At 38.4% G+C, this 72,089-nt stretch overlaps 3 protein-coding genes, 3 long non-coding RNA genes and 1 pseudogene across 7 annotated transcripts; 1 reads left to right on the plus strand and 6 right to left on the minus strand.

Moving 5' to 3' along the window:
- Window positions 1-13,900: 13,900 nt before the first annotated feature.
- On the minus strand, window positions 13,901-14,444 carry LOC132148508 (uncharacterized). The gene is made up of 3 exons (XR_009434923.1): window positions 14,212-14,444; window positions 14,110-14,171; window positions 13,901-14,027 (listed from the first exon to the last, which is right to left on the minus strand). It is a non-coding gene; the product is annotated as an uncharacterized LOC132148508 (long non-coding RNA).
- A 932-nt stretch (window positions 14,445-15,376) lies between these two features.
- On the minus strand, window positions 15,377-17,271 carry LOC132148829 (uncharacterized). Its single transcript, XR_009434968.1, has 2 exons — window positions 17,062-17,271; window positions 15,377-16,991 (listed from the first exon to the last, which is right to left on the minus strand). It is a non-coding gene; the product is annotated as an uncharacterized LOC132148829 (long non-coding RNA).
- A 1,856-nt stretch (window positions 17,272-19,127) lies between these two features.
- On the minus strand, window positions 19,128-23,624 carry LOC132148828 (uncharacterized). The gene is made up of 3 exons (XR_009434967.1): window positions 23,428-23,624; window positions 19,534-19,758; window positions 19,128-19,367 (listed from the first exon to the last, which is right to left on the minus strand). It is a non-coding gene; the product is annotated as an uncharacterized LOC132148828 (long non-coding RNA).
- An 89-nt stretch (window positions 23,625-23,713) lies between these two features.
- LOC132148830 (protein Tob1-like) lies at window positions 23,714-26,925 on the plus strand. Its single transcript, XM_059557561.1, has 2 exons — window positions 23,714-23,958; window positions 25,135-26,925. Exon 2 carries the CDS (start codon window positions 25,322-25,324, stop codon window positions 26,294-26,296), a length of 975 nt encoding a protein of 324 aa, XP_059413544.1. The 5' UTR covers window positions 23,714-23,958; window positions 25,135-25,321; the 3' UTR covers window positions 26,297-26,925.
- Window positions 26,926-31,603: 4,678 nt separating this feature from the next.
- LOC132150842 (U6 spliceosomal RNA) lies at window positions 31,604-31,701 on the minus strand (annotated as a pseudogene).
- Window positions 31,702-56,025: 24,324 nt separating this feature from the next.
- On the minus strand, window positions 56,026-58,696 carry LOC132148509 (WAP, Kazal, immunoglobulin, Kunitz and NTR domain-containing protein 2-like). The gene is made up of 2 exons (XM_059557197.1): window positions 58,493-58,696; window positions 56,026-57,561 (listed from the first exon to the last, which is right to left on the minus strand). The coding sequence occupies exons 1-2, from the start codon at window positions 58,694-58,696 to the stop codon at window positions 56,047-56,049; spliced, it is 1,719 nt and encodes a 572-aa protein (XP_059413180.1). The 3' UTR covers window positions 56,026-56,046.
- A 5,526-nt stretch (window positions 58,697-64,222) lies between these two features.
- On the minus strand, window positions 64,223-70,948 carry LOC132148831 (ankyrin repeat domain-containing protein 40-like). Of its 2 annotated transcripts, XM_059557563.1 has the most exons (6): window positions 70,815-70,948; window positions 69,188-69,336; window positions 67,572-67,942; window positions 67,397-67,529; window positions 66,224-66,405; window positions 64,223-64,411 (listed from the first exon to the last, which is right to left on the minus strand). In XM_059557563.1, the coding sequence occupies exons 1-6, from the start codon at window positions 70,946-70,948 to the stop codon at window positions 64,265-64,267; spliced, it is 1,116 nt and encodes a 371-aa protein (XP_059413546.1). In that variant the 3' UTR covers window positions 64,223-64,264. The 2 variants fall into 2 exon arrangements, with proteins under 2 accessions (XP_059413546.1, XP_059413545.1); XM_059557562.1 differs by having other exon boundaries at window positions 67,397-67,942.
- Window positions 70,949-72,089: the final 1,141 nt, after the last annotated feature.

A 72,089-nucleotide genomic window follows, 5' to 3' on the forward strand; every position in this document is an offset into this window, starting at 1 on the left:
CATATACTTTTTGAAATTAAATTTAGAATAAATTTATTCGATTTTACTTAAATGATCAATGAATTAAAAAAATTATATGATTGTTTTCACAAAACTAAGTCGTAAACTAGTTTAAAAATGAAAATAATAACAAAATATATTAATTAATAAATGTTGCTATGTTTTATAAAATGCATACTTATTTTTATTATATTTACATTATAAAATGAAAATAAGAAATATATATATGCTGTATATTTAATACATATTTAATAGAATTTATTTCTTATTATGTTTTGTTATGTATTATCGTTAAAAAATTTTAATAAAATAAAAAATATATTTTAAAATATATTTAAATATAATCTGGGATCCCTCGAATTTATTAATTTTGGTCATGACTCATGTCTTATTTTGTCTAGGGTACTATTAAAGTCTGGACTGACAGTGACACCCCCGGACCGGAAGCTAGAGAGAACTAGCTCCATCTTTGCATTTAGCAGTTGGCACGAAACTCTGGTGATTTTAGCAATGTAAATGAAGCACAAGAGGAAAAGGGTGAGCTCCATTCATCTTGCAAACTTTACACCTGAACCATATACGCCTGTGGGGCCTTTGCGTCACTCAGCAGCTGTTTGAAATGCCGCAGGATGCAGCATTCTCTCCCTGACGTTATGAGGATACACTAATGACTATAGCAAATAACACAGACTGACAAGTTCCTTTGTCACGTCATCAGTGTGTCTCCTTGTGTCCTGATTCAACAGCTCTGAGAGGGGCGGGGCTTCCAGTGACAGCCAAATAGTGGCAGCCAATCAGATAGAGGGGTGGAGATTCCTTACCCAGCAACAGCTAAGTGTTATTACCCAATGCTCCACAACTCTCAGGTGGCCATGTACATCCCCCAGGGTCCAGCCATGTTTTCTTGTCCTCTTGATCTCAGTGCATGGTTTTTATGAGTTGAGCGGTAGTAATAGTGATGCCAGAAGGTAACGGGCTTCTGCCACAAACAGAGGTTGGTTTGGTCTCTGGTAGCGGCGAATCAAGAATCGGAAAGTTCTGCAACCCTTAAGTGAAACCCTCCTCCTCAGGATAGTGTTAAATATTAAAATATTTCATGTTAATTTATTTATCTAGTTTTTTTTTTTTGACAAATAGCCATGCAATAAGTATTACAATCAACAGTCGTTCTTGCAAAATAAACCCTTTCAGCCCGATCCAAGACCCTGTCATGACTGAAAATGATCCCTTACATAACATCCATCCAGCTACTAGAGGCCTGAAATATAAGGCTTCCTCTTTTATTGGCGCTCTTGTTGAGAGTGTACACAGCGAGCGGCTGAGCTCTTAAGCAGACCGAGTCTCAGCCCGGTGGAATGAATAGATGTTAAACAGTCCATATTAGCCATGGGTGTGTTAGCCGGGCACCTCTCCCTCTAGTCCAAACAAAAACGCTGTGCTCCAGCCCTGTGCTTCGGTTATTAATAGGCACGCTAAGCATTTCTCTCAACAGGAAGAGGCTGCTGGTGCTTCCTATAAATGCTAGGCTGAAGTCTAACAGCCACTGCTTATTTCTGAAGACTGGGTTTACGTCAAGGGTGCAGGTGCTGGATCTAATACACACAGATGGTCTGTTTTTGTTTGTTGTGTCCTGACAGACACAGAGCATCAGGTTGATGCGCTGCTCAAGTGTGTTTTAGTTAGGGATGGGGTATGTGTGTGTGGCAGGCAATTGTGTAATTTTTAAGATCAGTAAGAACTGAATTTCACAAGACAGATTCGAAACAGGAAGTATAGTGACCAGGGATTAATGAGAGGTGACAGTGACTCCTCTCTGGGAGGCAAACATAAGGTTTTGACATCCCAGGCTGGTCTGGTCATCTGTTCCTCTTCTTCCACTGAAACTCACGCAGAAGAAGTGATGTTTAAAGAGACGGGAGTGCTTTTAAAGGCATAGTCAGCCAGAAATCATATTTCTGTCATCATTTACTCACCCTCATGCTATTTAAAACCTTTCTTGTTTCGCTGGAACAACAAGAAGCTGCATTACAGATACAAAAATATCTAAAAACTATATTTCAAATAAATGCTGTTCTTTCTGTTCATCGAAGAATCCTATTTTTATTTCACTTTTTACTACAGTTTCCACAAAAATATTGAGCAGCACATCTGTTTTCAGCACTGATAATAATACACATTTTTTTGAACAGCAAATCATTATAGCAGAATCTGAAGGATCATGATTAATTTGTCACAGCAATACATTACATTTTAAAACATTTTAAATTAAATGTTTTCTTTTTGAATATGTAATAATATTTCACAACACGACTCAAATAAACGCAACTTTGGTGAACATAAGTGATTTATAGACTTATGGCATTAGACCCCATCTATCGTTCTGTCTACAGAAAAAGTGAGTTTCAATGAAATCCAGAGATTGAAATAGTATAATTCAGTAAAGTACTGATTGTATCTTGGTAGCACTTGTAGCTATTCCTGCCCTTCGTCCTCCTTTTATCTCTTGTCCTCTTTTCTGCTTTCCACTCCTCACTTTCAGTGCTTAAAAAATAAACAGTCGCTCTTGTTTTTTAGAAATAGCATGACATTTTGGCAGACCGTGTGGACAGCTCTTAGTTATTCCTGCGTTTGTGTTTGTGCAGCTGCGGTGGACACGTGTGACGTCACTTGGCTGAGCGAGAGAGGCACAGGGCCGCTCTGAGAACAAACGCTGATGAATGTGAACAGTGGATCCAACACCAATGGAAAGACGGTCCAGATGAGGTGGTAAACACCCTTCTTTGTATCTGTAGGGCCCCTTGGCATCAGCAAACAAAACTTTTAATTACTTTTATTTACCCCACAATCTTCATGTGCTAAACTTGAATGCATCGTGATTCATTTTTCACATTTAAGTACTGTGAAACCATACAGACAGCAAAAAATAATAAAACAAGTAAAAATATAGCAGATGTGTGGTTTATGTTATGAAAATGCAAGCAAAATATTACAGCAAGTAATTTGAATGAATAGGATGAAATTATACAAAGACATTCTTTAAGCAAGCACAGCATTATTATCATCATATCCATGTGTTACAGTAACATTAACAGTAACTTTTGCTGAAAATGCACTTATCCTCAGGCCGTCCAAGATGTAGATGAGTTTGGGAACAGATTTGTAGAGATCTAGAATTGTGTGTAGTTACAAAGAAACAAACTCAGCTAACTCATCTCGGCTGGCCTGAGGGTGAGTACTTTCTCTTTCTTGTGTGAATTACGCCTGTAAAAAACTCATTCACTGTATCTAAAACTTTAACTATTTCTGTAGGATTTTTAACCTCAAGATTACCCTTTGCACTGTCAGCTCACTATGTCTGCAGCCTCGGTGAAGAGGTAAACCAGTGACTACAAAGGGTGATTATTTACAATAACCACCAAAAGTCAAACTGTAACACTTCTACAATGCTGTGTGAAAGTGTGTGCATTGATGCATTTCTGTTGGATAATTAGTTCAAATTATCTAGAAGCATCTTCCTTCATTGTATTGTGACACACAGAGTACTGTGGGATAGCAAACAGCATTATGCTCTTCTTCCTCCTCTCTTCTTCCTCTCTCTTCTTCTTCATCTCACACTCAATGCACCCCCTTCTCTGTAAATTACATTCAAAATTCTTGTCCTGTAGGTGACAAATTGTGCGCGTCTAATTCTCTCCTTTTTGTCTTGATTGCTGTTTTGGAAATATGTCAGCATTGTCCACCATGTCTGCACTATTATCTTCCATCAGCCATAATGGAAGGAATTTCTCATGCACAAAGACTCATTTCCAGGGCCGTGGATCTTAACAAGGCGCACAGTTGAAACAGCTTCCCATTCAATCATCCATGATCAAAGACAAAAGCTGCCCTCACGTAGTAATTACAGTACGAACCCAAATGAGTCCAATGCTTTTAACGATGGATAGATTCACTGGCGGGAGCAGTTTAGAGTTTATGTGAGGATCTCATTTGAACGTTTTTAACCTGTTCTTATTTCAGTTTTGGAATGGAATGCTGCCAAGGCAACGTTTCTCATTTACATTTATTTTTCTTTTTTAACCTAATATTCATATTCTATTTTATTTAAGCCTTATTTCACTTAATGGAAACAATTTTGATTGTTTTAGTTAACAATGACCACACTGTATTGCAAAGAACGAAAAGTATATTTTTGAGAAATATGTTGCGAAGTTCATATATACTTAGTTAAACTCAATATAAAGGCTTTATTGAGCTCATTAAATGCTTTAATGTGTCATAAGATAATTTTGTTTTTAAATCAAGACTTTCATAGATAGCTTTATCAAGAGCCATTGAAGTTATCTTAAATGAACCCTAGACGGACATTTCTATTTCTGCTTTTCTTTGCTTAATCTCTTTGCCCTCCCTCTTCGGTTCTTCTGCGAAGGCAAAATCAATTTAGGCACAATGCAGCTTCTGGACTCTATTAATAAATGACGGAAGAACAGTACCTAAAGCCTGGATTTAGTTTCAACCATTTCATAGTGTTGAAATGTTCCCACTCTTGTGAATTTGACGATGATACCAGTGTACAAACCAGATTTGCATTCCCTAAAGTAAATAGTGTTCAATTTTATAATTGTTTCAATTTCTGGTTCTGTGTAAATCAAATACTGCATCATGTTATTTGTAGCCTGTGTATGAGAATCAACACAATGTGTCTTGTGTGTAATTTCAGTTTTCTTACAGGTTTCCTAAACTGAAATTGGTCAGTTAAACTGACAGACTTTCCTAAACGCATGCCACTGGGTAAGAAATATTCCCTATTATCAATGTTTAAAACAGTGCTGCTTCATTTTTAGGTGGGAATTATACATTTCTTCAGCATGCTTTGATGAACAGACAGTTCAAAAGAACAGCATTTATTTGAAATAATTACCGAATTATAATAGTTAAGATTAGAACAGACACTAACCAGTATTATTATTAAACGGCTGCATAGCAAGCACATTGTAATTAGATCCCAGCCACCACAGGTCAAGTGTATTGCATTTGTATCTGTATCTATCCATACGGTTTTTGGACAGGAAGTTGTAAAAACCAGAGGTGGACTTCAGAGGCAGTGTTTACTGATCTGAGGATTAAAAAAGAGTTTTGAGGGCATGCTGTATTGGATTATCATTCTCTCACGACTCAAGCGTTTAATGATCCCAGCGCACCGGCAGAATCATCGTCATCCATTATCCAGAGATGCGCGGGTGTTGTTTATTCGTCATGGACTCTATTCTCTATAAATAGCTATCGTATTGCGTAATGCATGTGTCTTTGTCGAATCAATAGAGGATCTCCTGACAATAAAATAGGGTTGCGTGTGTTGCATGAAAAAGCTGTAAAGGCTGACGCTGGATGCAGTGTTTTGGATGATAATAAAATTGTGAGTGCAGATTGTGGCATGCGAATGAATGCCTTTGAGCTGTTTGTGGGATTCAGACATGCTGGTGTAAAATAACTTCAACTGCTGTTGCCTGTTGTTTTATTTAACTGATAAACACAGTTGTGAAAGAATGTACTAACTAGATGAACCCAATAAACTGAGTGTTGGAAAAACACACAAACACTAATGCTCTTGTGAGCTCCCCAAGGAGGCAGAATTTTAATGCATCATAGGCAAGCTACAGATGCTAATGGATATTCCTGAAGATAAACCATCTCAGTCGAAATGAGATACATTGTTTGAGTCGGGATCGCATGTATTCTACACAAAAAAGGCAATCTGTAAATGCACCACAAGAAATGATGACTATAAATAGAGCTGTTCAATGGTGAAGTCAGTTTGTAGGCCTACCTGGATGGCTAAATAGGTTTTCATACAGTTCACATACAGTCATATCTGTTGCTAACAAGTTAGTATTTAAAGATTATTGCAGCTGAATGATTTGTCAAGCATCTTGCTAGCAAATTATAATGTTATTAAAAAGTGCAATTTCAAGTAAATACTGTTAACCACAGATATTATTTTACTCATACATTCAAAAGCAAAAATCCACATGAAATGGGGAGGGAGACATAGGTTGAAAATGCTCATTTGAATTGAAAAGCTCGATAAAATTTCATACAATACTGATAAAATGTGATATTATTGATAAAATATATGTGTTCAGTCAGAATTGGACTATTTTGCTTCCTTTCTGTATATTTTTTGTGCATTTTAGAGTATTGCAGCTACATGCTAATGTCAAACTCTATTGAAACCAAGTGTGAATGAAGTCTCCAGCTATTGGAATCGCAAATGAAGTTGTTGCCTATTTAGTGCATTTTCTAAATTGGCCATTTGTAATATTTCCAGACAAGACTCACTGGAAAAACATGCCCGTGGCAACATTTCTACAATATATTTTCTTTCTTGCACATTTCGCAACAGTTTTAAAGGTAAATGTCCAGAGAGTGGCACTAAAAGCACTCTCCGTTTCCAGAATAGATGTACATGAATCTGGAAATGGTTGGCATTTGTGGAAATGAAATATCTGATGACTAGCACTAAAAGGTTAATGCTCTATTGCATTTAAAAACATACTGGCTACACTGTACCCTGAATCTAACTGAGAGTACTAACCAAGCAAACATAAGATAAAAATGCATTTGTTTAAGCAACCATGCTATTTCAGCTTGCTTCTATAAGTTGTTGTTTTTTTGGGTGGCAGTGCTGTACCAGGTGGGCTTCCGAGCAAGTTTACATCAAAAAATCCATACATATAGAGCTGGTTATTTGATGCAAGTCAAAATGTATTAGTTTATAAATCATACACCATGGTAAAAGTGTTTTGAAGTTGTAAAATATTATTGTGCAGGGAATCAAAGGTCTTTAAATGTTAGCTGCATTATAAATTTTGTTCATGTCGTACTGCAACTAGTCTTCATATGAGCTGGAAACTGCAGTGAATAGTATGTATAGGCAGGACTTTAGAGTTTTGTGAAAATGTAGGTGGAGGCATGTTTTCCTCTGAGCCTATGTTACATAGTTAGCTGCTTTTATATGTTGTAGAAAGCTAGGCAGCCCAATAGGTTTTGAGAGCTCAAGGGTATAGTCAGATGTTGTTTTGACAAAGCGTATCTGGATTCTGGATGTGCGAATAGGCAATGCCACATCTACATTTCCACTTTCTTTCTGCCTCATCTAAACATATTTTTCTGCAGATTCAGATCATTTTAAAGTCAGATAAAATTATAAATACTGCAGGGTGGCTGATGTCTGGTAAGGAAAGAAGGCCGCCTGCACTGTCATTGTCGTACTGAAAGCCTTTGAATTTTTATGTATTGCACACACTCTTTGAGGCATCATCTATTACCATGGCAATCACACTCGTCCGTTTCCATCACATTTACATTTAATCATTAAGCAGACGCTTTTATCCAAAGTGACTTATGAGAACAATAGAAGCAATCAGACCAACAAGAGAACAACAACAGTATACAAGTGCCATGACGAGTCTCAGTTAGTCTAGTACAGAACACGTAGGCAGGTTGGTTAGTGTTTTTTTTTTTAAGAATATGATAGACAAGAAAATAAAATGTAATTGCTAGTATTAGTTGGTTAAGTGCTGGGCGAAAAAGATGAGACTTTAGATGTTTCTTGAAAATGAGTAAAGGCTGTACGAATTGAGATTGGGAGGTCATCCCACCAGCTGGGCGCAGTCCAGAAGGACCGTGAGAGTGATTCTGAACCTCTTTGGGATGGCACCATAAGGGATTGTTCACTTGCAGAGCACAAACTTCTGGAGGGCACATAAGATTTAACCAGTGAGTTTAGGTATGTTGGTGCCATGCCAGTGGACGTCTTGTAGGCAAGCATCAGTACCTTGAATTTGATGCGAGCAGCTACTACTGGTACTGGTACTGGCATCACGTTTCATTTGTCGGCTGCTGTTCACTGTATTTCCATTAATCGCTGCACAGCTGGAAACTAAGAGTTTGTTTAAAGAAATAGTTAATTTTGCTAATGTTAAGTACAAAATTTTTATTTCTGAGCATCCACGTCCATTTTTTTTTTATATTTCAAAATTTTTTTTGGTTATCCAAACATTACAGAACATATTAAAGGAATGTCCCATTTTGTCATTTTGGAAACAGTATAGTAATGTCCTTTGATTGTTCTCTAAACGTTCTGAAACAGTCAGGGCTGGACTGGGACAAAAAATCGGCCCGGGCATTTTTGCCCAGACCGGCCCACTATATGATCATAAACACCACCCTTCTTTGCACGCCCTTAATTATATGCATACCAACTCCTATTCATTAAAACCACTAATGCCATGTAATGAGTGAGTATAGGAACGAGTGAGAGTTAACAGATGAAATAAGTCAAAATTTTATATTTATTATACAGTTGAACTATACTCCACAGCGGTGAATCCTAAAACAAGCTATAAGCGGCTCTGGCATAGCAATACCAGTGTTTCTTACAGGATTTTTGTTAAAACTATGGTGATGTGTCCTCGGTCCTTCTAGGGGGGTTCGGGGGCATGCCCCCCGTGAGAAAATTTTGTGCATTTTAATGTTAAATTCATTAATCTGGAGTTCAAAATGAAAAGCTCCAACCCATATTCAGTGTGCAAATTAAACAAAGAAAAATTCAAACCTCTTTTAGTTACAGTGTCTATTTACATTACACCTATACATAATAATAGTTATAATATTAACCCAATGACAGTAATAGCCATATTTTGTAAAACAAATGCACAAAAAAATAAAGGAAACTTTCTTAATTAGTTGTACCAATTTCTATACTTGAAAGAGATAAGCACATGATCTTTTATTTTGACGCAAACTGCATCAAGCTTTTATTTTGGCGGAAAACATGGTTTACAAACGCCTCTTATTACATTTCTAGTGAATTGCGGTAATCGTCAGCTATGCAGATGTGGAAATAATCTACACTCATGACATGGCCTAAGTGTTTTGAAAGTAGTTATGCTTACCGCAGGCTCTACACTTTCTCATCTCTCTCCTGATCCTCCGTCCTCACTATCATCATCTGCCACAGGAGCTGATGAAGGTCAGAAAACATATATTTTGACACAGTTTACAGTGTCTGCTTTAAGGGCCTGGTTCTATTTTTCATGCTATTTATCTGCACATTCCTTGCGTTTCTTCTCCATCTTTTTTTACAGATACACACTGACACTGCTGCCGCTCGCTCACTCGTTTAAAGTTGTGATTGGGCCAGCCCAGTGTCAATCAAGAAAAGAGCCAATGGGCCGCTGATCTACGTGTTTCATGGGCTGGTCTGTCAGAAAAAAAAACTAACACTGACTTTGACCAATGCATTACACCGGCACAAACCCAGCGCCGCCAATTAAGCAAAACAAAACAAAACGAATGGGCCGCTGATGTACAAATTTTATGGGCCGTTTAAAAAAAAAAAAAAAGTATGAGTATGAGATATCGGCCCAAAAAGCACGTCGCCCCACCGGGCAAATGCCCGGTAGCCCAATGGCCAGTCCAGCCATGGAAACAGTTATGGTAAATAATACAAAATGAACGATCAACTGAAACATTTTCAGAAAAAAATATTCCATGAATGTTGTATAAATAAAATTTTTGTGCTTATGTTTTGAGAATGCTATGAAAGACCAGATTACTTTGAACAAATGTTCAGTATTAATGTTGCTGGAAGAACGTTTGTTCAGCCAGAGTTCTAAGAACATTCCCTAATAGCTGGGTGGATTCTTAGCAAAACATCTCCTAATCTGTTCAATGAGATATACACTTACACTGTTTTGAAATTACATAACGGTGAGTGAGCGATGACAGAATTTTCATTTTTGGCTGAACTGGCCTTTTTAATTCCTCACTGCTCTTCCAGTGATGTTGAATAAAAAGGAATTACACAACAACTGTTCTGAAATGCAAAGGAATGGCATTTGAGTGGTATGAATGAGTGAGTGACAAAGAGGACGTTTGCACAGCCACTTCCACAATACCATCAACACATCATCCCCCACACCACTCAAAGCCCACAAACACACCTCCTGACCTTGCTGACTTCTTGCATTCAGTGAGCTACAAAAGGTCAGGTTATTCCCCTTCTGTGTCCTTGGCATCGGCACATTGATGCCCAGAGCATTGTGACAAAAAGACATTGCACTTGAATGTCACTTGGACAAAGGGAGAATGGGAAAGTGAACGAAAAGGCATAATTTGTAAGAGCAGTTGCCATGGTGACTTTGACATCACTGCATCCAAACAGGATTGGAGTTTTCTGGCCGGAATTTGTGTTTGTGCTGATGATAGAGTCTGCACGTTAGACAAACAGGAAATAGCCACGCAGAATGACTGACACGGGCAGGACATCTCCTGTGACGCTGGTAGACTTCAAAATCAAACATTAACAAACAATCTCATCATTGAGAGCGCATGACCACAAAGTCTTTAAACTGTTCATAGCCAAAATATGAAAAAAAGAAAGAAAAAATAAACTAGGAAATATTGTATATATACAGTATTGTATATATAATCTGCCATGCACGACTTGCATTTGATAATGTAAAGTTATCCAGAAATTACACATTAAAGCGATCAAATCTGATCAGTTAAACAAATTATTTCCTCCTCACAAAATGGAGCAGTTTTTGTCCCTTCTTTGCAGCAGAGACTGATCTATGCTGTTTTGAATCGACTGATGCAAATAAGAACCAGGCAAAGAAAGCTTATATGGTTCAGTTGGCATGAGTTTTGTGTTCTGTTATGGTGGAGTGATTTAATTTACATAATGAAATTCTCTAGAAATGGGAACCTCCCTGTTTAGTGGAAACACTGCTTGTTTAACATGCTTTTGGTGTGACTTTGCTACCGTGGTGGTTATTTGGTTGTTGGGATTGACAGAAGAATTGAAAAAGGCATATTGACTTCTCTTTGGGGTCAAGGTGAAAAGTCACCCCCCATCTGCTAATGTCACCTGCCTGGTGACCACTTACAGGCAGCCGAATACATGACCAGCATTCACTACAACAGCCCCATTTGACGCTGAAGCAGCTCTCAGAGAAACTCAAGGCTGTATTGTGAATATAAAAATGGCTAAAGGTGTTTGATTCACTCCACTGCACATTGTGCCTTTAGTTCTGTTCATATTTACATTATAGAACTGCCTCTTATACATCAGACATGCATTATCTGTGTGGAGCTGAGACTTTTGGCTACAGTGTTGTTATAACTGTATCAATAATATGGATTGAGTTACTGGTTTAGTGTACAATAATGAGTTAAGAGTTTTCTTTTAAAATGTTGTTTTATAAATGTCTGTAAGCATTTCACATTGAATAATGGTCTGTCTATAATGCCTAAAGTCTTTATATAAACTATACTTTACTGTCTTTATAGTTTTTCATATTTTATTTTATTTTAGTAAACATTTATTTCAATTCAATGAACATTTCAAACGGAAATGCTTTTTTCCTATTATTAATTTCAATCGATTCAATTTCTGTTAAGCAGATAGTGAGCCACTGATAAATTAATTTAGGTTCAAACAGCAGGGAAAAGCAGCAAAGGTCGCTGTTTGGAAGGAGACAAGGGTTTTTGTGCTTTAAGAGCTGGGATAATGAGAAGGGGCCGGGAAGACTTGTGACCTTTTTCATGTTAATCTGACCTCAGAACAGTGGGGGAATTTGTCAGAATGCCAGGTAGGGCTTGTTGTAAGGTGTAAATGTCTTGCAGTGTGCTCTGACACAATAAATGCCAGGGCAAAGAATGTGTCCTCTTTGGCTATAGCAAAGCATGCATCTGAAAACAGGCTTTCTTTCACAAGTCCTAAAGAAAATTGAAATAAATACCAGCTGATTGGTTACAGTGATTGCAAGCACGTTGAAGCTAATGATTTGCTCTAATTTGACATCCTCACGCATAAAAAATTGTTTTCGATATATAACACAATCGCAATGCCTTAAGATGCACCAGGGGCCCGTTCTTCGTACGTCGCTAACTCAGTTAGCTGGATTTGAATGTTGACGATTTGGCGTGATCTTGGATCATTTGGTTCTTCGAAGCTCATCCCAGAGCTGCTGTCATAGCAACAGGTCCGTAAGCTTAAACCTGCTCGGGAGCAGGCTTATTTCATGTAAACAGGATTAGATTGAGGCTTTATAAGCGGAGGAGATAGGGAAGTCTGTTGCAGCCATGTCTTGTCCGTTTTTACGCGAGCAACCTGTTGCGGAAGGTGCGAGAATAATTTGCAGAGTTTTTCAAATTAATCGGGTATTGCGGGATAGACAGCATCCTTTAGCCCAGCGCGAAAGTGTAATTGTTGAGAGATACCGTTTTTCTCGCGAGGGTGTCATTTACATCATTAATTTGTTGGAACCACACATTAAGTGTTCAACACGGAGGAGTCGGGCTTTGACAACTGCACAGACTGTGTGCATTGCCCTGAGATTCTTTGCGAGTGGCACTTTCCTTTATAATATTGGAGACGCAGAGAAATTAGTGAAAAGTGCTGTCTGTCGTGCCATTCGCAAAGTTTACCTGGCACTCAAGCAGTTTTTAGGGTTTTTTGTGGTATTCCCAAGCCACTTAAGACCCCAGGTTGTAAAGCAGAATTTTTTCTGCTATTGCAGGTACATTTATAATTGTTAATGACATGCAATCATGACCATGCCAAAAAGTATGACTAACAGTATGTGTCATTCAGGCTTCCCTAACGTGATTGGTGCCACAGACTGCACACACATCCCCATCAAGGCCCCACCTGGCCCAAATGAAGGAGCTTTTGTGAACTGAAAGGGGGTTCACAGTGTAAATGTGCAGGTAAGTTACTATTACAATTTATAATATTCCAGATTAGTAATTTATTACATTTAAAAAAAAGGAATGAAATCAAAAAGTATGCAGTTGACGGACTAAAATCTCTCAGATGGTGTGCGACTCTGTTCCATATTACAAATGTGGAAGCAAAATGGCCAGGATCAGTGCATGACTCAAGAATTTTCAGAGAGTCACATTTATGCACATTATTTGAACGTGGTAAGGGAACATAAATGTCAAGTTCACAGTATTACACACACACTTATGCTGAGCCTAACAAAACTGCATTTTTCCATTATACAGGGGATTTTGATGGGATCCTGCTTGGAGACAGGGGCTATGCCTGCAGGCAGTATTTTATGACGCCCTTCCCTGACCCAAACCCTGGACCACAAACCCGTTACAATGCAGCTCTAGCCAGGACAAGGGCACGCATTGAAATGACCTTTGGGCAACTAAAGGAAAGATTTCAGTGTCTGAAAAGTCTGAGGGTTGCACCTGACAGGGCCTGTGACATAATTGTTGCATGTGCCATATTGCATAACATCGCCACTATCAGAAAGGACAGGTTTTTGATTTATTAAGCCTGATGATGACCTTCAGCCAGTGCACTTGGACCAACCTAGTGGCAGAGCTGCACGGGACAGAATTGTGGAAAACCATTTTTGAATGTGTAATAAAAGACGACAAATATGCTTAGTTCCCGGAGGTTTATTTAAACAATTCTTTAAAGAAAAGCCAGCATGTCATCTTTTGCCTGCAATTAGAGATGGTAGTATGGTGAATTTACATAACTATGTGTCAAATGGTGTATTAGCACTTACTCTGAAGGTCCTTTTGAAGCAACTCTATCTCTAGAGCAATTTTTCTCTTTTTCAAGTTGTCAAGTTCAATTTCTCCTCTTAATTTGTGTTTTTTCAGCTCAAAATACTAAATTTTTTGTTGAAGATGCCGTTTATAGAGGGAACGGATGTCACCCTGTCATTTTGTAAAAAAAAAAAAAAAAAAAGTCAAAACATGCCTCATGCTACAAAAGTAAAAAGTAAAAGTACAACACTGTCCACCTCTGTATTAGTTCTTTGTGCAGACTCTTCTGCAAGCCTTTCTCTAGGTGTGGACTCAAACTCAACTCAAATTGCAGACAGAAAGAATAGGTACACAAGTAGGCTATATACAAATTAGTGTAAAGGTATTTATGCACTTACAGGTTCTTCCTCCAAAGGACAGTCTCCTGAGAGGGTTTCTTCACTGTCCTGTGCAATGGAAATAAATGGGTATTACAGAGTGTTGCACTTTCTTCCCTTTATGCAAATTAGAAAAAAGTACACAACTTACTGCATATGCTTCAGCCACCACTTGCATGGGAACAGGTAAAAGTGTTGGTGTATTATGCAAAACTGCAAAGGGGGGGGGGGGGTAATGACCAGTAATGCCTACCAGTAATGAAGGTGTTGCTGCTACTGGTCCCTGTCTTTGGGTCTGAGGAAGAGCTGCCCCCAGGGATGCCCTCCACAATGGTTCGGTTTTCATTCAATCCAAGGGCCAGCTCCTCTGCTGGGGTATATTGTGGTGGTGCAGGACCACCACCTGTTTTTTTTTTTCAGCCTTTTTCTTGGTGGCTGTTATAAAAAACAAACACATCATTTAACAGTGGCTTTTAAAAAGGAAAAAAGTGGCTTTTTAAAATAAAAGACAGTATGAATTAAAGGCTACCATTTTGTAGAATATTCTTGTATTTCACTTTTACTTGTTCCCATGTTCTAGTTGGTCCAATGGTGGCTCTCACATTAGCAAAAGTAAATATTACAGATAACTCAGATAACTCAATCCAGCGATACTAATCATACACAACAGGTGTGTTCGAAGAACCCAATTAGCCGGATCATGATTAGCACGATGATATCATCTTGGATGTGTCATTTGATCTCGGATGTAATAAGCAACGTACGAAGAACGGGCCCCAGGAGGCCAAAACCTGTATCTACAAAACAAGAATCAGCTGTTCAGATATTCTACACATATACAATGATAAACCTCAGAATTGATCCTTTAAACCATTATTTTCTTTTATTTTTTATGAAAAGGGATGATTTAGAAGTATAAATTATTATTATTAATTTAAAAGAGGCTATGTGGGTGGATTTTTCCATTGGTCTGAACAAAAATTGCAGACTGGATTATTGAAAATGCAAATTCATTCCCGGCCAGTAGGAGACGCTTTTGGAACATCAGAAATCTCCCTGGTAACAAAGCAGCGCTCCGCTCATAAACGCTACTTTATCAGATAAAATGAAAATGCCATCAAAACTTTTCTGTAGACAGTCAGTTCCCCTCAGAGATATAAAAACTTGAATTAGTGAGAATTAAAAAAGTGTGAAAAAATTCCACTGATGAGTTACCAGTGTAAACCTATGTGCCTGGGCTCAGTACAATTAACTACACTCTCCAAAGGCTGCCTAATTCTAAACTTACATTTATTTTCACTTATTTTAAGTACAAATTTAAATGAAACCTAAAAATAAAGTAAAAGAAACTATACATTTAAACACCTCAAATCAACCAAAAAAAGTAAATGCATTTAAAACAATAAACATGTAATATGCACCGTTGCTCAATATTTAATTACAGCTTCAAATGCATGATATTTTTATTTGCTACAAGCAGGATACACACAAAGCACGTTTGACGCGGACATGCAGATGGCTGTTGTAGTAAATAGCAACCATTAGCATGTCCGCACTTAATGCGCATCTCATATATGAAAAGCATTTTAGGGGGACCTTGGCTTTAGGGGGTCCAAGGCTGTCGCCAACCTTTGCCTAATGGGTAGGTTTGCCCCTGACCATGTATACTGGCAGATATTTTAGTAGGAAATGAAAACTGCATTTTTAAAAGTGGTGGATACATGAATGTTTAGGAGCATCTGCTTTCCATGAATTTTCCTTCTGTTGTGAATACTGTGAAACTCTCAATTTAGTGCTGAGGCAAACTGAAGATGGTCCTTTCCTGTCTGTTCTCTTTCTGTGCCTGTTTTCATCTCTTGAGGATCCAATTCCAGCTTTGATCTTTCAGCATTTTTTCCTTCCAGTAAGGTCAATCTGACTTTTCTTAACTGCTTCCATGGGTTACTTTGAAACGCTTTCCAATATTAACTTTTCTTTTCTTCTCAAATGGTGCAGGTGATGGAGTTGATGCTCAGCCGAACCTCTCTCAGAATTGGCCTGAAAAATAAGTATGTACTATGTTTTCGCAGCGATGCCTTAGAAACTTTTCAGTTCCCCAAATAACTTTCCAGTGAACTTTTCAGTCTTTTTATGAAGAATATTTTAATATTTAGATCCTTTTTCCAATAAAAAAATTATTTAATTTCTGATGGACAGGTAAAATGAAGTGGCTGGACTATGTCTGTGGCACAACAAATAGCAACAGAGTGTCTGTCAACCGAATGCACATCACAAACTGCTGCTCAGGTATTTTGACTTTAATTAAGCCAATTTTTTAAAGCCCAGAACACCCTTCTTTTTGGTAGAAAATGCATGTAACAGGGCCAGATTGGACAATAAGTGCTCTTTCTGTGGATTTGGGGTATAAGATTGTCTTTTTACAGGTTATTTATTTTCCTCCCCCAGTTTACCTTCTTCTCCTAACTTCAGAAAGAACAAAACTGGAAAACATATTAACTGGCTTAAACTCTGAGCTGGTGTCCAGTGCTGATTTGAGACGTGTGTGGATGGAATGCAGCAGATGATGGAGTGCTTTCCTCTCCAAGCACAGCAGGTCCAGAAATCCTCGAGCTATATGACTGGGCTTGGCCTCCGTTGCTGTCTGATTTGAGTCAACAGTCTCTTTCTTTTACCTCACACCCTTCCCTTTTTCCTTCTCTGCCCCCTTCACACTCTAACTTCCAATTCCATCCACAAACCGAGCTGCTCTCTTGACACCTCTGAGTTTTTTTGGACTAGACTGATGTCTCAGCATGTCATTTCTTCCTCTTTCCTTGTGACACGGGGGAAAGGGATAGTTGTTTGATCTTCAGAGGCCATTTCCACATCTTACAGCTCTTTCTCATCTTCAAATGACAGTGCCTCGGGGCGAGCAACTGCAACTGCAGTAAAGACAAAGCCACATGCCAGATTGAAGTCATAAAAGATGTGCATCTCCTCTTCTTCAGGAAGCACTTGGAAATAAACCGAGATGTTCTTCCAAGACAGAAAACACTGTAAGAATTCCAGATTGTTCATAAACTGTAAGTTAAATAGATAAATACGATACAATTTTTTAACTCACCTGTAAAACAGTATAAACTCATTAAGTTTCAGAAGGACTGTGTCTATGTTCCTGATTACGAAAGAAATATGTCCAAATTCTATGTCCCATTTGACTTTTTTCCTCCATGGAACACAAAAAGATGAATGCAGTGAATAAATACAAGTGACCACAAGCAGTAAATGTTCAAAAAGGATGGGAAAGCATTATAGAAGTATTGTAAAGATGAACACTGTGTCTGTCAACTTTAACTTTAATTGATCAGAAAGCAGCAGCACAAACTTTATAAACCTTTTCATTTTGTGTTTCACAGAAGAAAGTCATAGATTGGAGCAACATCAGTGAGTGATTTTTCATTTCGGGGTGATTTAGTTACTGATTCCTCTTTCTTATTGTTAAGATACCATATGGTATTTCAGCCTAGACAATGGTAATGCTGACATGTCTTGACATGTCACACCCTCAGTGTCAGATAGTGTGTGTGTGTTTTTTTTTTATTGCCCCTTATGACAGTTCCTCCAACACAAGGGCAGCTGACTAGTTGTCAGTCAGCGAATTGAGGTCTGATTAAGCTGTAACCAAGATTGCAACCTAAATTTTTGAGACATCCGTTAGTATTGGAAACGATCCTGAACTAGAAAGACATTGCACAGCGTGCATCTTTTATCAAAACAAGTCAATAATCTTAGCTAAACTGAAAGGCATAGTAATACATTGTACATACTACGGTAGTAGTAGTGTAAAAGGTCTTTAATAGCATCTCAAAAGACATGTTCTTTGTTCAATCCTACAATAGGTGGAGGTGGCCGATAAGGCCTTTTATCTGAATTAAAATTGTGGAAATTTATTTTAAATATATTAATATTAAAACAAATTCTTAATGGTTCATTTTAAAATAGTATTTAAGATGTAAGATGCACTAAATAATAGGGGTGTAACGATACGCGTATTCGTATTGAACCGTTCGGTACGAGGCTTTCGGTTCGGTACGCATTATGGACCGAACGGTTCGTTGGACTAATTAATTATATTTGGAAAATAAAAAAAATTGTGAAATATAATGATATGCGTTCAACAAGGTAGCCCAATAACCCAAACGACGTAACAGGCAACGCCCCTGACACCCCCCGAAGAAGAAAAAAACACCAACTTATATGTTTATGTTAGGCTACTCAGTCAAGCGCTCGCTCACTCAGTAATACAGGCTGAAGGCGCGTTGCAAAATGGCCAATGCGTTTAACAGGGAATCCAAAGTGCACCCAAACACCAGACCTGTTGGTTATTGGAGGATCTTCTATTTCTGGTCTGTTAAACGCATTAGCCACTTTGCAACGAGCCTTCAGCGCTTACTGAGTGAGCGAGCGCCTTACTCTGTAGTGGAAAACGTAGGTTTTAAGAACATGCTTAATGTAATTGAGCCCCGTTACAATATTCCTTCACGAGCCCATTTCAGACAGACCGTAATTCCTGCTTTGTTCCAAAAAACATAAGCCCTATAGAGAACCAATTGAGTAAAAACACACTCAATATAAAGAGTTATAGAGTTCCAAATAAAAAGTTACATCTTTGTATTTGTTCATAACTAATATAACATTTTCATTTTTTTTTTATAAGGAGCTGTTTTTGTTTTATACAGTATGCTGCTAAGAAAACACCATAGAAGATGGGTAAAGAATAGCTCCATCATTGTTCAATGTAAAAAAAAAAAACATACTTTGTTAGTTTTAATAAATAAAACATTTTTTAAAAATCAAGGAAATTTATCTGCTAATTTTTTCTTTTTGCTGTATCTAAAACGTACCGAACCGTACCGAACCGAACCGTGACACCAGTGTATTGGATCGAACCGAACCGTGAATTTTGTGAACCGTTACACCCCTACTAAATAGATAAACATGTTATCTGTAAACGTACTATAGATATTATATGGATAATAGATATATTTGTTGTAATATGATAGCATTTTTGCATCTACTGGACTGACTGCAGTGGAAATAATTTGTGACATGTTATGTACACATAGTTGTTTTGGAAAATACTACTGGTTTTGTAGGCATGCGGGTGTAAAACTACACAGTGCTGACACACCAGAGAAACTATTATTTAGTTTGTGCAATAGATCTAGTGCAATTGGCCAAGCGTTCGTGAAATGTCATAATACAAATTGTCTGAAGTGACAGCAAATGGCACGGTCATTTTCTTGCTGTTAGGCTCTTTTACATAATTTATTGCGCACCCGAATGGAGCTGTATGTTGGTTTGGATGACAGCCTGTGTAATTTAGCTTCTCTGGATCAGCGAGCTGGCGTTGTAACTGTGACTCAAAGCCTATTTAAAGAGAAGATAAGGTCAGTATAACAGGTCACTGTCAGCTTTGTAATCCTAAAAGAAATGCCAAGACAATATAATTGTTTATAACAATTTGAATTCATTCTTAGTGATATAACAAATCAAGTGAATTTGATGTCATATACAGGTTATGGTGAATACAAACCAGTGTTTGTGCTAAGAGATACAATAGATTTCTCTCTGAGTGCTGCATGGTGATTAGAGTTCTGACACCTTCCTCCTACTTCTTTTTAGCGTTCCCATTTTTTCGCCTCCCCCTCACTGCAGCTGACATCACAGAACATCTGTTGGTTGTGCAAACCCGCCTCTGAACTCCACGTTAAGTCATAGCACTCGCCAATGTCAAAATTTCTTCATCTGAGACCGGTTTCTAAGAGAAGGAGAGGAGTTGAGGTTGCATGGGCATACTGTGTACATTCTGTAGGTGCCTGTGAGTATGTTTATGCGCGATTCTCATGTGAAAAACCAACGGTGCGTCCAATCAGGGAAAAGAATTTAGCTTTGCTTTTCCCAGGAAATTAGGCTACTTTTCTCCTAGCTGCATTGGGGCAGAAATATCACAGGCCATTAGGCACAGAAACACATGAGCACTGCTCTTATTAGGCTACAGTGTACAGTTCCAGATCAGAGAAATGCCCTCTCATAATAATACAATTAGATATATTGCATGTGCAGGTGGAAGATTAAAAGCATAACATTCCCTGATCTAGAACCAGACACACAAAACAGGTACAGCAGACCAGGGTTTGGAACAGGATACAGTGGGGAACATATTTATTTGATCCCCTGCTGATTTTGTAAGTTTGCCCACTTATAAAGAAATTAAGGGTTTGTAATTTTTATGGTAGGTTTATTTTAGATAGAGACAGAATATAATTATTTTTTTTTAAATCCAGAAAAAAAAAACATTATATAAAGGTTAGAAATTTATTTGCATTTCAGTGAGTGAAATAAGTATTTGATCCCCTACCAACCAGCAAGATTGTACATCTGCACAAGGCTGGAATGGGCTACAAGACCATCAGCAAGAAGCTTGGTGAGGAGACAACTGTTAGTGTGATTATTCAGAAATGGAAGAAATACAAAACAACCATTAATCGCCCTCGGTCTGAAGCTCTATGCAAGATCTTGTCTCATGGGGTAAGGATGATCATGAGAAAGGTGAGGGATTAGCCCTGAACTACACGGGAGGAACTTGTTAATGATCTTAAGGCAGTTGGAACCACAGTCGCCAAGCAAAACATTGGTAACACTACTCCACAATGGACTGAAATCCTGCTTAAGAAGGCACATGTATCTGTTTGCCAAAGAACATCTAAATGATTCAGAGAAGGCTTGGGAGAAAGTGCTGTGGTCAGATGAGACCAAAATTGAGCTCTTTGGCATTAACTCGACTTGTCGTGTTTGGAGGGAGAAATGCTGACTATGAACCCAAGAACACCATCCCTACAGTCAAGCGCGGAGGTGGACATATTATGCTTCGGGGCAGTTTTTCTGCTAAGGGTACAGGACGAATTCACTGCATTGAGGGGCAAATGGACGAAGCCATCTACTGTACATTTCTTGGACGAGAACGTCCTTCCCTAAGCCAAAACACTGAAGATGGGTGATGGATGGGTCTTACAGCATGACATTGACCCGAAACATACCGCCAAGGAAACAAAGGAGTGGATCAAGAAGAAGCACAATAAAGTCATGGAGTGAGACCTCAGTCCTTAAGAAAATCTGTAGAGGGGGCTGAAACTTTGAGAAACTTTTGAGTCTCTACTAGAGAGAATCTGTAAAGAGGAGTGGATCAAAATCCCTCCTGAGATGTGTGCAAACCTGGTGACCAACTACAAAAAAAAAACCAAAAAAAAAAAACCAAGGCCAACAAGGGTTTCTGTACCAAGTACCAAGTCATGGTTTGCTTGGCAATCAAATTCTTATTTCATTTACTGAAATGCAAATCAATTACTAACCTTTATATAATGTTTTTTTTATGGATTTTTGGTTGGTTTTCTGTCTCTATAAGTTAAAATAAACCTATCATAAAATTACAGACCCTTCATTTCTTTCTAAGTGGGTAAAGTTACAAAATCAGCAGGGGATCAAATAAATATGTTCCCCAATGTATGAAGGTCTAAACAGGAAGAGATAGATAGATAGATAGATAGATAGATAGATAGATAGATAGATAGATAGATAGATAGATATAAATCTATAAATGCTATTTTTCTGATCAAAAATATACAGTAAAAAATAACAATATTATAAAATTGGAGATCGACGACAGAGAAGGTAACATAAATGCAATTTATTTTAAAAATATAAATCACGCTTTGCACCTGTATCTTTAAAGTTAATCTCATTAATAAATATAGAAAGGTAGTAGAATATATCTGTATGAAAAGGGGCTCTAAAACTGACAGTACAAAGAGTGAAGACACAGGTTTTTTCACTGAGGCAGTTGTGAACTATTTACATTATCATTTGAAGTCTGGAGCAATTTGCTGTGGAAGGTAGTTTCTAACACCAAACAATATAACAGTGACGAGCACATGTGAATCTTTATCTGCTTGGCCTTTCATACTAGAATCCTCTGGCCAGACAAACACATGACTGGGCTTTGGTAGGTTGTTTGCTGTATAAATAAAAGGGAGTGTGCTGTCAGAGTGATGTTTAACTGAGTCATTCCCCAGGTCCACTCCTGTCCCATCATATCCCCATCATTAAGACTGGTTGCCTGGGCAGATAATAATGTGATGTGGGATCCTTATTTGAATTGCACTCATAAGCTAACAGTGACGCCAACAAAATTAGTTACACTGCATTAAAAAGACCATGGATTCAGTAGCATCAAAATGACAGAAATTAATTTATAATAGAAACTATAGCTATTTATTATTAATAGGATCTACATTTATAGCATTGATGCATCAAGATAAACTAAAATTATTTCAAATAAGTTATATTAACCCTTATGTTGTGTTCTGTTTTTTTATATTATTTTTTTTTTTTTTTACTTTTTTTGACTCCTGAAAATTCTAGTTAATGACCGGCTTACAAATAATTGCTTATACATTTCTCGTTATGTTATATATTGTAACCAAATATTAAATTATGACTTTTTATCGACTTGTTTTCTTTCAGTTAGCGCAGGTTTTGTATTTATTTTTGAAATCAGTTGAACTAATTGATTTCTTACATGTTGACAAAAAAGCCTGAACCCAAGATTTGCTTATAATATAGCATAAATATACATATATATTTTTAAAAGGCTGGTCATGTTTGACCAATTACAGCAAATTAGATAAAAGATTTTCAGCACAGTTCAAGGGCCAAAATAATTTAACCTAATTTAACCCCTTTCTTTTTTATTAAGGTCCTGTTACTACAATCCTACATCTACATGACTGTCATCATTGTCATCAAATATATATGCAGTTGTAATTGAATTTTAATATATTTTATGCATATATAGTTATAGCTTTAAATCTAGTGATATCTACTGAATAACAATAACATCACATTAAAGATATGCTATTGACGGAGAGCTCCTGTCTGCTTTGCAGCCAATAACGAGAGATTGTATTATTCTGCTACCGGTGATAAAATGATAACCACATTGGTTTTGTATTGTTTTATTAACCAGCTTCATGCTTATCATTAGTTTTTGTAATGCTTAATGTGTGTACTCATTAACCATTGCTCACAAAACATTAATGTAAATGTATGATGAGATGCACGTCTGTAGTGGATAAAAGGAAAACTCCTTTTAGAAACGCATCGAAACACATCAGCTCTGTTTTGTGTAGTTATATAACGTTATATCATTTCAAATACAATTTTCCCCTTCACAATAGCAGCGTTTCCGCGTTTTATCCTACAAAACAGTGATAAACAGATTAGCTAAGGTTGTATCAAAGCTATTCTCTTCTGCCATGTCAGCTCACTACTTAGCCTTATATTTATTCAGTCATTTGATCCACTTAGGGGCATAAATGTCGCTTTAACAGTCATGTTTGCGAAATATGAACATGGAAATGATATACGATACCTCCATGAATAGCCTGTCTTTTTTGTGGTACTAGGTAACGCGTGACGTCAAAGAGTCTTTATGACGGGCTCTACGTAAGTGTATGAAATCCTACTCATTTTGCTTGATGGGAAAGTGAGCAAATGAGCTTGAAGGACGTCAGGAGTAGGACCCGCCTCTCTCTCGAGGCTGTCCAATCACATCACGCGGATTCGACGTTCGTTTTGTTGTGACCTTTGGAAGCGCGTCCCCGCCCACCGCGTGCCCGTGGCGGAGGAAAACTATAAATAGAGGCGTATTGACAGCAGTAGGGGACGAAATTGTAAAACACCCATACAGAGGGGGTGGAAAGGTTCTTATTGGGAAGGTGAAACAGCAAATACCTTACAGATAATTGGGAGCAAGATAAGAAGAAGAAATTAAAACATTTCAAGTCTACCAACTGGAATACCTTTATGTTAACTAAATGTGAAGAAAGAATTTATATCAGATTTTTATCTATTTGCACTAGTTAAGGCCATACTGCTGAAAATCTTCATTTTGTAAACTCAAGTAAGTATTTCATTTCTATGTATGGCATTGCTGTTTTTTTTGTGTGTGTGATTTGTCCCGTTTATTAAAGCATCTCGTTTTGTACTGATCATTGCAACCGGTTGTCTGTAATAGTTTAGTGAAACCTTAAGAGAATTTAAATGAAGCCTGCTGCGTCAGTCGTGGGCTGTAGACTTAAGAGCTCGGTGGGATTGCCAACTGTGGCAAAACACCTCCTTACATTAGGAGCCTTACGATATTTACAGAGAAATGCAAATGATCACATAATATAAAATATGATATAGGCTAGGTTTAATTTGTCAGCATATCCAGTTAGAATCGCACAGAATTGCCTACAGCATAAACCGCTTTCTTGTCTCAGATGATGCATTTCATAGCGTATATGTATCAGTTTCTAAACTGTACATTATGTCCTCGCTTTAGTTGTCTTTAGTACCCCGTGAACTGGGTGGGAGCAACGATACGATCTCTGACGCCTATATTCGCTTTAAATGTACAAGCGAAACACAGTTTGGTTTTATATTTGATTTTATAACCAACGCATGAACCATTTATCAGTTTGTTTTACCATTCACGCGCATTTTAATTTCTATTCGCTTCATCGACGACCGTCCGCTGATACGTGCGCGTGCTGACTGGTTTTCATATCTCCTCGTGACACGTTGGGTTTAATTATTAAAGTCTCGCATGCATTCTTATGTCTGGTTTCCTCACGCCGTGTATTTTACAAACGTACGTGACGAGATAAAGACAGAGTCCGATTATGACGACAGCAGTAGATTGGTCACAGTTGTGCAGGGTCTAGTCAGGGCATGTTAGTTATTACGTAACTCGATCAGCTCCGCGAGTCCCAGTGCATCCTTCCTATAATGGTAAACTGCAATTATAGGACTAGCTTAGCGCTAATATTATGCTCGACAGAAGGTGTTGTCTTTAATTTAACTTGAGTTGAAATTCAGCCAGTGCACTGAAGTTTAGGATTGTCTGTGTGCCTGTGTAAAATCTAATCCGCTCATGAGCCTATGAATGCACAAGCTGTTTTATCAAAACATTCAAGCTATTTTAATGAACCGTCTATTAAGAAAACTGACAGACGGTAGCATGTTCCAGTTGTTATTTCCAACAGTGACTAATGAGCTGGAGTTATTAACGCTATTTGTTTTTGCTTCTCTCTAGGAACCGGATCAGCCGTTTGTGGACTGAGACGTTCCCTCTGCAACCAGCACTTTGGTATAAACCCTTTTCCCCCAAGTTTCTGTTTGTTTGCCTGGCTCCAGCCGAGCCTTGCCCTCTGGTGGCTTACAACACAATACGTGAATTCAAACAGCCAACGGTGGTGATACTCCAGGGCAGCGCAGCAGCTATGCAGCTTGAAATCCAAGTAGCACTCAACTTCATCATTTCTTACTTGTACAATAAGCTGCCCAGGCGACGTGTCAACATTTTCGGCGAGGAGTTGGAGCGACAGCTGAAACAGAAATACGAGGGACATTGGTACCCGGACAAGCCATATAAAGGGTCTGGATTCAGGTGTATACATGTCGGGGAGAAAGTGGACCCAGTTGTAGAGCAAGCAGCCAAAGAAAGTGGGTTGGACATTGAGGATGTCCGCAACAACCTGCCTCAGGACCTTAGTGTCTGGATTGATCCTTTCGAGGTGTCTTATCAGATTGGGGAGAAGGGACCCGTTAAGGTGCTCTATGTGGATGACAGTAATGAGAATGGACTGGAGTTGGACAAGGAGATCAAGAACAGCTTTAACCCAGAGGCCCAGGTCTTCATGCCCATTAGCGAACCCCTAGGCATGTCCCCCACCTCCAGTTCCCCGTCCCCACCGTTCGGCCAGTCGGCGGCGGTCAGCCCTACCTTCATGCGCCGTTCCACGCAACCTTTAACCTTTACCACTGCCAGCTTCGCCGCCACCAAATTCGGCTCCACGAAAATTAAAAGCAATGGGCGGAATGCCAACAAGGTGAGCCGAAACTCCCCCACCAACCTGGGCCTGAATGTAAACAACCTCCTGAAGCAGAAAGCCACGTCCACATCCATGCATTCTCTCTACGGCGTGGGCTTGGGCGGTCAGCCGCAGAAGCCCTCTGCCCTGTCTCCCAACGCCAAGGAGTTTGTGTTCCCCAATCTCCAGGGGCAGGGCAGCCCAAGTGCAATGTTCCCTGGGGAAACGTCCCTCAATCTCAGCCCTCTCCCGTACAATAATGCCTTTGATGTGTTCACAGCCTATGGAGGCCTTAATGAGAAGTCCCTCATGGAGAGTCTGAATTTTAGCTTGAGCAACATGCAGTATTCTAACCAGCAATTCCAGCCAGTGATGGCCAACTAGAAAGCGAGAATACTACTAACGACCAGAGATATGTGATGAGTTCACGTTTGGAAAATCCCCCCGAAAAATAAAAATAAAAACTGTAAAGTCCCAGTGAATAAGTCAAACGATGAGCCCGAGGGGTGAACCATGTTGTTCCCTTGAGTATTTTTGTCATTCTTTTTACAGTTAAGCTTGTTGTACAATCAAGCTTAGTTATCTAAACTCATATTGTTTTGTTTTTAAGTTGTTTTCTTTTGCCAACCAAGCACAAAATTATTTTTACTGACTGTTTTAAGATATCTTCATGAAGAAGAAAACTACAAATCAAGGCCTCTAATAGTATTCAAGGTATAGCTACACAGCCAATTTTCCGAGGATTGGCCTGAATGCTGAATGAGGGATTTCTTGGTCTTTTTTCTAACTGTATAATTAATTTAGTAGAAAGTTTGTAAAATATCAGAGTATATATTGTTTCTACGACATATTGCATTTATATCTTTTTACTACTCCAGTGATCTGTGATGGCTGCAGCAGCTTTTGTTATATTTTTTTTAATTGAAATTGTAAAATGAAATCCATCTTTAAAAACATCAACTATTCTAAAGATTGTGTACAGAATATTCCATTGTGTTGGGATTTAAAAATATTAGATTTTTTTTTTGGGGGGGGGGGGGGGATAAGAGTTGTATTTTCTGTTAAGAGTTCAATGATTTTTGCTATACTATGGACAAAATGTAATCGTATATTAATTTTGTACCAACATTGTGCAATACTTGACAAAAACGAATAGTATAGCAAAGTATTTGGAGTCAGTGTCTTACATGTAAAGAGGGACTGATAGTTTATAAAGTTTGTATTAAAATGCTTGAAATTATACTCTTGGTCTTAAGCTTTTTATTCAAATCTTCATTTTATATCTTTACTCTTTCACTGCTCCCATTAGGAACTGAGTATTACTCATACATACTACTAGATTACTGTTTTACTATTGTCTTTTTCAGTCTGATTAAAAAAAAAATGTAGATGCCGGAGTACATTTCCTTAAATGGGTTTCCATAATGTAAGTATGAGCCATGACTCATAGTGTAGCAGTCAGATCAGCATTTATTTTTATTATCGTGAATTGTAAGTTACACTCCTCATTTGCATTTATCCGTTTACCAGATACTTTAATTCAAAGCAAATAAAGTGCATTTTATCAGTATATGTATTCCCTGAGAACTGAACCGTGACCTTGTTGTTGCTAGCACCATGTCCTTTCAGGAAAATAGTGGAGCTTCGTTTAATGGAATTATTAGAGGTTTGTATTTATACAAGCTTTTCTGTTTTCTAGCAGTCAGATATAGGTTTTTATACTAGTTATCCCCTTAACCACAAGCATTCACTACACCTTCATAAAGAGAAAAGACTAACCAGGTTTGTTATCCAAAAACAAGTTTAATGTTTGATGAACATTTGAATCCGTTTTGGATTCTCCCATGGTACTATAGCAGAACTATGTGAAGGTTGAAATATGTTTTGCAGTATTGTTATTACTGTGCCCCCGTGTTTTTCAGAACCGTGTAAACAGCTGCTGCTGGATTCAAAATGATCTGCTGTTTGATTAATGCCAGCTAGTTGCTCTAAGCATTTAACGGCTCTTCTGATTCCAGTTAGCAACATAGATCTACATTTAGAGCTCTAATTAAGTTGACTGAGCAAAGTGAATTAAGGAGGGATTCACAGATGAGTTAACCCACAACCTCACTTTCTCTGGTAGATTTTGTCACCCTTTACTGCATAACATCGATGCTAATAGAGCAAGCTTTCTACATATTTCAAGTTTTCAGACACCTGTTTTACAAGGTAAAAATATAGTTTGAAATAAAGGTTGTTAGTTGGTAACCATGATTCCATAAAGAATCTTTAACATCCATGAAACCTTTTAATTCCACAAAAGATCCTTTGTAGTGGGAAAAGGTTCTTAAGATTATTAAAGGAATAGTTTGCTGAATATTTCCTCACCCTCAGGGTGTAGTGGAGTGTGTTTACACTGAATACATTTTTACCAGTTTTTAATTTTTGTGTGATATATTTCTTTAAATGTTCTTCATACTAAGTTCTTTTAAGAACTGCTCACTGAAAGATTATTTTGAGAACCCCAAAATGGATCTTCTATGGCATCTCTAAGAGCATATGATGCATAACAAATTCTTCCTCCAAATATGGTTTAAGTAATTAGATTACAAAATATTTTAGACCTCATTTGCAAATCTTGCTCTTCTCATTCAAAGCAACCCCCTTCTACCAGAACATCAACCCCTTCTGACAGCCTTATAATGCAGAATAAATAAAGCTGCTTGCCAGGCTTATTTGTCTAACACTAGGTCAGGAATATAAAGTCCTCGGAGGGCGTCTTCATGTGCCTCTATGGCTGCACAGTCTTGTGTAGGTGTTAAGCTTGGCAGCTCCCTTTCAGTGCAGCTCTGAACTTTGCCAACTCAGTGAGTCAGAGAGATGAGTTGCACCACATTGAGACAGGTGCAGGTTTAAGGATGGCAGCAGAAGATTCAGTTACACTCGCTGTTTATCACTGAACGCTAGGGCAAGAGGATAATGACAGATTGGGAATACCTACGTTTCTGCTGAAGTTTTAAATTGATTAAACAAAAAAAATTTAATAAAACAAATTATGACTATTACTAATCTATTTATTATTTAAACCGATGATATGTGCAATTGTCTTGCATAGCTAGACTAACAGCATAAGTTTATTCAACATATCTTTTTCTGGTTGAGAATCACACACTTAGACAGGAAGAAACTTGTGTAAGTAGCATGTAAAGCAATCAAACACACTTTGTTTGGTTTTTACATGTCTATTCTATTATAGCTATTTCTATAACAATTTGAATCTAACGCCATTTTTAGATTTCCAGGGTCATTGAATGACATGTGGAAATCACTCTCAAACCCTGAGTTTTCCATTTTGTGACAATAGAAATTATCCACACATCATAGACACAGAGTCTGATGTGTGATGTTCAGTGTTGGGGAAAGTTACTTTTAAAAGTAATGCCTTACAATATTGCGTTACTCCCTAAAAAAGTAACTAAATACGTTACTTAGTTACTTTTTATGGAAAGTAATGTTACATTACTTTTGCGTTACTTTCACGTTACGTTTTAAATATGAGCAGGGCTTGATTGTTTTTAATATAAGAAGTTCTGTTTATAGCAAATGTAAAAGCCCTTTCACACCAAAAAGTGTAATGAATAAACCTCAGGCTGAAGGAAAAGTAAATTCAGGTCTGTACAGTAGAACACAGGAGAAGAAGGTTCAACACTCTTCAGCAATAAAAAAAAACAATGAAGCACAATTGTTAGTTTATCTAAAGTCATTTTTTAATTATTAGTATGGTTGAACTGGATCATTAAAGGTCAGCAGCAAAGACACTGTTAATAAAATGGGAATAGATACATTTGTGTTATTTAATATATTTAGTTATTGCAGGTTTGCGTCATATTCTGAGTTTGCATTTCACTGTTTTGATTAATTTTGATGAATACTAAATCTGTTTTGTTTTTTGTTTTTTTTGTGAGTGGGATGAATTAATGCACATTCACATTTAGTGTAGAACTACAATAACATCATGTTTACACAGCGCACACAACGCCTCCATACTTCCGATTTCTCCCAATATGGGAACAGGAGGCTTGTCAGTCAAAAAATGGGAATACAAAGTAACTGGCGTTATTTTTTTGAAAAAGTAACTCAGATATTTTCTTGTAAATTAAAAAGTAATGCGTTACTTTACTAGTTACTTGAAAAAAGTAATCTGATTACGTAACTCGCGTTACTTGTAATGCATTACCACCAACACTGGTGATGTTAGTGAGCGGATCCTTCCACAAGCTTTCTCCTTTAATTATTGACTTTAAAATACCTTTGCAGAATCAAACTGGCCTAGTTTTAAACAACTCTGTAAGTTTCAGTTATTCAGAGGTTCAGATAGCAGAAGTATTCCTTCCTTTTTGTGACAGTGAGACTGTGACAGTGGCTGGTGTTGTGTGTACTGAAGACTTCCACTTATGTGGTGCAGATGGAAGACGTTCCCAGTGCCACAGGAATGAATCTCAGCACAGCTGCAACTAGCTTGCTGACTTTCTGTTTTCATTTTTTCAAAGAAGGAAAGGCTTTGACTTCAAGCTTCTCACAGGTTTACTTCAAAGAGTTCACACTGTTCGCTGTTGTGTTTAATTAATGAACCTCATTACAGTGACCATATGTCCATTTCGTGTGTTCTGACATTTTTCTCCCTATATTTTCCTTGTATTTCAGAGGTTTCACAAAAAAAAATAAATAAATAAAATAAACTCATCATCACCCTACACTTCATCAACCAGTCAATTGTATCCAAGTTAATTTAAAGCCATTTGTAAAGTTCCCGACCTGTTGTATTGCTACGGTATACACAAAAAAAGTGAGGAAAAATAATAAATCATTTTTGGAGTTAACTCCACGCACATGGAAGAGCTGCAGGAACTCCGGAGGCCTATACCATCACCGACCCCCACTACTGTATCTCACTCACAGTGGAGGAGCCACAAGCGGTGTGAGAGGAAGCAGAAGAGGGGTTAGCGTGGAGGTATCCGTGCTAGGCTAATGGCTAATCCACACAAGCCAGCTATCCCAACCATCGTACTGGCTAACATACGCTCTTTGGACAATAAACTGGACTACATCCGACTACTATGCTCAACTCAGAGGACTGTAAGATACTGTTGTGTTTTTGTGTTCACTGAAACATGGCTCAGCAACAACATTCCGGGCTGCGCTATTCATCTCGATCAGCTGACATGCTACTGAGCGGACAGAGTTCTCGTCGAGGGAGATAAGACCCGTGGCGGCGGGGTTTGTGTTTACAGCAATGATGCATGGTGCCGCGATGCTTTTGCGGTCTGCAAAACTGCTCACCCCGGTGGAGTTTATGATAATTAAGTCCCAGCCGTTCTATCTATCGAGGGAATATACAGCCATACTGCTTGTTGCTGTATACATGCTCCAACAGGAGCAAGGCACTAAAGTGAAAAAGTGTGACATGACATGTGGCCAATTATGGTGACCCATACTTGGAATTCGTACTCTGCATTTAACCCATCCAAAGTGCACACACACAGCAGTGAACACACACACACCCGGAGAAGTGGGCAGCCATTTATGCTGTGGCACCCGGGGAGCCATTGCTGTTTTGGTGCCTTGCTCAAGGGCACCTCACCCCCCACCTAGAATTCTTGCCGGCCCAAAATTCAAACTAACAACTTCTGGATTACAATTCCAAATCTCTAAACATTAGGCCACGACTTCCATTTGTGTGTCATCCTTTCACAGGGGCCATGCTAATCTGTATCGATCCAATTTTAGTATATGCGCCACCGTGGCGACTAAATGAACTGTACCAGCACATCAATGAGCAGCAGACAGCCCACCCAGATACTTTTCTCATCTTAGCTGGGGATTTCAACCATGCAGATTAAAAGAGTGTGTTCCCAAAAATACACCAACACATTGACTTTCCAACACGGGTTAACAACACTCTGGACTTTGTTTACATCACCCAGAGAGGAGCTTACAAGGCCCTCCCCCACCTTGGTGCCTCAGACCACATCACTGTCATGCTAATGCCTACATACAGACCGCTTGTTAAAGTCACCAAACCATTCAACAAACAAATACATGTGTGGTCGGAAGGGTCGTCAGAGGCTCTTCAAGACTGTTTTGACACCACTGAATGGAATATGTTTAAGCAGGCTGCCACATAAAATAACACCACAGACCTCCAAGAGTACTCCAAGACTGTCACTGCCTACATCACCAAGTCTACTGATGATGTAACAGTCACAAAGAAAATCACTGTCCGGCGTGGATGACAGGGGAGGTTTACAGACTTCTGAAGGCTCGGAACGCTGTCTTCAGAGCTGGAGATGAGGTGGGCCTGAGGACAGCTAGGGCCTACCTATCATGTGGCATCAGAGAGGAGAAGAGACAGAGACAGACTCCAGGAGGATACCCCATCAATTCAGCGACAGCAGAGACACTTGGAGCCTGTGGTAGGGCATTCAACACAATCATCCCTCAACAGCTCATTAACAAACTGGCAAACACACGACTGCATACGTCATACAACTCCAATCTCTTCATTAAGTTTGCGAATAACATAACTGTAGTGGGTCTCATTAGCCGCAGAGATGAGACAAATGACAGGAGGTGAGCCGTCTGGCCGGTTGGTGCAGTGACAATAATCTCTCTGAACGTGGAGAAGATGAAGGAGATTGTTCTTGACTTCAGGAGAGTGCACACTCAACTTATTCCTCTGACCATCAACAGTGCGACTTTGGAGAGAGTGAGCAGCACCAAGTTCCTGGGTGTGCACATCACAGAGGACCTCTCCTGAACTGACAACACAGAAGAACTGTCCAAGAAAGCACAGCAGCATCTCTATTTCCTCTGCAAAATGAGAAGAGCCAGACCCCGGCCCCCACCATGTGCACCTTCTACAGAGGCACCATCGAGAGCATCCTGATGAGCTGCATCACTGTGTGGTATGGCGCGTCCCGCCACAAGTCACTTCAACGCATAGTGAGAGCAGCAGAGAAGATCATTGGTGTCTCTCTCCCATTCCTCCAGGACATTTACGGAACCTGTCTCACCCGTAAAGCCCTCTGCATCGCAGGTGATCCCACACACCCGACACACGGCTTCTTCAATCTGCTGCCATCAGGGAGGAGACTGTGGAGTCTCCAGGCCAGGACAAGCAGACTGAAGGACAGCTTCATTCATCAGGCTGTCAGGAAGCTGAACTCCCCCCCGACCTTGCCTCCCCTCCCCTCTTTTGCCCCAGGCACCATTGAACTCTGAACCCCCTCTCCTCTTTTGTCCCCCCACCAGGTCCTTCCGCTCCCCACTCCCACTAACAAACTCTGACCTGCACCAGTCACTTTGTGCAGCATTGTTCTGCTCACTACCTCATTCAATAACCTCTTCAGTCAGTTTAAAAAAAGAACTGTTCTCTGAGCTTTTTGTCACTTTAAATCAGTCTAAATAAGCTCTTTTGCATCTTTCATGTGCCTTGTGATGCTTTATTTAACTGTATTTTATTTTCATTTAAAAAAAAATGTAAGGTCCTTATTTGTATAGTTGATACTTAATCTGTATCTATCTGTATTTTTATGCTCTACTATTAGTGTTATCTCTATGCACCAAGGGTCTGACTGTAACACAATTTCAATTCTGTATGTATGTGCTGTACATGTGGAAGAATTAACAATAAAGCAGACTTGACTTGACAGACATAATCATTACTAAACATTTTTGTTTCAAAATGATGTATTTGGAAAGATTTACGTATCGATTCTGCAATAATACATATAGAATTAAGAATGTGTCAAAGATCATCCACCCGTGGTTGTTTGGATATAACATCACGCCCCGAAAGGTTAAAAAAAGCTTTTAAAGAGCCACTTTAGTGGGCGTCATGCATCAAAGGGTTAATATTATATAAGTCAATATATAATTATCATATTTTATGTTGAGCTACAAAACAAAACAAAACATATTTTATTCATGCACAACTGACCTTGATACATTTGTTTTTGACTGCTAAATAAAGTTTACCCAGATGACTTCAACTCATGACATCTACTAGCTTAAACATTAAACCAGAATATAAAACTATAAAAGAACTATATAATCAGTAGTCATATCTAGAATTAATTATTGTTTGTTTCATTTAATCTTTAACTAGGGCTTGAAATGCATGGATATTTGCAGTGAGTCATTTGGGTAATGTGTAACCTGTATTTGCAAGCATTGTTTTACAGTGTATGAGATGATATGCTAAGCAAATGGTAAACGTCATAACACTTGTAATATTTTATTTATCTGTGCCGATGGGAGCCCGTGGCCCTGCTGGAGCTCGCTGAATGAATGTAGGAGGTTCTGCTCGGCTTCTCGTGGGAGGTGTTGCATAACTGTGTGGATACCGCTATCTTCAACAACACGTTAGTGGGGAAAGGGTGGCACACTTCCCAAATGCCATAACAGGTTCCCCTGAACTCACCGTGTGCTTGCTGTTTTTCAGAATATCTGTTTTTGCAATTATGTAAATTCCCTTATGTGTCGCTAGAGTTGAACTGTTAAAACTGACTTTGCTTTTTGTTGTTTTTTTTCTGCTCAAGGACTCAGTAAGATTCTGTTTCATGTGAGGGCATGAATACAAACAGAAAGTCTGAGTTTGTCTTTCAAAGAAGCTCAGAGCCTTGAAGAATCAGAAGTGGGTGGATTAGATGACCTGTGCTCAGCTGCAATCTGCCACTCCAAGAGCTTCATCTCTTCGTGCTTTGAGTTGATCTATAGGGGCAGTTATGCATCATTATTTAGGCACATCTGAGGTTATTATTATGGGTCGTGGTCTAAGCTGATATTGAGTGAGTCATAATCAATGCTTGTGGCTGATCTGGGCTGATACTGTGTCAGGTATAATTAACATATGGGCTTATTTGGTTATTTTTGGCTTGTTTTTGGGCTTATCTGGCAGCAGTTATGGGTCATTATTGCTTAAGCCCTGGAGCCCTGCAGAGTTTAGATTTAACCATAATTAAACATGCATGATACAACTTATCAAGTCCTTCAGGCTTATTTGAAAACTAAATGATATGTTTGTTGGAGTAGGGTTAGAACTAAACTCTGCAGGGCTCTGGGAATTCAGTTTGACACCCCTGTCATAGCAAAGCTATGAGGGCTGATCTGGAGTCATTGTTATGGGATTTGCTCTAGGTTGATACTGGGTTGGTTAAAAAAAAGGTTTGGGCTTATTTGGTCATGTTTGTCATATTTTTTGGGCTGATCTAGGATCAGTTATGGGTCAATATGATGGCTGATCTTGGGTTAGATATGCTTAAAAAATTAGCTGATACTCGCTCCATTATCATCAACGATTGATCTGATTGGTCACGTTCAGCTTATATTTTAAACTGATCTGAGATCAGTTTTTGATAATTTTTGAGGTTGATCTAGGGTTAGATATACATAATTTTTTCAGCTTGATATGAAGTCATTATTATTGGTCATGGTTTTAAAATCAACATATGGGCTTATCTGAGGCAACTTATGGGTCAATATTCAGGCTGATCTAGGGTCAGTTATAGTCTTTATTTCACCTGATTAGGAATTGGTTAATGGTTTAGGCTGAAATGGTGCCAGTTAATTATCATGTTTTTGGGAAGACTTCTCATGGACCTCACATTCTAATAGTGATTTTAGTATCTTTTTTATACATTTCAAAAATGTATAAATTAATTACAAAATAAACAAATAAAAATCACAGTTCTGTGTTTTTTTTTGTGCTGCTGATGAAGCAGAAATTTGCAAGCCAACAAGAATTAACTTTCTTGCTTGGTTCTTTAAGGGAAACTTTGTTTTCACAAATACTGACTCTAAAAAGTAAAAGGTATTGCAGTCAGCTCACTAGAGTTTGTGAGTTCAGTTTTCCTCTGTCAAATTCTGCTAATGATGACCCAGTGAGAAAAAGAGTGCAAGAGAGTGAGAAGAGAGAGAGAGGTTGGGTGTCACTTTGCCTAATTACCATGTGTGACAGAATGTGTATGACAGGATGTGTAAGTGTCAGTGTATGTTCTGTATTTCTGTGTGTGGCAAGATAGTAGTGAAAACTTTGCATGTGTGTCTAGTTGAAAATGCCTATGACTGAAACTGTTTATGCATGCAACTAAGTATATAAGTGTGAGATACATGTGGTCTATATTCAAAAGCACATAGAAATGTTTGACTGCATTTAACTATGCCTAAATTTGTAATTGTTTGTGAGGTTTTGTTTCCGATAGCATTAGATGGTCTGGTTGGTGGGATTTTTTATTAGGCCGTTTTTATTAGTAGCTGGTGTGATTTACTGGTTGTGGTCCACAGCTTGGCTTCTGACGACGTCAACACTCAGGACTGCCAGTTATAGCAGGGGAGGGTGTAAACACAGTCTGCTCTCAGTGAGATGAACAGAGGAGCGGCCAAACCACAACACTGAACCAACATTCACAACCAGAGCACTCTGCAGGCCTTCAGGGAGCTGCTGTAGGTATTTATGCAGACTGGTAGAACCTGTTCACTGCACAGGTGGGAGAAATGTTATTTTGAGCCATTAGGTTATGCAATGTAAAATATAAGAATAATTAGAGAGAAAAGCTCTGGTTCATGTTGAAGCAGAGGTTTGTGAGCCAAAGATAAGAATAATCTTTTTTTTCTTCTTTTTACTGTAAAGAAAACTGTTTTCCAAAAATGGCTAAAACCACATTATGATGAATATAAAATAAATTAATTAATAAATCTAATGGGCAGTCTATGGTTACATGAATCCATTATTAGTTGGAACACTGTACAAATTGTGAGTAAAATAAAAAAATGGAATAATTTACAAATCTCATAAACTTATATTTTATTTACAATAGAATATAGATAACATATCAAATGTTGAAAGTGAGACATTTTGAAATGTCATACCAAATATTGGCTCATTTTGGATTTCATGAGAGCCACACATTCTAAAAAAGTTGGGACAGGTAGCAATAAGTTAAATGTACATATGAGGAACAGCTGGAGGACCAATTTGCAGTTTATTAGGTCAATTGGCAACATGATTGGGTATAAAAAGAGCCTCTCAGAGTGGCAGCGTCTCTCAGATGTCAAGATGGGCAGAGGATCACCAATTCCTTCAATGCTGCGGCGAAAAATAGTGGAGCAATATCAGAAAGGAGTTTCTCAGAGAAACAATTGCAAAGAGTTTGAAGTTATCATCATCTACGGTGCATAATATCATCCAAAGATTCATAGAATCTGGAACAATCTCTGTGTGTAAGGGTCAAGGCCGGCCATTCTGGATGTTATCTTCGGCCCTGACGCCACTGCATCACATACAGGAATACTACTGTAATGGAAATCACAACATGGGCTCAGGAATACTTCCAGAAAACATTGTCTGTGAACACAATCCACCTTGCCATTCACTGTTGCCGGCTAAAACTCTTTAGGTCAAAAAAGAAACCATATCTAAACATGATCCAGAAGCGCAGGCATTTTCTCTGGGACAAGGCTCATTTAAAATGGACTGTGGCAAAGTCGAAAACTGTTCTGTGGTCAGACGAATCAAAATTTGATTTTTTTTTTTTTTAAACTGAGACGCCATGTCATCTGGACTAAAGAGGACAGACCAGATCTTTCACCCATAGAAAACATTTGGTGCTTCATAAAGAGGAAGATGCGACAAAGAAGACCTAAGACAGTTGATCAACTAGAAGCCTGTATTACACAAGAATGGGACAACATTCCTATGCCTAAACTTGACCAACTTGTCTCCTCAGTCCCCAGACATTTGCAGACTGTTATAAAAAGAAGAGGGGATGCCACACAGTGGAAAACATGGCCTTGTCCCAACTTTTTTGAGATGTGTTGATGACATGAAATTTTAAATCAACTTATATTTCCCTTAGTTATACATTTTTGTACATAAATGTCATCTATGTTGTATTCTGAATAAAATATTGAAATGTGAAACTTCCACATCGTTGCATTCTGTTTTTATTCACAATTTGTACAGAGTCCCAACTTTTTTGGAATCGGGTTTGTATAAATAATAGTAGTATTTAATAATAGTATTTAGTATTGAGAAAGGTGTGTGTTCGTGATGGTGATTAGATGTATTGTTCCGCCATTAGATGATGACACAAGATGCAGTAAAGACTTTTATATTGAAAGAGACTGAAACAGGGTTGTAAATAAGGAAGTTTTTATTTTATTTTAACATCACCTTGTAAGATGTAGTCAACAAATGCAGCAAGCAGCACTGTCATCGGAAATCAGCTGTTAAACTGTCAAGCTGAGATCTGATATTATCGTTGTTATCATTATTATTGATGTGTCTTTTCTAATGTTTCAGACTAAAAAAATTAATTAATAGTAACATAATAATAATACTAATAATAATTAGATGAGTTTGCATGATTTATATGAGTAATGTGGAAAACAAAAGCGAGAAAAGAGGAAGTTCAGAAGTCTCTGTTGACGTGATTGGCTGGATTATGTGAACAAACTCCTCTTGAATATGTGTTGGGAACTCATTTTGGAAGAGTGCAGTTGATTCATCGATACTCTAGCATTGAGTGCTATTTTGCCCAGAGCCACAAACGACCCTTCTTTTAATAAGGTCAGATATAACCTCTATTGCCCACGTCCAACTCAGGCCTTGACCCAACTAGACAAGCCATTCCATGTGATAGAAACAAACAAATCATACCTCTGTCAGCCGTCAAATACAGCCTCTGAGTATGAATAGCTATGGATTGGACTCTCATCTCTTATCTCTGCTATAGCCGAAGACACGTCAGTGAACCGCAGATCACAGCCGTGTCCTCCTACAAACCCTGCTCTCCCGGCCGTGTATGTGTGTGTGCGAGTGTGAGCACAGCCTCATATATTCTCACAGTCTATTCCTGTGTTGGACATTTGGATTTATTCAGTGGCTTGGAGAGATTTGAAGGGAAGTACATCAGCATTGGTCTGAAGCAATGCATGAATGTTTTAGAGAATAGATGCTGTTGAGATGAAATTAGAAGCTGTTGTGATGGAACAGTTAAATCAATATTATTGTTGCTTTGGGATGATAACTGTCTGTTACATAGAAGGATGAATTGAACAAAATGATCCGGAATGGAGTTCCCACTATTTGAAAATAAAATAATATCAGTTTTTTTTTTCAATCTATTCAAATTTTTTTAGAATCCAAAATTTGGGTTGATTCCAGCACATTCATGGAATAATAATAATAATAATAATAATAATAATAATAATAATAATAATAATAATAATAATAAACATTACATTAAAGGAATAGTTCATCCAAAAATGAAAAATCATTTATTCGACAAAATAAAAGTGACAGGAAATAACCAAAGGAAAAGTCTACAACTTGTGAACTCTCACTATCTGCATCTATTCAATTATGGGACCTACATATATGACATGTCATTCAAATTACTTGTGAAAAACCTGACTTTAAAAAAGAATGATTTATTTTAGTATTATTATAGTTTTATTAATATTTTTAATTAGTTTTATATTTATATATCTTCATTTTGAGTTTGTGCTTTAGTAATTTTATTGTGTTTTTGTTATTTTTATTGTTTTTAAATTGTTCTATTTAGCTTTAATTAATTTTTTATTTCACTTTTAGTTTTAGTAATTTTAATACTGAAAGTTATTTTGCAACATGTACAATATATATTTTCTGGGGTCTAATATTTATATTTATATTTATTTTATTGTGGATTTATTTCAATTAACATTTTTATTATTTTCTTTTTATAATTTTCTTTTCTTATACAATGATTATTGTTTCAGTGCTATTGTATGACTTGAAATTGACCACATGACTCATGCATACTACTTATATGGGGTCCTTTTTTATTATTATTATTATTTTCATTTTGTTGTTTCAAATACCAAAACTTCATTCATTTTTATTGTATGAAATAGTTTTTTATTTGGTTTCATTTTTATCTATTTATTTTTTTACACAGAAGAAAGAACAGCTTTGAAAAGACATGAGAGTGAGTAAATAATGAATTTTATTTGCAGCGAGCTGTCCCTTTGAATATCTTCCTTCCATCTACCTTATCTTATCTGCCAGTCTGAAAATTATTTGGAGTAGAACAGTTTTTTTAATTTAACCCTTATGTACAACCGATAGTTTTTTTTTTGTTTGTTTAAAGGAAAAAAAGAAAGCAGTCCTGCCACTGATGATACATGAACTTCCAGCATTGTGTCCTTGAGTAACCTTAACCTCAGGCTGCTGTAATTAGTGCACATCAAGTCCCCTTGGATAAACATGTCCGCTAAATGACAATGCTAAATTCATGTTCTCATTTGGCACCAAAAACAGTTTGGGAACATTAGAGCTGTGAGGACATTTTAGCATTAGCCATACAAAGCAGGTCGTTTGCAAGGTCAAAGGTCAGCACAGGTTGCATGTTTTAGAGAAAGACAATGTCAACCGTGGAAGCAGCATCGGTTCAGTCATTCATTCAGGCTTCTAATTATGATCTTTGTTCAGATCTCCTCATATTACTGCTAGTTTGCTCAAGCATAAATAGACAACCTCAAATGTAGCTCCCCGTCACCACACATGTTTGTTGCGTAGTTGCAAGTAGCTATGCAGGCATTTGTTTCCTTTCTCTCTTCTCCCTCACACACAAAAGACAAGGACTTTAGTATAATGTGATGGTGCCCTTGCTGATACAGGCCTCCCTTTATGTTGTGTGTAATCTGAGCTTTCAGTGCCAGGACTGACCCTCTCTCCCCCTGAATGGAGCGCTGTGGGCCAGGCCGCTGTTTCCTGTGCTTTCACTCTGCTTAGCTCTGCACTACGATTATAGTAAAGCCAGGGGGGGGGGACAAATACATTTGTGCTGAGGAGACAGGCTCTCTCTCTCTCTCTCTCCCACACACACACACACACACACACAGAGAAAGACACTGTAAAGGTAAATGATGGCAGCAAACTCACAAACACAGTTTGAGAAGTCTCAAGGGCTTTGGATGTTGTGAATAAGCATCAGTTCCCTTTTAGTTGGTCACTTTCGACTGACGAATTGGGAATCTCGTTAGAGAGACCAAACTACTTAAAGTGTAAACTAATGCACACTGGCATTGGCACTGCCACTGATCGCAGCGCCAGTATAAATAGGCAGCAGATGCACTGCATACTCAGCTTTTCGCTTCGGAGGTGAACGGTGTTATCATTATCATTCTATCGTTCTATCATCTGATCTAAATGGCAGTGCTTATGAGGCCTGTGGAGAGGCTGCTTCTGCCTTACATGCCATGGCGTTACTGCAGGTCAACCAGGCTTAAGCACTAAAGGACCTTCATGAGGGTTGTCACGATCTGGAAGTTCTGAAAGAACTCAGAATTGCAACTGACCATGTGCTCCCAGCATCGAAGGTCAAGCTGAGTTTTCTGGGTCATACAATGTCCATATTTGTGGTCCAGGAGCACCAACTCTGGCTGTGTCTGGCTGATATGAGGGACGCAGACAAAGTTTGGTTCGTTAATGCCCCTGTATTCCAGACCAGCTTCTTCGGTGATGCAGTCAGGAGCTTCACAAAGCAGTTCTCGGCTGAATCGATTTGACACATCAACCTCATCCTGCTCATCACCGAAGGCGTCCCCCTGTAGCCACCCTCACATTGCAGCAGCCTCCAGCTAAGCAGCTCCATGGAGTTGGTCACAGGGCATCCGCCCTGCCACTTGTTGCCAAACCTGGCAACAAGTGGAAGAGTAAGAGGCCCTGAGACAGGCGTACGAGAAATGGAGGGAGTTGCTCTTCTGGAGATGGTGAATGCACCACTTCAACCCCTAAAGAAGGGCCGGGCGGAGAATCTCTTGTTTTGTTTTATCTCTTGGTCCGTGGTACCCAAACACTCAACAAAAGAGTAAATTCCTCTATATCTGGATCTCGAGAGGGCACAGAAAGTGGTGGATGGTCCAGAGCCACCTCCTCTGTTGCCAGCGGGTGGTTCAAGAGCATCATCATGCAGGCTCCGCCCAAATTTGGTTGCACTGCACACTCAGACCCCACTTTGGTCGGTCCACTAGCTGACTGAGCTGGGTCCCTGCATTCTACCTCGCTGCCCCACTGCAGATACGTTGGTGGTTCCGCTGGTCCCATTTGTATAGTATCTGGAAGCCTGGTTAGTGCTGCCCACCCCATTTTGCTGGCTCCTTCGTTTGCCCCAGTGAGCCTTCTTGCATATACACTTCAAAAAGTCAGGGAGGATGAGGAGCAGGTCCTGCTTGTGATGCCCTACTGGCCCACTCAGACCTGGTTCCCGGAACTGATGCTCCACGTGACAGCCCCTCCCTGGCAGATTCCTTTGAATAAGGATCTACTGACTCAGAGATGGGGCACCCTGTGGCAACTGCGTCCAGACCTCTGGAAACTTCATGTCTGGTCCCTGGACAGGACGTGGAGGTTCTAGGTGACCTACCCCAAGAGGTAGTGGCCACCATCACTTCAACATGAGCACCGTCTACGAGACACGCTTATGCCTTGAAGTGGAATCTTTTCACCAAGAGGTGTTCCTCTTATCAAGAGGACCACAAAGATGTCCGATCAGAGTTTTGCTCTCATGTTTGCAGCAAGGGTTGGAGAGAAGGCCCTCCACCCTTAAAGTTTACGTCGCTGTTATTTCTGCTAAACACAACGCCATGGAGGGGAGAATGATGGGGAAGCATGACCTGGTCATCAGGTTCCTTAGGGAGGCAAGAAGGTTGAACCCTCCTTGACCTTTCTCTATACAAGAAGCAGGTCCCATTTGAGCATTTGCAATCAGCTGAGCTGAAGTTTCTTTCAATGAAAACTCTGCTCTTGGTAGCATTGGTCTCCATCAAGAGGATAAGATTTTTCACAAATTTTTAGTCAACGAAACATGCCTAGAGTTTGGGCTGTCTGACTACTGGGTAATCCTGAGTCCCTGGCCCAGGTATGTGCCCAAGGTTCCTACTACTACCTTTAAGGATCAGGTAGTGAACCTGCAAGCACTGCCCCTGGAGGAGGCAGACCCAGCTTTCTTTGTCCCGTCCATGCTTTAAAATAGTATGTGGACCAGACACAAAGCTTCAGGACCTCAGAACAGCTCTTGTTTGTTACAGAGGCCAGCAGAAGGGGAATGGCATCTCCAAGCAGAGATTGGCCCACTGGATAGTGGATGACATCACCCTGGCTTATCATGCACATGGTGTGCCCTGCCCGTTCAGGTTGTGAGGCTCACTCTACTAGAAGTGTTGCATCCTCCTGGGTGCTGGCTCGTGGCAACTCACTGACAGACTTTTGTAGAGCTGCGGGCTGGGCGACCTGCAACATGTTCACTAGGTTCTATAGCCTTTGTACTGAACCGGTATCCTCCTGTGTTCTCACCTTAAATGTGTAGAAGTACAGAGAGGGCCCGGTTTGGTGTTAGCTTGCTAAAACCACTCCAGAAAGTCTGTGCTGTAGACATTATTGAGCTCCTCCATCCCCTCGGCAGCCAGATGTGGCAGAACGTCTGGTGCCAAGCCCTCACTCAATGAACCCGTGAGAACCGTGAGGGCTGGGTTCCATATGTAGAGACCTAAGTGGATCCCATATGTGTAAATTCCATGCTATAGCCTCAGAGCCTGTGTTTCCCCCAGCAGACTTCTGTGATTTCCCAAGAGGGTGACAATCACCTATAATTCTTCCATATGCACCTAAATGGTTGTTTATATGTGTAAGTGCTTCCGAAACCTCCTTCGGGAAGGATGGGACTTCCACAACGTTCCTGTTCCAAGTGGAATGGATTATCAACAGAAAACCCCACAATGTTATATTATACTGTATGTAAATATCAGGGTTGTTGTAGTTAACTAAAACTAAATCATGCTTTGAATGACTTCAGCACATCTGTGGCCGCAGGACATCACTAGTTTCTCTCACTGTGCTGTTGTGATTTTGGTCCACTCTTCTTGCACTCCTTTGCATAGTTCATTTTCTATAGTGTGTTTCTTAGCCATAACTTTATTCCCCAGAATTTTCCAGAGATTTTCAGTTGCGTTTAGATCAGGACCAGAGTTGTCATGTTTTCACAACAAAACCTGCCCAATCACGTTTCCACTCGTGTTCCGGGGGGTAATAAATACACGTTTATTTTGGCAGGGTCACCCTGGTAAAATTCATATTCCAGGGGCTAGATATCATGTTAGTGGGGTCACTTCAATCCGGTGACATGAAAAAAACCAGTGTCAACAGTGTTAAAGTAGACCCATTCTATGGGAATCTTCAGACCTGGCAACACTGATTAGGACTCTGGGCCCTATTTCATTAATTCAATGTTCTTGGCATCAAGGAACTGTTTCACTAATTTTGCAGTGTGACTTGAACATTGTCTTGCATGAAAATTGCAGGGAAGGAACTGCATGTTACTGAAGGAGGTTCTGATAAACATTTGCATTCATCTGCCATGTGTCTGTATAAAAGGCCCAACTCCTGCTTCTCCAAACCATGACACTTCCTCCTCCACCTTTCACTTCTTTACACACTTACGGGCTACAGTCTTTTCTCAGTTTAATGCTAAACAACATGTTTCCCATCAGAACCAAATAAATAAACTAACTCTCATCACTAAAGTAAACTTTGGACCAGTTCTTCTCTCTCCACACAACATGCTCCTCAGCAAAGGAAAATTATCAGTGAAAATTAGAGGAATGCTGCCAGTTAAAAAGGTTTTGTCATATAATTAAGGAAATTAGCACCAGGTGCCAGATTAACACCAATAACTTGTAGGTATCTGAAAGTGTTCTATAAATTTGGTAAGTTATTTTTCAAATATCTAATTTAAGTTTTTTATACTGTGCTTCAGAATACAATTAATTCATGAAATATGCCCTTCTACACCTGTTTGGATAGCTTCAAATAGGAATAAGCAGTGACCTTGAAGTTTAGGAAATTGTAAATATACACTTATTAGGAGTGTATATTTTTAAAGGAACAAACACACACACACACACACACACACACACACACACACACACACACACACACACACACACTTATATATGAAAATATTTTTTATTTTCTTTTTTTACACCCACCTGATCTTTCAAGTGACAAATGTCCCAAATAAAATGTTAAATGAGGACATAGACTTTAGTTTAATTGGCCTCTTTTCTGGTTAATAAACAAGTTTTAATTTGTGGCATATAACTGTCCTCACTGTGTAACAGAAAACAGAACCAGAAAGAATAATGAACTGTAAGGAATACCCGTCTATTTTTCACACTCTCCGGTTTTATTAATTTTTTTACTGTTTTTATTTTTAATGTTTCTCACTTCCTGGTTTAATTTTTATTTTTTCACACTCTCTGGCTTTAGTTTTATGGTTTCATTGGGAGACTGATGAAGCGTGTTTGTACTGATATAATATCCAGTTTGCATCAATTATGATCAATATTATAAATTGGATTTCTATTATCCTGTTAACACTTTTTTTTCCACAAAGACATTGACTATTAATCATATGTAAAATCTCAATACAATAAACAACAATAAAAATGTAAAATGAATAGTGCTTCACCTTTAGTTTTACATCACAAGGTTGTTTAACAGACATTGTAGGTATTACTTGTAATCATTACCATCCTGATAGTAAAACTCTTCCTCTTTTTTCGTTTGAGTCTGGTAGACAATAAACTGAGTGAAAAGATTTCTAACAACCAGAACATTATAGAGACTTGCAGATGGTCTTTTTTGACCTGTGCCAATATGCAAAAAGTTTTGTTCATGCAAATTTAGTTTTTCAAGTTCATTTAATTCATTTAACATGATGAAAAGGACATTTCAGGACACATCACACATCACACAATGCTAAATGGACCATAACGGTTTGTCTGTACACTCTTACACAAAACCCACTAAAATGAGGTCTGTTCTGGAAATGTTTTGACAAAGGCACCCCTTCCTCTGTGGCAGCCCACTTACATATGGGCCATTGGCATTGTTGTGATGTGTGTGTGTGTGTGTGTGTGTGAAGGGTGAGGTCAGAACCAGAGGTCCTGCAGGCAAACTGCCCAACACTCAAAGGAAACAAGCAGGCATTCATTGTCAAGGCAATGTGTGGTTATCTCTGCATCGCATTTCAATGGATTTGAAAGACACAGTGACAGAGAGAGACTTTTGATAAGCGTCCACCACATTAATGTGTGCTATTGGCAAAAAACAAAACAAAACAAAAACATGATCATGGCTGTGCATGTTCACAAGTCAAAATTAAGTCATGAGTAGGGTCATCTGAATGAACACAGCTTAGTTTCCTAATACACATTTCTGTTGTTAACGTGCACAGCATTATTAAATAAATAATCTAATAACTCTAATAATCAATTTGTGGATCTAATAACTCTCCAAAATAGGTTATTAAAATATTCTTATATATATATATATATATATATATATATATATATATATATATATATATATATATATATATATATATATATATATATATATATATATTTATACTTGTATTTGTTTTTTATTATTTAAATTCTCACAATAAAATGTGTGCATATAGTAAAGTTATAGTTATATCATTTTTTACATTTTCCTTGTTATTTAAGAAACCAAATGAACTAATTGTAAGTCTACTTGACACACCAGATGTCAAACTGACACCAATATCCTGAAATTGTCACCAGCAATGTGGCCGATTAAAAATAAAATACTTTTATTTTGAATTTCTGTGCCCTTGGCACGGACCAATTTAAAGGCCCCTCTCAGTTGAAATTACATTCAAAATCAGGCTGAGCAGTGTATTTCAGCTGGGCCCCCTCTAGTCTAGTGCCCTTGGCCCGTGCCCAGTAGGCCCCATTAATTTGGCCCTGTTTACAGTGTAAGTTTTACAGTGCTTTTGCATCTGTTTTTGAAACACGAACGAGAGAAGAGCAACCTAAAAATATATTCTTTAAAGGGAACGTAACACACACAGTTTCTGAAAATCTCATTTTAATCTTGAATACCTGTAAAGCATTATTGCATCCTTCATATGTCAGAAGAGTCTTTAGTATTATCAGAAAGATACAGCTTTACAATTCTTTTCAAAAACAGCTGAGCTCCTGGAGGTGCTTTGGGCGGAGCACTTAAGCACAGATTCCCTGCAAAACACCAAAATTTGATGCAGTTTAACTCACCACCTGAGGTTCCGACTCATGACCGGGACCTTTTACCTCTGGGACCACTCTGTCTTTCAGTTTGAAACAATCTGCAAATCCAGTGTCGAACTGGGCCTTGTTTAAAAACATTCGTCACCGAAATGACGGGAACAAACAAACACACTTGCAAAACTCTGTTGCTGCCCCAGAAAACAAACTGCCTTCACTGTTTCCTTAATTCTGGGTTCTTTGGGAAGCTAAATAAGGTAATCTTACCCTCACATCCAAAAACACACTTCTTTGGAGACATTCTTCTCAAGCAACTTCCGTCGTTGATGGGCTGCTCTTGTTTTAGCTCTCAAGTTGTGCTTTAACAGTGTAAATAACTCAGAATGCACGAAATAGCATTAGAACCCCCCCCCCCCCCTTTAATCTTCCACAGAAAAAATATATAATATATATTTGAAATGACATGAATATGTGTAGATCATAAAAAATATTTCTATGATAAAAGTGTAATAAGTTAACCACTACAAGCTGAGGTCGAGTGTCTTGCTCAAGGACGCAATGAACCAGCAGCCTTTGCGGTTACCAGCCATATTATAGCAACCAATAAATCTGAAATATCACAGTGAACGGCAAAGAAAAACAACATGCTGTGCGGCTCCAGCACCATGTTTTACGTGGGTGTGTGTCACTGTTTCCTAGTATTAATAACGCAGCAGGGTTCACCTAACAGCTGCTCTCTGCCATACCTCTCAACTGTGGTAAAACAGGCCGCTAATGAGCTTTCGCTCAGGATACTGCTTGCTAAGTGCTAACCCGACCCAACCCGAGTTTACACTGACTGGAGAGATCAGAAGTAATTAAACCAAATGCTGACATTCACACGCTGCTCGCCAGTTGTCATGGTGAAGCAACTTGGAGGAGGAAAGCTTCAGTTGGCTGGATTTGTGCCGCATTCCTGTGTACTGCTGGTTATGGAAACTTTCCTTGTAATTGGAGTCTGATAGTCTTAATGGCTCTGGCGGAGTCTAAGATGAACACTGCAAATAAATGTGAGGCTATTTTTGAGCTGCGTTTCGAGGGCTGCGTGTGTGCTGCTCAAATACTGAGTGTGTACCTTACTTTGGCAAATTGATGGAGTGAAGAGTACAAAGACACGGTGTTTGCATGGATAAAAAAAAAAAAAAACAGAAAACTATAGTTTAACTGTTTCATTTTTGAGAATTGCAGAGATACTATTATGGTTTTATGAACATTTTCAGCTTTTATTGTTATATAGTTTCACTATAATAGCCCTGCTAATTACTGATTTGGTATCAAAGACATTTTGAAAAACCTTCGAAAATTTATAGTTTCATGAACTAATGATTAGAAATACTTCGAAAGCATTTTTTATTCTTAACTCTAACATTTACAGATGCATTATTAAATTCAAATGTTAACATTATCATCTGTTAATATTATTTAATGGACCTGAGCTAACATGAACTAACAACTTATTAAGTGAACCTATAATGTTAACAAAGATTGATAAGATTGATGCTGTAACAGATGTATTGCTTATTGTTCATTAATGTTAGTTAATGCATTACCTTATTGTAAATTTTAAACAATAAGTTAAATCTTATAAAAATTGCACTAACCTATTGTTTACAGGTAATAAAAAACTGATAACAAATAAATAAACGTATTAACATTTAAAAGGAAGAAGACACTTCTCATATATTTTACTGTTGTTTAATCAAACCTTCAAAAAAAAAATTCAACTGTCAAAAGCTTAAAGGAAGCATGAAAAAATACAAGAAAAAAAGAGAGAAAACAATATCTTCGTAACCCAGAATACCTTGATTGATTTTAACAGCAGTATATTTTTTTATGTTTTATAATCAACAATTTTGGTTCTGTGTTTACTAAATGTAATTAAAATTAAAATATCTGTTTTTATTAATTTTGTTATTTGACAGTTTTTTTTTATTATTTTATTTTTATTTTTAATTTGGAGAATTTCCATGTGTGGGACCTAAAATTTGTACAAATGGCAATTGCACACCATTTTGCCTTCAAAAATGGGTATTGGTGACCCAAAAGGGGTGAGTGATGAACTGTACAATTTTGATATTTCAGCTCCTTTGGTTGCATATAAAGATGAAAGGTGTCTGGGCATAGTTTCCTAAACTTATGATGGTCACAGAGAGAATATACTATTTGCAAAACGAATAACCTAAACAAATCAATGCAAAACATTTAAAATATGTGTTTGGCAGTTTACATATTATATCATAAACATCCAGCCCCGTGTGTGTCCTCATCTCTGTGGTGGAAGGAGAAACCCAGCACCCTGTCTACCGTCACCAGTCCTGTGGTACCAAACATGGCCAGGGCAGCATCAGATTTACTCCAGGCCTAATAATAGTCCCAGCTGCCTCGCCCCGCACAGGGCTGCCAGGGAACACTCTGTACACACGTTCCATGCATTTCTCTGTGCTGACAACACAGCAAGGACTCCTACTCACCCGTCCTGGCACTGGCACCCAGCCACCGCACGACCCGCATACATCTGTATTTAAAACACTATGATGCCAGAAACCACTTATTGTCACCATGAAATCAAAATGGACATTTCTTGTATTTATGGAATATTTTAGTGTTTATTATAAATGATTCATCCATGCACATCATTATTTTAGTTTTTATTTATTTGCCCTTGTAATCTTTATTCAAAAAGATTTCCCCTCCCCCTTCACATCTCTTCTCTTCTCTGGCGCAAACGCATGGACACTAACCTTTCTCCTCAGGCACTGATTCAATCATTTCCCAATCGAACAAAACGAAGCCCCGCCCTACAATTTATTATTTATTTTTTCTCATTCAAGAAAGCCGTTGCACTTGGATGTATGTCAAAATAGGGAAGTAAACTAAAATAAGTAAACTAATTTTTTTTTTTTTAAATCTGTCCTCCTTGCTCTCTTGCTCATACAGACACACTCTTATCTTATCTAATGCTCACTGCTGCACATATAAACAATGAAGCGGCATGAATATTTAGCTGTTGCTTCTTTGCCCCAGTGGGCAGACATGGTTTGAATGAGATAACAGTATTTTCTGAAAATGTCTGTGTATGCCGTGGTAAATACATGTCTCAGTTTCCTGAACAGGGTAAAAATACAAATCAGCTGGATGTCACAGCACTGTAGTTTGTCTTTAAAAACAAGCTGCTCGTCACTGTGCTAAGTATTGCTTCGATGGCAGGATGCAATCAGAGAAAGCGATTAATTCAGCATTTGGGGAATTAAGACAACAAGTTTAACTGCACTCATCTTTGTTTTCAAATTCTCTTCATATTACATAGCTGAGCTGTTGCTTTTACTTGATTTAATCAGCCTGAGCTGCATAAGGACCTCTGTTTGTTTTCTGAACAACATTAGAAGGATGCTAAATCTCTGTAAAGCTCTAAGAAAATGCATTGATGTGACATTCGCATCATCTCTCATCTTTTGCTGGGATTTTGCTTATACATATACATATATTTTGTATAACTGTAAAAAATAATTTCTGTCTTATTTTTCAAGTAAAGCTATATAAATATATTTGAAACAACATACAGTTATCTGGGAAGCAAATGGCATAAGATATTAAGACTGGCAATGTTTTTTTTTTTTGTCTCATCTTGTTTGCAAACTTTCCCATCAACGTTTAAATTGTGTTGCAGTGAGCCTTTTTCTTTTTTGGCAGTCTATAAAGCATTTCCCACCTTTCCTTGTTTAATTGGATGCTATAAATTCACAAAATTGATGGCTTTCTGTTCTCAGCTCGAATACAAAAGGACAGAGGACAGGCGCAGTAATTCACATGGGGGTGTAGAGCAACCACCACTCCACAGTATTGCCTTTTGTTCAGCGTCTTGGGGGGGTTGGCCAACTAAACTGCATTTCCTATAGACTAAGAAACAATTATTTATAAAATTAAACAATGCAGTGTTTCACAAAAGTGAGTTCAAAAGCAAAAACCCATTTGCTATTTAATTTTATTTGCTGTATTGTCTTCTACTTTTTTTCTAGAAAAATCAAGATGTTTGCGGGAGCAGATTAGGGTCATAAGATGGACTTCACTATTCTCAATAGAATTATACCCGTTACATTCTGGGAACTTTATAGTTATTGTCCTTTTGGTATTAATGGCCCTGCAGAGATGAAGATAAAATCCCCATGAGTCGTGTAACGATTCAGCATTAACATGAATGGCTCCATGCAATACATTTACATGCAAAATGCCTATTAGTCACCCGCTACTAGCAATATTAATCATACATACTGTACCCTGTGTGGGTGACTGGTGTGAAGGTCTCTCTTACAGTAAGGTGCATTGCACTCAGGAGCGTATCTATGGTTTCCGGGCCCCCTGAAAGGCATATTGACTCGGGCCCCTGTCCCTTGTCGGGCCCTTGGACCCGTCCTAACCATACCCTCGTTAAGGCGCCACTGATTGCACCTAAACATACAGAGAGATAAGTCATTATGATGCTATTTCCTTCAGAGGATGTTCTCACATCTTTTTCAGCTCCATACCCAAAGGGAGACCTTGCTTTTGTTCCCTGGAGATTTATCCTGGAAGGAAAATACACCTATACACGCACAATAAATAACGTCTATCCGTGAGACCTGACAGTCAGTTCATTTTGCACAGCCAACCATGACTTTTAGGGGAATGGACTCCGTGTCATGCTGTGACAAATGCAAATAATATTGGATGTGGAGAGGCGCGTTATTTATGATAGCGATGGAGTCGGTGGTAAGTCAAAGGTATGTGTTAAATGGTAAAGATGGGCTTCACTTCGACCCAAGAATGCCAGGCTGAGCAGCAGACACATATTCTGCCATCCGAATCAATGAGGCTGCTGATTTATGCAGTTGATTATGTGCTAGATTACTCCCTCACTTTGGTCATTACAGTGTACGCGTCTATTTCTTCCCACTTGCTACTGGCTAAAAGTGATTATAGAGCAGGAATGCGATGACGGCCTGAGAAGATCATCCATTTACAACGAGGAGTTTGCTGGCCATCTGTGCTATTTGTTTAGCATTACCACAAGAGAAAGAGATTTATCAGTATCTTATGGAAAACAAGCTGGGTCAGAGAATGTTGGCTTATAACATACAAAACAAACACGATGAAGAAGCTAAACAAAATGAAAAAGACTTATTTAATATCACACATGACAATTAAAAATTTAAAAAAGAAGATTTTCAAAGATTTTTTAATACTTAAGCACATGTACACATTTACCAGAAAATTCTCATCACTTATTATATTATACTTATTATATATATATATATATACATATATATATATATATATATATATGTATATTTTTTTTTTCAAAGATGATTATTATTACTCAGACTTTTTAGGGTACTGGACAGTTAAAATATTGTTCTCTCTCTCTCTCTCTCTATATATATATATATATAATACAATAGAGAGAATATCCTATTTACTGTATTATGCAATAAATAGTTTTCATAATCTAGTGATTATTTAGCTTTTAATCAAATCATCTTCAATTACATACAGATTCAACCATGTACAATAAATAAATAAATATATACAATTAAAGTACTATTTTTATTTGTGCATTACAATATTGAGAATTTTACTTTTATTAGCATGACAAATAAAAAAATAAAAAAATATGATCTTGAAATGTTCTCGGGTGGGCTGATATTCACAGTCATATGACAGTCATGTCTGAAATCGATATTAGGCTACATTAGACACGTATAAGGCATGTAGCTATGAGTCTGCAAGAGGTTCAATATAATTTTCAAGAATCAGATTAGGTGTATCATGTTCTAGATTTCCAACCATACACTTCAGCCAGGTTTCTAAAAGAAGCTAGTGAACCATTAAGCTTGCACATAAATTATTCCTTATCGATGATTTCAACACTGAAGCAGAGGATTCCTTTTGGAAAAAACAAACTGCAGCATGGTAATTTCCCATTATTCTGCTCACTCACCCACAAGATTGGTTTTAAAACTCGTAAAACATTGATTATGGCAGTGTGAATCATTTATTCATGCTTTAATTTGTTCATTCATCAACTTAATCATTCTGTTTTTAATTAGAAATACAGACTGCATGTAGTGTCAGCTTAAAATGATAATATGCATTGCATAATTTATGTGTAAGGCTATGACAGTGTAACATACAATCATAAGCTCAAAGAATGAGAATACCCTGCTCTACATCATTAATATAATAATGATTCTACTGGATATAATGCTACAGACACAGGCCATTTATATAAATTACACTAGCACTGGTGCACTTGCGCCACCTACTGGAGGATTCAGTGACCCTGAAAACCTGATCTATTAGCTACTGAAAACTTGATTTATAGTTTGATCGTTTTAATTCAAAGATTTAGGAAATTAAATTATACCCATCTTCCTCAGGCCACCCAAGATGTAAATGCATTTGTTGCTTCATCAGAACAGATTTGGAGAAATGTTACATTGCATCACTTGCTCTGCAGTGGATGGGTGCCGTCAGAATGAGAGTCCAAACAGCCGATAGTAAACAAATCTATAATTCAGAAGTTTTTAAACTTCAAACTATTGCTTCCAGCTAACATGTGTCCTCTATCCATAATATTGCTTTCTCCAGTGAACAGTGGTCTTGTGTGAATCAGGAGAGAAATATGCACAGATCAAGGGAACACAGTCCAAAACTTTCAGCAAATGTTGTCATTTTTGAGTGAACTATTCTTTAATATGTTTACCTTCTGTTTTACCTACTATTCTCTTAAAAGTAATTGTATTTGATTTCTGATGCTGTACACCAGTTGTGGGGGCTCCCACTCGTATGGGACGTCACTAGACTCCCGATCGCTGTGGGAATCTCATCCCCCTATGAATGGACCATATGCACGCCCACTTCTGCAAACAGAATGAGACATCCCATTTGCATAATTTACTTTAAGTAAAAAACGAATTCTCCCGTCAGAGCACACAAATCAATGGACACCAAAGAAAAGTTGCTGAGAGCGACTGCTCTTCTGGTGACAGGAATAAGAAGGCAGGATAAATCTGATGCATAAGTACTTGAACACGGTCAAGTGCATGAGGCCCTCCAAGGCGAGACTGCAGGGGTCAAGATGTTTCACCGTGACGTTACAAAACTCATCCTAATGCCAAAAAAGGAGTTTGTTTCAATAGAAATAGTACCCGATATTACATTATGATTAAGACCATAACCCACCATAGACACTAACAGCTTGTTTTTAAGTTGGAAGCAAACACTACCATTCAAAGTTTGGATTCAGTAAGTTTTTTTTATGTATTTTAATTGCTTATGCTTAGTAAGACTCATTTGTTTAATCACAATACAGTAAAAACTGTAATGTCTCTCCACATCCTCAGCATCCACCCCCCACCCAATCCTATCTCTAATTCCCTCCCTCTCTCTTTTCATTCTTTTCATTAGCCTCTTACGGGGTCATGGATGAGGCCCACTCAGCCAGCCTGAGGTAGCAGCCATCGGAGGCCCACCCGAGGGGAAACGCATGTGTTATCCCTCTCCCTCCCATCCAGCTCCAGTCAAAAGTTCAAAGCCGTGTCTTTAAAACAGAGAGTGGTGTGTGTGCTGGCTCCCCTCCCATACGGGGTCACAGTTTCGCTGGAGTTGGAGCTGGGGAGATGAGAGGGCCGGGTGGCCGGGGGGAGGTCCTCACATGAAAGGTCTGCAGCCGAGGAGAGAGTCCCAGAACCAGACACAACACGAGGGAACAGACTGGCCCCCCATCCCCCTTAGCTGCAACACTTCCCACCAAAGAACAGCTGGAATGTGACCTGTTCCAGAACTGAGGCCAGGAATAACTGACAATAGAATCCACCAGGATGGGGATCCCTTATCAAAGCGCTTATAAAAACGCCTCATGAAGCCCCACAACCACAGCTATGCAAACTCGCACCTTGCAGAAAGTTTCGCAACAAGAACCATCCAGGATTTGATTGGAAATATCTTTAATCGCCCTTCTGGTGCAGTTCCATAAATGTATAATACATTTTCAAATAATAGTTTTAATCTCATTATACATATGCCATTGTATGGTTTGACAGGAAAACACGTAACATACTCTGTGAAGCACGTACATAGGACTACCTTTGTTTCAATAAATGGTAGTAATGTAAAAGCATAAATAGACGGAACAAACGATTACAGCACAAAAAAAAAAGAGTATTTAACATGTCATGTTTCTTTGCGTTTAAGAACGACATGGCTTGATAATTGTGTGTAATTTCTGTGCCACCAAATGAAATTGCAAAATTGACTGAGCACTCCGCCAATGGTTGGACAAAAAGTGGTTGAATGTGCCAGGCTGCTCAAACAAACATAGTAATGGTCACTTCGGTTTACACTTTTCTGGGTTCAGATCAGTTAAAAAACAACTTACTGAGAATTGCCTCTCCATTGTAAATATGGAGCTTATTCCGACTTCGAAAAATGACACTCTTCAGCTTCAATGAAGTCATCATCATGAAGTATAAATAAAATTTTAGGTTAGTAACATTTAACCACCTGCTTTTACTGAAGATTCGATTTCAGCAACTGCATGCAAGGCATTTGTTAATAAGATGCAAATAAGGTAATACTATTGCATGAAATCATCTAATATATATGCACGCCTATGTGTCATTCACACAGTGTAAAACACATATTTAATCTCTCCATGGATAAATCAAGCAGCTGCATGCTGCGGCAGAAGCACGACATATGATTGTAGATTCTACAAGTCAAGTTTGTGAGAGAGTCTGCTTCATGAAGAAAAGCATGTGAGATGCAGGCATGTAGGTTTAGGACAGAGGCGTCCAATCCTGTTGCTGGTAGGTCACCATCCAGCAGAGTTTCACACTAGGCAGGTGTGTAGAAGATAACTTTGCGGGCAGTGGCCCTGATGCACCCGGTTTAGGATGTCCAGAGATTCAGATGACATAAGCGCCCTAGTACTTTGTGCTGCTGAACTCCTTCAAAACGTCACAAGTCTTTTTGTTGATAACCTCACGGAGTTTGCGAACACGCCGTACACTAGAAGTGGCCACGAAGCTGTCGGGCTGCAGCACAGCCATGCCGTTGTGAACGTCCCCCATGATGATCATCTGTCCCTCGGCTCTCGTTATGTTCGGACAGGGACAGTTCCAATCCATATTGAGCAGTGTCACCTCCAGAGGTTCTTGCCCGAAGAACCGCAGCCCCATCTTCTCATCCTTCAAGATCTCCTCCACAGTGATGAGCGCGTGGCCAGAGTCGTGGTCCTCGGTCAACTCCGTAATACATCCCAAAACCACAAAGTCACTCTTGCAGAAGCTCGGGACCATCTTCTGCCGGGGTTTGCACAGCTTGCAATTGTGAGGCTTGGGGAAGGGGCACATGTCCTCACAGGCGTCCTTGCTCTCGAAGTTGTTCTCGTTGCCTCCGCAGCCTCCATAAACAAATGACTGGCATTTCTTGAGTGCGTAGCTGTAAGCCCAGCGTGGTTTGTAAGCCTTGCAGGGACCTTGTACACTAGGTAGGGAGCAAGGTGCTGCAAGCTCCGCTCCACAGGACAGCATGCACAACTCATAGGTATCAAAAAGGTTTCGGTTTTTATTACACTGGCTGTACGTGAAGGCAAAGCAATTGTTGCGCTTGGCTTCATAGTACCACTTCATGCTCTTCTCTCCGCAGTCGCCCATATCAGGTGTTTTCAGACACTCCTCAGCAGGTAGGCGAGTGGAATTCATGACCATCTCCGGATTGCTCTGCTCCCTGGGGACCACAGAGAGTGGGAAATGGGCTTGCACAGATCCAGCCTGGTTTGAGGCAGTGCAGGTGTAGATGCCGGCATCCTGGACCTGGGCGTTGTATATGACCAGCTGGGCGATGTTAGTAACTACTATGTTTCCTTGCACATGGTTGGGTTGCATTACAGTGTTCTCTTTACCGTCGATCTGTTTTTCCCACGTAATCGCCGGCTTCGGTTTTCCTGTGACCTCGCAGAGGAAGCTGGCCGTTTCGCCCACGAACACAAAGTGGTGTGCTGGATTGCTGACCACGATGGGACGTTGAATGTCCATTGGTGTGGTCTCAAGATGGGCGGTGGTGGGCTGGGCAGTGGTCTCTGCTGGAAGAGGGCTGGTGTTGGACGAGCTAAAGTGGTACCTGCAGGTGACTTCGGTGAGGGTGACGCCCCTGGTACAGGCCTCAGCATCCATGTAGCACTTGTTGTAGTAGGTCATGCCATCTGAGGCGCATGTAAAATGGGGTTCCCGTCCACAACGGTCCTGGCATTTGCACACCGGCTGTCCGTCCCAGATTTCACACACTGAACCCTGTTGGGTGCACATGAATTTGTCACAAGTGACCCCTTTGGGCATCCCTACTGGACCTTTCCTGCCCTTAACGTCCATGTAGCGGGCAGCCACACAGCTCTTGTGTCCACAAACATTTGAACAGCATTTCTCAAACGGCTCACAGTCCTAGAGGAACAAAAAGATATGCCATTAGGAGTGTGCCCAAAGTTTGTGGAAGTTATTAGCTTGTCTGAAACTGTAGGACTGTTAGAAGTCCATTTTTTATTTTAGCATAGGCTAAAAGCTAATGTTTTTCACTGAATTCAAACGAGGAGAACAAACTATGTTTTAATTACTAAACTTATTGAATTAGGCATTTTCTGGTCTTATAGCAATTTAAATGGGTCAATATGTTATACTTAATGACATCGGGATTAATAAATAGACTTAGTTCTTAGAAAAAAAACATGTTATTTTATAATGTTAACATTTTAATGTGAACATGAAATACACTTTTTTTTATTTATCGTACAATTATTGTATGATAATTTATTTATATATGCTGCAAAGGGGATACTGCAAATATACCCTTATAAAAAATTACTATGGTAATCATGGTTATAGCCAAACTATAATATTATGTTCATAGTAAAATAAAATAAAAAAATAATATCTCCAGACTTTTTTTTCTGTTATTTTTCTGTCACTTTCTCCTTTTTGATGACAGTGGTTGCTAATATTAAAAAAACTATTTATATTATATACATATTACATTCACACTATACTGAAAAAAACGTATGCAACTATGGTACTTCGGAGTAAAACCTTGTTTAACGTGGTAAATATATTAAAATGCACAATGATAACCATAGTTTATTCCCAAATTGTTGTTAAAAATCTAAATTTACAAATTAATACACATTTTATTATTAAATTTAATTAATCAGTCTAATGCCTCGAAATGATACTCTCATTATAGCACGAAAACTAGAAACTAAGAAAGCGATATATTAGTAGGCCTACTAATATAAAAAAAAAAGTGTAATGTTTTTTTTTTTTTTTTTTTAGACGTATTATAAAAACAGAGCCATGCTGGAATGGAGCGTCTTAAGTTCACCTGGTCGGACTCGCACTCTCGCGCGCAGGTGCTCATGGCATCCACCCACAGGTTTGGGTTTATCTCGTTCGGACACATCCCCGCGTGAGAATAAACCACTTTGGACAGGGTCATTGGCATCGCTCTCGCCCGCAAGTCCAAACGCAAAACGCAGAACTGTCCAAACAAAAACCAGATCCATCTGGGAAACAGCATCCACCACATATCCAGCCGATAAGAAGCCCTTTCCAAAAAGAAAACGTCGTAGGGGTCGAAAAGCTACGCGGTCACATCCTTGTGCGTAAGACAGGGCTCAAGTAAGTGGGGACCCCGGCTCGACGAGGACGTGCGATCCGTTCAAGAGGTTTGTGGAGTGGAGGAGAGGTCGATGCGCGCGCGACGTTCATCAGTGCTGGGAGATTATAGTTTGCGGGTTCGACCTCATTACTAAACATTTCATATACTTGTAAACAACGCCTAACCGCTCTTTTTTTGCTAGTTTTTTGTAGCACAGTGACTAACTTCTCGAATGTCTTTGAAATTTAAGACGCAGAATGGCACCTGCGTGACGCACTGAGCACCTTTTAACTCTTTAACACCCAACAAGAAGTCGTCGGCTGAATGGACAGCAGGCGTACTGCATAGACCACACGGCGCAGTGTACACTAGAAACTGGCCACTCGGTATGTTAAACACTATGCAGGACGCAAAGATAAACGAAAAAAGATGGTTTGTTGCCACACACTCAGCGCATTGCGTGTTTTGCTTGTTCAAAATGATCATATGTACAGATTGAGTACACGTGAATGCACCATAAATCTGGGATTACGAGACGGAAACTTCTTTTTAAAGCCTGACAATCTGAGCTGAATGCCTAAGAATTATAAACTAACTAATTGGAACTGGTTACAGTCAATATTGGGTGTAAAGCATTACTAGTAATCAATTATTGTAATTTAATTACTTTTCCCTTTGAGAGTAAAGTTTTTTTTAAGTAATATAATGACTTCTGATGTAATTGCATTAAATACTGTATAGAATATAGAACAATGAAACAGTAGTGGATTTCAAAATCAAAAAGTATATCATCTAATGTTAAAGTGTGCGCTTTTGATTTAAACTTCTCCCTTTCAGTACTTCAGTCAGTTCAAGAATAATTTATGATTTATTAAAAAAAATTATGTTCAAAATGTTAAACTGTTCAAGGTTGATATTGGATTTAGAAAGTAATTAGTAATAATTTAATAATGCAATACTTTTTGGAGAGCGTAATCTAATTACACCGTTGAAGATGTGATTAGTAATGAATAGTCTTTTAGAGTAACATAACCAACACTTACAGTAAACAAATTTGTATGCCATTTTATGAACGATTAATTAATACTACAGATAAAACTGTCTGGATACCAAAGCATACTACTTATTTACACAGTAAAAAATATTATCAAAGTTAAATAAAGATTATTTAGAAGTCTTTGTATGTTTTGATATATACAGTGTACTTCAAGAATGTAACATTGTACAAATATATATTTAGTGTAGCTTAATCAAACTATATTTCCCATTATTCTGGCACCAAAGAATAAAAAATGCACAGTAAAAAGCATCAATCACATACCTAATGCACCTCCTTTGCTTTTCATTATGTTGCAGTAGCATAAAAATATCTTCCTGTATTTGTCAGGTAATAATAGAGAGAAACATATTAAATTGAAAAAATGTAATTTATTCCTATGATGTAAAGCTGTATTTTCAGCATCATTACTCCAGTTTCAGTGTCACATGATCCTTCAGAAATCATTCTGATATTTGCTCCTCAGGAAACATTTGCTAATATTTGGAAACTGTAACACAGGATTCTTTAATGAATAAAAAAAAAGTTAACAAGAACAGCATTTATTTGAAACCGAAATCTTTTCAGCCCTTCTGAATAAAAATAATTACTTTAAAAAAATCTTCCCGAGTCCTATTATGTACACTTAATGGAAGTGTGCATACTACCGTATATTATAATGATTTGAACACAATATGTCACTGTCATGGATTTTAACAAGTCTTCAATTGATGTGTCCCATCCGACTTTAGCAGACATGAAAGAAATGTGAAGCTGTCTCAGTTTCAATTCATGAAAACATGAACCACCTGCACTAAATCCATGCACTGCAACAGAGGAGTGATATAATGGCACTTCCACTTAAGATGAATCTTTGGTGTGAACTTATGAGCTTTCTGAAAGGTATTAATGCGGTCTGTATGCCGGGGCTGCCCACTAGCACTCAACATGTCATTACCTCTCATAAGCTCATTATATTTATAGTATATATTTATAAAACGTAGCAAATAAATAGATGCTATATATAACTGGTTATCTTTACATATTACAAAAATATACACACACACACACACATAAAGAGATACAGAGAGAGAGAGAGAGATACATAAAAGTTAACAGACATGCTAATATGCATGTTTATACATTTTTACTTCGATATATAAACACACTTGTCTTATAATGGCTATATTAGTGAAGGGGTTAATATGAGACCACTCTTCTCTGATCAACAGAGTTTGTCAGCTGCAGCTGGATGTCTGGTTTTAAGACAGACCCACTGAGAAGACGGGTGTTTACTGACAACTGAGCGAGATCTCATGCTAGCTTCACCGGAAGGGGTAAGAGATGTGATGTGGTATGAAGACATGGAAAGGTAACGCCACTATTTTAAAGTAAACTGAGAACACAACTGCAGTCGTTTATACAATTTTCTCCGGATGCTAGTTACAATAGATAGTTTGCATGGGATCATTCACACATATTTTTAGTTCTTGCACAAATACATTGATTCTAGAGTAATTTCCCGTTGTCTCGAGAGGCCTGCGTGCTTGTGTGAGCTATAGAGTTTCCCTGAAAATGTTCAATTGAGTGAAAGAGGTCAAAGGGCAGTTGGTGAACAAAGTTAGTCCCCAATTTCTCAAATGGGCTGATGCGAAACAAATGGAGTTGGAGTTGAAATAAATGTTTTTCTTTCCACCAATCCTGCAAAGAAGGGTTCATTGTAGTTTAGAAACATCATTTTTTTACCCAGTACAACAGACTTTGAGAGGACCATTCACACTCTACTGCTTGAGATTTCTGAAAGCTCTTGGAAACTTTGCAGTCTTTCTACTTGCATGAGTATGACCAAAACCCCTAGTTTATATTATATAAATGCAAATCTAACAAGTTTTTATTATTGTAATTGTTCTGCACAGTATTGTCCTCTGAATTTCTAACCTTTAGTGTAAACATCAATTCCTCTCAAATGCTGATCCAAAGCTATATTTGACATGCTATATGCTGCTGACTCCATGTAGTCTAGTCCAGTAACTCTGATATGCTTGTGCGGACCCCACAGAAGAGTTTAATGGAGTGGAAACACTTCCTTCCTCCTACAGAGAGCATTAGCGCTGTCTGGAGTCTCTTTTCTACAAGACTAAGCCTGTCCTCTATTGGCAAACTTCAGCAATGGCATCCCCCCCCCCCCCTTGTTAAACCTAAATAAAGATGTGTTCATGACACATGCATTTTAACCCTTTCACCTTTTGCCCCATGTTTGTTCAAAGACATATTTTTTAGAGAATAAAAAACCTTTTGTTGTATAGGATTAGTGAGAATGTATAAAATATTCAAATGCTGCTGTTAAGTTAAGCTGTATATGACCTCTAGAATATGACTAATAAAAGTTTACAAACTTTAAATGATTTAAAAGCCCACACATTAAAAAAACAAAACAAAAAACTTTACCCTATATAAAATGATAAAGATGGAAGCCCGTTTCTGCCACTGAATAAAAAAGAAAACAAGCTAATTGCAAATCTTGCAATTCTGACTTTATAACACGCAATTGCGAGTTATAGTCAAAATAGTGTGTGTCATAAAGTCAAAATTACGAGTAACAAAAGTCAGAATTACGAGAGAAAAAAAAAAGTCAGAATTGTGCGTTTATATAACTGACTTTATAACTCGCAATTCTGACTTTATCTTGCAACTCTGGCATTATAACGCACAATTTTGACTTTAGAATATAAAGTCTCAATTCTGAGTTTTTTTTCCTACAATAAACTTGAAATTCTGAGAGAAAAAAAAAGCCAGAATTGCAAGTTTATATTCTGACTTTCAATGGTGTGTTAGAAAAATAAGTCAGAGTTGCAAGATAAAAAAGACGCAATTACTTTGTTTTATGTAGTAGCAGAAATGGGCTTCCATACATAAAAGCTTTAAAATGTTTTAAATGGAAAAAACACACACATATATACACATATATATACACACACACACACACACACACACACACACACACACACACACACAGACATGAATTTTAACAATTTTAAAAACGTAATATTTTTATTTTAAATTGCATTAATCTATGCTGTAAACTGTCATTCATGTTAACCATACACATAAAAAACACAAGAAAATCCATTGAATGGTTTTCCAGCTGTCTTTTAGTTAAATGAGAACATATGAAAGAACAAAAATCGAGGTGGTTTCCTTTCAACTGAAGCGTATAATACATTTAATCCTCAGATTCTAGTATTATAGAATACAAAAAAAAAAAAAAACCTTAAAACATTATGCACATAAAAAAAAAACCTTTTACATGTCAATAATTTATCAATGTCTTTCCAAGAGGCTAATGTTACATCTCAACAACAGAAGCGTATTGTTAACAAATGTCTAATGACCGTATGCTTGGTTAGACAGTCAAACCCTCAGAGAAAACTAAAAACAATTCGTAAGACAAATCTTTAGAAATTCTTCTCACAGTAACACAATCTCTATCAAGTCCAAAAGCTAATTTACAACAATGTAGTGTTTATGCGCCGCTTCTAAACCTAACCTCAAGCATCCCCACCAAAACTGCGACCAGGAATTTATTTAATGCCTACGATCAATAAAGCAGCGTTTAGTAGAATGGCACTACTATTACCTCTATTATCTTGAACACAGATCCTGCTTCTCAAATATGTGAGAACTAAGCACTCCAGAGAAGTCAATATGATCCTGACTGGAAGCTCTCAGTGGTTAATATCCCATTTTTCATCTCCAATTCAGCTCCTAAATAGGGGAAAACGAAGGAATCTTTTGCTACATTATTAAGTTCAAGAGAAAGAAAGGACATTTTGTGTTCACACATGAGGCCGATCCATTTTAAACAGTCCATGCTAGTTTATAGGAGGAGTTATTTGGCTTACAGTGACTGAAGGAACAGCATTCAAAATACAGCACTGAACTCTCAAGGGCTGGATATAAAGGACGCTTCCCCGATAATGGCAAGGTTTTGGTAAATTGCACAGAGAGTTGTCTGAACAAACAAAAGAGGTTTTGATTTCAATGCATTGGTATGAAATTAAAGTGGCTTCCTCCAATCAATGAAGGCATATTAACCACTAAACAACTGATTGGCCAGCATGGTGGACAGACCTCTTGCGATAAGATGGTATACATTTGTTTGGATGTACGATGAAATGCCTGAAGATAATATAGAGGCAAGGTAGTGATGCAAAAGTGATGCATTTCAATATTTTCCAAAGTCAAGTCGTAAGCTGAATGGATTGGAGTACTCAAATCAACAAGAACAAGCTGGTTACAATGGAGGAGGAGGCACTAAGGATGCATCTGTTAGAGAAGGAGAGGAGGAATAAGGCTAACTTGTTATATGAACCATTTACCAACCCAAGACGGGAGCATATTTTGGGATCCGAAACGTTTGGGATTTCAGGAAGCAGGTGAACAGAGTCTGTGTAGTGAAGCTAGTAGGTGAGCCTGGAGGCCTTCATGTTGTAGCAGGGCCTGTCAGTCAGACCTCCCTGACCTCCAGAGAACAGAGACAAGCTTTCGGTTTTCTCCAGCACCACCTCCAACTCCTGGAAATCCTGCAGCCGTGCCACGTCTTTATCCTGTTAAAGAACATGTATACACTTGACTGAACTGAAATAGGGTTGTACGATTAAACGGGTTTAAAATCACAATTCATACTTCTCTCGAAATTTTTGCACACTGGCTATTTATCATGAAAATATACAGTATATATTTTTTCCTCTGAGAGTAGTGTTATCTTGTATTGATAAGCAGTTTTCATGTGTGTGGTTGCCAGATGTTAGGAAATCCCCCAGTCAGAACCTTTCTCTTAAAATGGATACATTTTCTGCTGAGTGCTTTACTTAATATTTCCAAGATGGCAACCATGTGTAGAAAAAAGAAAGAAAGAAAGAAAGCAACAGCTGTAAATGTGTACGATGCAATATTTAACTCAAATGAAACATCCCATGATGCACTAGGGCTGTTCAGCTGAGTAAATTTAAATTCATGCATTTAGCAGACGCTTTTATCCAAAGTGACTTACAGTGCATTCAGGCTATCAATTTTTACCTATCATGTGTTCCCGGGGAATCGAACCCCCAACCTTGCGCTTGGCAAGGCAATGCTCTACCACTTGAGCTACAGGAACACTAAGGAATTCTTGCCTGAGGCTTTTGTACCCATCATTTGTGTTTAAAAACAGTAAAACCTCAACTTCACGAGTGTCTGCAGTTTAATATGATAAAATGGCCAAAAGTACTATCAGATTTCAGCCATTAGAATCAAGTTTGCCGCTCCTTTTACAGCTAGAACAGCTTGATGTTAAAAAGCACTGCTCAGATTTACCAGCTCAACATTAACCAAACAGAATGTCACTTTTATGCATCATCAAGATGTCTAAGAGGGCTTAACTAAGTCACGAGGAACAGATCAAAATCCCTATTCCTCCTTCAACAGCTAGACATATGCATTTGTGCAGGAAGTGATGTCTTTGTATTAATCCAAGGGAAAGCTCAAACAACAATACTGGCACCAGGATGACTCTGTCGTCATGCCCAACAACACTCTTAACCCATAATATGATTTATTAAATGTAGCACAGATTCAAATGTTTTATTGCTTTTAGATGGTTACGACAGAATACAAATATCAGGGGTACACATTTATATGTAAAAATCAAATTCATTCAAGGGACAGTTCACATCAGAAGTTTTAAATTCGGTCATCATTCACTCGCCCTCAATTTGTTCCAAAACATGTATTTGTTTCTTTCTTCTGCTGAACACGAAAGAAGATATTTGGAATAATTTTAGTAACCAAACGGTTCGCAGTAGCCATTGAATTCCACAGTATGGAAAGAAATACAATGGAAGTCAATGGCTACAGTCAACTTTTTTTTTTTTTTTAATACCAAAATTCTTCAAAATATCTTCTTTTGTGTTCAGCAGAAGAAAGAAAATTTTTGGCTGTGAGTAAACTATGACAATTTTCATTTTTGGGTGAACTATCCCTTTAAGTTTCCCTCTTCCCCTTTAAGAAATTGTTTCTGACATCTACAATAAGATTTAGGGCTGTAATTTTTCCAATTAAACACCCCAAAACTATCGATGAAAAGTGAAATGATTGTAATTGAAAATAAATTAATTCAATTATAATCAAATAAAAATAATAAAATAATTCAAATAAATTATAACTAAAAGAAATTAAAACTTTCTTTAAAATTTTCATGTGTCTGACAGCAAATGCCAAACTGGTTTAATGTAAGTGGAGCTGCTACAGTTTTGGTGTACTGCTTATGTAGAGCATCCAAATCAGTCAGAGGATCCGTCTCTGTTAGTTTACTAGTCTCTGAAGGCAGGAGGCTGTGAGGCAGATGACTTGACTTAGCTGTTAATAGGTTCAGGCCTCACCTTTCTGAGCATAGTGTTGGGCAGCTTGCGGATCTTCTCCACGTGTTCTGCGCTGATGTCCAGCTCGCGGCAGCAAACACGGAGGAGGCCGCGGTACGTCAGCTCCTGCCGGTCCAGCTCCACCTCGATGAAGTCGTTCTCTCTGACGTTGGTGTTCTGGATGCGCACCTTCAGGACGAGCTCTGAAAAGAGACGGCATGTCTGAGACTGGGACTCGAGGAATCTCTCTGCATTCCTCAAACCTGTCTGTTTGAGCGCTTGTGCAGTTAAAGAAAGAGTGCGCAAACCTGTTAGTGGAGATCTTTTAGTGGAGGTATTTTAATTTTTTATAAAATGTATATTTTTATTTAGTGAGGATGAATTAACTTGATCCAAAGTGACAATTATAATGTTAAAAAAGATTCCCATTTCAAATAAATGCTATTTTACCTTTCTATTCAAAGAATCCTGGAAAAAAAAAAAGGTGTCAATTTCCTACTTTTCTTTAACATTATAAGAAATGTTTCTTGTGCAACAAATCAGCATCATAGAATGATTTCTGAAGGATCATGTGACACACTGAAGACTGGAGTAATGATGCTGAAAATACAGATTTGATCACAGGAACACATTACATTTTTGAACATTAAAATACACATGCAATCATTTTAATTGTAATGATATTTCACTAAATTGTTTTCACTCAGTTTCTGAATAAATGCAGCTTTGGCGAGCATAAGAGACTAAAAGATAGTGTGTAAAAAAATTCATTAGCATTAATGTGTTACTAATATATATATATATATATATATATATATATATATATATATATATATATATACACACACACACACACACACACACACACATATGTATAATTTTATGTATAAATGTAATTATGAATTTAAATTCATAAAAACCTATTTAAAGTAAAACTTTAGTAATTTATAGTAACCGATTATTGCTACTTTTTCAATTTTCTTTCCCCATTTTCATTATTTACAGTGTATCCCACACGATCTGCTTTCTTGCTACCAAGCAACCTCATAAGATCTCCTTTCAGCAATGCTATCTGCAACGCTTTTCATGTGGAGGTCAAAGCAGAGGTGCATTGAGTCATATGAAAGGGCCTTTAGATACTCTTCACCGACTAGTTCACTGACCGACAAGCTTCCTGATAAATCCACACTGTACCTTGTACATTAACAGGAAAAGTGCTGGTGAAGAAGAACGGCTGGAAGGCCGGCATGGAGCCCGGAAGCTGGGAGCAGTTGATCTGCTGCGGGATGGACGGCTGCCGGGTGACCGTGGCACTGGGGCCCTGCGGCTGGCCGGTGCCTCCGCTGGGAGAAGGAAGCGAGGGACACACCGGGCCGTTCTGTGCTATGGGATGAGGGTGTGCAAACTCGCAGTGGTTGGTGTGAGGGGTCTCTGAGGAGAGCTCCATGGGCCGGCCGTTCTGCTCCATCACGGGGATGAAGGGTAACTCCTGCTGGCTCTGGCTGTCTGAGTAAAGGCTCTTGGGCTGCTGATGCGGAGGCGGAAGCTGCTGCTCTTGTGTCGGTGATAAAGTCGCTGGTTCTGACTCCAGGGGCTCTGCATGATTGTTGGTGCCGTTTCGCTGTGCTATGCTCAGGCTGTCGTTATCCATCTTGCTGTACAGGAAGGGCGGGTTGGAAAGATAGTTCGGGATGATTGGCAGCTCTGGTTCCTTCACCTCAGGCACGTCTTCCTCTTCCACTGGAGACAGATCGACAAGCATGAATGTGTGTAGGGACAGTGGGGTTTTCTGCTTTAGTGTAGAATAATTATGTTAATGAATTGATGAATCAATTATAAATTATCATTATGGCCAAAGATTGACAAATTGGCAGTGATAAAAGTAAAATAACTGAAACAAAACAATGTTTTTAAAGGTTAACTTTAAGCTAAAGCTTTAAAAAGTTGATGAATGTGTCAAAATTGAAATATGGAAATGTCTTAAATTTGCATTTAATAACTTTTATTCCCATCAAAGAGAAGTGATGCAAATTTGTAATGTTATGGCTGATAAATTCTGTAATATTTGAGCTAAAAAAAAACTAAAAAACTAAAAGCAATATAGTTTTGAATGCTACAAATTTGGCATCACAATATTTTAAAAATGTAAATAAAATTAAATGTAACACCATGTTTTAAAGATCTTTAAAATTATTTTTTATTTAGCTTTTTAAAATCTTAATCATCTTCAACGTGCATTGTAAATTTACCATGTTAACACTGACTAAACATGTAAATAATAATAATAAAAACTACAGTTTTAAATGCTATACATGAATTTGGAGATCACAATGTTATAAAAAAAATATTAAAAATACAAGTAAATAAAAACAATGTAATAATCATTTTGAGATATGTTGAAGATCACATTTAAGTGTAAAAATGAGTGTTTTTAAAGATTAAATGACAGCAATGGTAAATCTAAGTATTGAAATGGTGAACAACTCTCCATGCAAAATCAATTATCAAATATTGACGATACTGATAAATAATAATCACAATAAATCTCTAACATTACTTGACAACCAATATGACAATAAAATATTGTGCATCCCAAACAAAAACAGACTTTTGATTAAATATGCAAATGTATCATAAACATGAGTCACATGAATGCATCTGAATCGGTCATGATTTGTATTTATGTTGTGTTTCTATTCTTACACAGAGGTTCTCAACTTTGGCCCTCCAGCTCCAACCCTAATTAAACCCACCTGAACAAGCTAAACAAGGTCTTCAGGATCACTAGAAAGTTACAGGAAGCTAAACGCTGCAGGAAAGTGGACCTCGCGGGCCAGAGTTGAGAAACTCTGTTCTAGTGTACAGATTCCAGTCAACATTACATTACTAGGCTACAGACTGTGAATATCTAGACTTATAGAAGGTATCAGAGCACCGAACACATCATATCCTGTGATACAGAAGGTAGGATTTCTGAAAACATACCCCCAAGCAGTCTTCTGATTTCAGGTTTGGAAGTGAGTTGAACGGCTAACTCTTCTTTCGCTGTCAGAATGTCTTTGTCGGCTCCGGCGTTCAACAGATAGGTCACGATGTGTTTGTGGTTTCTTTTACAGGCCCAATGCAAACACGTCCTGGAGGAGCAAGGGACATCAGAACTACTTAAACATGGTTTGCAATGTGCATTGCATCAGAAAAATGAGTTTGAATGCATTCAGGCATTACTAAAACAAAGCAGTCAATGCTTGGCATGAATGTCAGGACAAATCTAACACCTCCGTTCAGTCGTTCAACAAATATCCATAGTTAGAAAACCAAGAGCATGTCAGGAATGTTACCAGGCTAGATGAAAGGTAAGGGCTTATCTACAGAGCTCATAAGCTACTCCGATTTCCTCAGTCCTGCTCTGCACATTATAAAGTGCTTCCTGCATTACATCATGACCCTGGGCTTATGCATTTTAAACCCTATTAAAACCACATTTAAGCAATGTACATGTTACACAAAGTAAAGCAATCAGGTGCTAGAAGGTAGAGAGTTGATTAGCAAAGGACAACCAATTACAAACCGCCTAACACATTTGGCCCCGCCCCAAATCCACACCATTGGTTGATCCAGTGTCGCCTCTGCATATTAAAATGAAAGTGTTTTAATGTAAGAAAAAGAAAGGAACGATTTCATTGAGGAGCAACTGGGGTAAGACTAAATGAGTAGTTTGCACTGAAATTAAACTTTCATCACCTTCAGGACATTCAAGATGTAGACAAGATTAGTTCTTCAAGGGAACAGATTTAGATTTTGTATTACATCAGTTGCTCACTAATAGATCCTCTGCAGTGAATGGGTGCCGTCAGAATGAGAGTCCAAAACAGCTGATAAAAACATTACAATAATCAACCAGTAATCCACACAACTCCAGTCTGTCAATTAACATCTTGTGAAGTGAAAACTATAAAATATTATAAAATTTTATAATTATATAATTTGCTCACCAAAGGATGCTCTGCAGTGAATGGGTGCCGTCAGAATGAGAGTCCAAACAGCTGATTAAAAACTTCACCATAATCCACCAGTAATTGACATGACTCTAATGAAGTGAAAATCCTCTTGTTCTACACAAACAAATCCACCAAGATGTTTCAAACTTGAAAATACAAGCGTTTTGTCCATAATATCACTTCCTCCAGTAAAATAAAGTATTATTGTCTGAATCGGGAGAGAAATCTGCACATGCCAAGCAGCATTTACAAGCGAAAGCAGTTCTGACTGCACAAATATGTCGATGTGAGAGGACAACAGGGAGGAAGTGTTATTATGCACTTGTATTCTCATGCTAATTACTGTGATGTTTTTAACAGCTGTTTGGACTCTCATTCTGACGGCACCCATTCACTACAGAGGATCCACTGGTGAGCAAGTGATGGAATTCTCCTGATCTGTTTCAATGAAGAAACTACATCTAGGATGACCTGAAGGTGAGTACTAGTTTTCATTTCAGGATGTACTATTCCTATGTTCACTCCACTAATGTTTTCACTGTCTGTCAGGTAATTAAGAATAAAGTCTGTTTAGGAAAAGGTTAGTATAACCGTCTGGAGGTGTTGATACGCACCACCCGTTGATCTCATTCTGAGAGTTGATGTTGACTCCGCTCTCCACTAAAGTCTTCACCTCTTCAATGTCTCCGATGGCACTGGCCTCTCTCAGACGCTCCTGCAGCTCTATATCCAGCGATGTCGTTGACATTATTCAAGTCTTAAAGGAAATGCAAGCTTCATACGAACTGACACACACTGTGCTTTTAAGACCGGAGACAAAAATAGACACTCAACTTGCTCCGCAGTGGCTTAAACTGTTGCCTGTTCTGGATGATTTTCGACAGACGGGTCTATTTACAGTCTCTAGACTGAAATCAGATCAAAACGGCACGGTGTAATAAATCGGGCTGTGTTCAAATAATCTTTCGCCGACTACTGTAATCCACTCGTATGCGCCGCACCTCCCATGTTGGGGGCAGTTTTCTGTGTAACACCTTTAGATCATGATCTTTGGTTCCTACTGACGATAATAAATCATTCTTCACAACTAAGATAAGAGTCCAGGGTTCAAGGAAGACAAATCTGTAGTCAATAAACAGACTCTGTGCAAGTTAATAAACTGATATTAGCTATTTATTGATCAAGGAGGATCACGGAAGAGCAGCAGTTAAATGTGTAGTGTAGTTTCATTACATTTCAAACAAGGACTCACAAATATTTTGCCTTGAAATGTGATAATTTACATATTTAGATATTGGCATTCAAATATTTAAAATGATGTTTGTTGAGGTTTGAATTCATGTTACCCACCGATGTGATAAAAATAAACATTTATGCATTTAGCTCAAAAGCACATCCGAAGAAACTTCCGTTGCATTCAAGATAAACATTTCATCAGGTTTCTTGAATATAAAACAATTGGATTTTGCTAGAAACTACACGGTTAACATGGTCAATCTTTAAATAACACTGCCAATCTATAAATCAGATAACATTTGCCTATTAATTTCTTTTAGTGTGAAAAAAATACATCCTACAAGAACAAATTTCAGAAAAGCTGAAGTATTATTCAGTCCACTTAAATCTAGATACAGTGTGATACTGTGCAAACCAGGCGGGAAGTAAGGATGGCTGAAGCGAAACTTTTGGATGTTCCGAAGCTTTGCGAGATCCCGAAGCGCAGATGTGTCGAAACACTGATCCGAAGCGTGATTCGAAACACCCATGTCACGTGACTATGACCAAACGAAGCCTCGAAGTGTTTCACTAATTCTTTCATCAGGTGTGGTCCGCCGAATCAGCGTTTGATTGGAACGGTCGGGAACAGACCACACAATCGCACATCTGTA

This window comes from Carassius carassius, chromosome 9 (assembly GCF_963082965.1).
Source record: "Carassius carassius chromosome 9, fCarCar2.1, whole genome shotgun sequence".
Classification (NCBI taxonomy): Eukaryota; Metazoa; Chordata; class Actinopteri; order Cypriniformes; family Cyprinidae; genus Carassius; species Carassius carassius.

Bases quoted from the DNA above. Each gene is read 5' to 3' on its own strand.
- LOC132148830 (XM_059557561.1), top strand. From the start codon at position 25,322: ATGCAGCTTGAAATCCAAGTAGCACTCAACTTCATCATTTCTTACTTG.
- LOC132148509 (XM_059557197.1), bottom strand. From the start codon at position 58,696: ATGTGGTGGATGCTGTTTCCCAGATGGATCTGGTTTTTGTTTGGACAG. The intron at 57,562-58,492 runs GTGAACTTAAGA...TTGTTCCTCTAG, and splicing joins GAGAGTGCGAGTCCGACCAG to GACTGTGAGCCGTTTGAGAA.
- LOC132148831 (XM_059557562.1), bottom strand. From the start codon at position 70,948: ATGTCAACGACATCGCTGGATATAGAGCTGCAGGAGCGTCTGAGAGAG. The intron at 67,943-69,187 runs GTATGTTTTCAG...ATCTGTCTCCAG, and splicing joins AATCAGAAGACTGCTTGGGG to TGGAAGAGGAAGACGTGCCT. The intron at 66,406-67,396 runs GTACAGTGTGGA...GTCTCTTTTCAG, and splicing joins TTTTCCTGTTAATGTACAAG to AGCTCGTCCTGAAGGTGCGC.